This window comes from Acipenser ruthenus, chromosome 7, assembly GCF_902713425.1.
Source record: "Acipenser ruthenus chromosome 7, fAciRut3.2 maternal haplotype, whole genome shotgun sequence".
NCBI lineage: Eukaryota > Metazoa > Chordata > Actinopteri > Acipenseriformes > Acipenseridae > Acipenser > Acipenser ruthenus.
This window is the reverse complement of record NC_081195.1, coordinates 37066868-37127815: the sequence shown is the minus strand read 5'-3', so window position 1 is coordinate 37127815 and position 60948 is coordinate 37066868. Positions and strand designations below refer to the sequence as shown.

At 40.5% G+C, this 60948-nt stretch overlaps 1 protein-coding gene across 3 annotated transcripts; it reads right to left on the bottom strand.

Moving 5' to 3' along the window:
• Positions 1-2608: 2608 nt before the first annotated feature.
• On the bottom strand, positions 2609-29392 carry LOC117415224 (neurotrophin-3-like). Of its 3 annotated transcripts, none has more exons than XM_034025274.3 (2): positions 29306-29392; positions 2609-10142 (listed from the first exon to the last, which is right to left on the bottom strand). In XM_034025274.3, exon 2 carries the CDS (start codon positions 10119-10121, stop codon positions 9357-9359), a length of 765 nt encoding a protein of 254 aa, XP_033881165.1. In that variant the 5' UTR covers positions 10122-10142; positions 29306-29392; the 3' UTR covers positions 2609-9356. The 3 variants fall into 3 exon arrangements, with proteins under 3 accessions (XP_033881165.1, XP_033881164.1, XP_058882842.1); XM_034025273.3 differs by lacking the exon at positions 29306-29392 and adding an exon at positions 28290-29269; XM_059026859.1 differs by lacking the exons at positions 2609-10142; positions 29306-29392 and adding exons at positions 17469-18962; positions 28290-29293.
• Positions 29393-60948: the final 31556 nt, after the last annotated feature.

Genomic DNA, 60948 nt, shown 5'->3' with positions numbered 1-60948 from the left:
CTGAATATCTTCTGCACATCCTCTGAGTTCTGAAGTCATTCATTTTGAATGCAGCCCTGTTAATTCATGTGGATTTAATCACCAGTATTCGTTCCATGTTTCCATGAATTAACACTTCTCACAATCCCCTGGTGGGTGAGTAAGAGGATATGGATTAACATGATGTATGCCCATACATGTCATCAACATAATTTGTTACAAAGGAAATAATCCTGTGGTATTCAGCTGGAATTTATTATAAATATTCGGCCATTATTTTAAAGTGTTACAAAGACCTAAAGATGTTTACATCCACATAATAAACTGTGGTCTTTCTGTAAGATAAAAACAACCCCAGCAGAACACATTGTATTATGCGGGTGTGAACATCTTAGAGAAATATCTTGGTAACACTTTAACATAAATGCTTGCTCATTTGTTTCACACGTGTAGCCCAGATGTATTTCTCTTTGTCTACACAATTTCTGAAGAACATCTCGTTTGAAAGCCATATCATTTGTTGGTTCTTTTGTTTCTTCAGAAGCATTTCTTTGGAGAAACTTTTGGGACGTAAAGTAGTACATAAGGACCAGCTATGGATTTCAGTATTATGGTTGTTTCTCTTCATAAAAAATAAAAATAAAAAAAAGGTTTTAAATTGAGGTGAAAGCAAGCAACCCCCTCTTCCACCCAGTCCAATCCCAATATGACTGGGGTTACCATATGTAAAAAAAGCATTAATATTTTAACATTATTTTAACAATCTTTTTTCCAGATTTAATTTAAATCTTGTATTTTTAACCCAGATTTATAAATGAGAAAATAAATTTTAATAGTTAATAGTTAAATATTTAACTAAATCTTAAATCGCTTAACTAGATTTAACTAGATTGGCACTTGTAATGCTTAAATCTGCATATTTCCCAATTAGCATTACAAGAGCCAATCAAATCGCGTGAAAGCACAAAGCAGGCAGAGCTCATTTGCATACAAACTCCAGATTTAGCTGGCCAGTCAAATATTTAGCTAAATGTTAAATCTAGATAAGAGATTTAAGATTTAGTTAAATATTTAGTTAAATGTTAAATCTTGTAATTAGATTTAATATTTCGTTAAATATTTAGCTAAATGTTAAATCTTGTAATTAGATTTATCAATTATATCTAAATGTACACATTAAAAAATATATATTTATTTATTTTCACAACATTATAAATCCGGGGAAAAAATACAAGATTTAAGTTGAATCTGGTTGAAAAAATATTAACGCTTTTTTTTTTTTTTTTTAACACATGGTCCCCCATACCAGACATCCCAGGAAAACTGTGATTGTCCCAGTCAGTAAAAAATGATCAGTGTGCTCAGCAAGTTCACAGTGGAGTGATGTACTTGGTTAAAAAATAGAATAATCTTATGGATTATTTGTTTAGTCATTCTGATACGTGCATATCACATGTTTAACTGATAACTGATATATGTTTTCTAATCTGTTATGATCTGCAATAAACACACCGGTGTTGAATTTTTCAATTATTATTGTGTTACTATATACTGTTATTTTAACAGCTTCAGGGTTGCTACAGCGTCAGTGAATTGAAGACAAGAACAACCATCCCAGTTTTTCACTCTGGAACTCTGGTAACTCTCACTTTCACTCACAGTGTCTTCTGTGATATTTTTAGACCATATGCTAATTGCCTGAGAGCCCTTCAAGTCTTATTTCACACCAGTCTTAAAAGGTGTCTGCTGTGGTCCGTGCTGTGCTCGGTTCGCTCCATGTCTTTTGACAGCCTGCTGACAACACTTGGTGGTGTTACATGTTCTAATAGCTTTCTCTTCCTATGGGCTGGTTTCACTAATCCAGGACTGCCTTACCTACACTAGAATTGGACAGTCCAAGATTGGTGCTAATGGGTGTCTGTGAAACCAGCCATAAGTGTCACTACTAGTTTTTATCTTAACCCATTAATGCCATTGTCTTCATTTGATGACAGGCTAATTTGTAATTTTTTTGCAGCGTTTTTATTTGGTACTTAATGGGTTAATTTGAAAGAAACAATCATTTTTATAATGAGAGAAAAAAAACAACATAATACCGAAATTCAAAGGTGATCCCACACTTTTGGAAACTACTGCAGGTACAGTATATGTTCCAAATGTTTCTGCAAAAGCCTGATGGTGAAAATAGAATGTCTTTAAAAAGTGGACATAAAAAACTGAAATATTCTACAGTTTAGCATTTACTGTTTTCTGTTTTTCATGTAAGCATTTGAATATTTACGAACGTTTGTTGTATAATAACTGGAGACAATGATCAGTTTTGAATGTGATTATGCTATTTGTTTCTGCTTTAATAAATTGTTTAATCGTGAAATATCTTGAAATACCTATTTTTAAACTGTGAACAATACAGCCTTGTAGAGCAGATATCTGATTCAAATGGGAAGGAAATAGGGAAGCATTTCTTAGAGAAGTGAAAGAGATATAAAGAATAAACTGGGATTATATTGCAATACCAATGGGAACTGTTTGTAAGGGATGGGAGGTTAATTTCTGAATTGCGGATAAACTACCCTTTCATGTTCGATTATTGAGCCGTGCCAGAAAGAAAAATGCGGAATAGAAGGTATAGAAAACATAATTATACGTTTATTCTGAAATATTGAGACACAGATGAGAGGCAGCCCCTGCCTCAGAAAGCAAACGTGTTTCTTTTCGAAACAGTAAACCAGTTTGCAGCGCTTCAGCCACGACTGGGGTTTGAGGAGGTACTCCCAAAGAGAACATTACATGTGCAAGTCTACAAACTGGAAAACACACCAGGCAGTATAATCATCACATTCAGTACAGTAAAACATGTCTGTACTAAAATAGAGTTTTTTTCTGTACATTTCTGAGACACATAGAGCTTTACATAATATATATAATCAAAGTATTTTACATTTTAAAAAAATATTTTTGCTGTACGCTAAGAACATACACATTTCATTTTCATTTTTTTTTTCCTTTTTTTTTTTTTTGGCACATCAACATTTCAAAGGGGCATACTGACGATGAGAAACTTCCCCTAACAGTGCTGCACAAATCGATTATTGGGATTGAGCTCTCCGCAGAAATCAGGCCTGGCAATCAGGGGCGGGTCTCTGGAGTCGATCGAGCTGATTTACCATTTAGAGTGAAACAAGGAAAGAAACAGCTGCTTGGGTTTATGATGATCGCTGCTTTTCTTAGACACTGTGGAGAACAGCAATCCACACAAACTCAAGCAGCTGTTTCTTCACTTGGTTCACTAAAGACCCTCGCCTGTGGGAAGCTTGATCTGAATAATCAAATAATCACCCCCTAGTCTCTGTTAGTCGCTTTGGATAAAAGCGTCTGCTAAATGACTAATTAATTATTATTATTATTATTATTATTATTATTATTATTATTATTATTATTATTATTATTATTATTATTAATAATAATAATAATAATAATAATAATAATAATAATAATAATAATCGGTCCATGCAGCCCTATCCCCTAATGTGTCCAAAAGTTGTATAATTTTAACGTTTGAAGTTGTGCCTTTTAAAAACACAGCAACAACAAGAACAAATCATTTTTAGCAGTGCAATTATCTAAAAAATAAAAACAAAACAAAAAAAAAACACTCCTAATTAGTTTCAGACAATGTATAATATTTTCTAATAAATGTTGGCCTCGAAGCATATTAAAAACGAACTTTAACATTGAGTTAAACACTGTAAAATAAATTATCATCACACACAGAGATCGAAACACACAGTTCAAAGAATGTGATGTTAATGCTTATTAAAACATAATTTTGACTTTTTTTTCAATTATAAAACAAACTGAAATAATCTCTGTTTATCGATTACAGCTGTTAACATAACCAAATTATAACCCGTTGGTTAGCACTGAAGTAGATTGCATTAGGATGTTATGACATAGCTCTCATAACAGTTTAACTGCAGTGTGTAATGGTAATAGCATAGCCAAGTACAGGGTGACTAGAAAGCAAGTTTACCACATCAATGATATGGTAAACTTACTTTCTCATCACCCTGTATAATAAAGCTGTGTGAAAGCATGGTAAAAAAAAAAAAAAAAAAGCCAGCTCGCAGCTCGGTAAGATAAAGCACATTGTGTAAACCCATGGTAAGTTAAAGCAGTGTTTTAGCTTTCAGAAAACACTGCAAAACTACTGCGCAAATTTACAAGCGGTGAAATTGACATCATTTCACCCAGTAAGTCAAAGGTTCCTTGTGTGGTGGTAACTGTCAATACTTGCTGTAATTGTTGGTGATGTGGCATACAGAGCTCCCTTATCTATCTGGACATATCTGCAATAGAAAATAATGATAACGCTTGCCATTTGGTCCTTCGGCCTAAAATAAATCGAAGTTTATGGCTGTGCCATAGTAGTACTTTATAGTTGCTATGGCACTGCTGTAATTATAAATGAATCCAGGGCTGGGTTCTCTCTCAAACAGTTTGTTTGTTGTGATTTGGATTAAACTAATCACTAATGCCCACTCTGGGGGTGAGACCACCCAAGCCCGCTACACCACCTTGCCGACTAACAGCAAGTATCACGATAGTTTTTTGGTGGTGGCCACATTGCAGCTTCCCCACAGTGTACAATAAACAAAGCAACTTCAGGATCTAACATTGTGGATCTGAAATGCAGTACTAAATGGTAGCTGGGACACCATCTGTTGAAAGCCTGTTTGGCTTCAATTTCTTGGCATGTTTGACAAGTAACCCTGATCCTGTATTTAAAAGGTATTTAAAAAAATGTTCAAGCTTGTCTACCCACTCCTCTCCACTATACATATCCATAAAGCACAACACTAACACATACCTGAATTTCTGTACAATTTCATTGGTTGTAAAATGAGAACAACCCGCCTTAACAGTGTCAGTAGGGTGTGGGGTTAACCTGGGCAGACTGAGCAGCACTGATTTGATGTGACAAGTCTGCAAGCTGTTTAAATTGTTTTGGACCATACCTCACATATTATCAGCCTCTATTTCCTTCAGGGTAGCTGGATTAAGAGTGGAAATCTGCAATGGTGTAAAGGATTCTTCAGGATGAGTCACTGTTTTTGGAAGCACCTGCCAATCGAGCGCCCCCTCTCACCCCTCTACTGATTTGCTGTCCAAGTGGAACAGGGAGATGCAGCTTTTATGCAATACGGAATACCACACAGGTAACTTGCAGCCAATCTGCACGATGTGTTAAATATTGCAGGTGTTTTTTAATTTTGTGTTCAAGCCCTGTACATTTTAAATGCACTGGTATGATGGGACTAGCAAAATGTAGGTTTTACTGTAATGCTATTTACACCCATTGTGCTTCATCACTGAAATGTGCACATTTCAATCAAGGTAGTTTAATAACTGAAACAACATATCGAAGACCTTTATGTCTCGATTCCATTTGCACGTTCAGTCCAGCTCATTTACATTGGCAGCAGACCGAGATCAAACAGGTCTGAATTGGGACTCTGTCAACCAATCAGTTAGCAACCCTAAAGTCTCTCCAACTCGCGGATAGGTGAAGTGATCCAATGAGCACCCAGTATGAAGGAGCGATGAGTCGCATGGTACAATAAAACAGGGCTGTCAAATTATCATCAGTGGAATATTAGAGGTAGGTGTACAAATGTATTAACGGGCATAATATAAAAATGTGACCAGATACAGGACATCTTTGGCCGTTGTGTAACTGGTTGCGGATTGCAGACCGCAAATGGAACCAGCAATAGCCAGGCGGATCCTGGAACGAGCTGAGATTGAGTGCTACTGTACATATTTCATGGGGCAGATAGAAATGTGCCATTATACATAGAAAGATGTTGAATTATCCCCAAAATATATAACTCCCTGGTCTCTGTTTACAAAGCAGTTTGCTCACTCTATTATATTCTGCGGGCAAGAAGTTAGCAGACAATAATAATATGTCATTTTCTAGGTTGTCCAAACATCCCTTGTAAATGCTGAAAAGGTTAAGGTTGAGGCTTGAGGCTTGGGTAATATGTATCTGGTAATCTCTTACAAGAAGTATAATCTCTAGTAATAATTGTCAGCCTGGTTAACACAGAGCGTTATCCATTTTTCCATACTTCCTGTGTAAGCAGGCCTTAAGTTTGTTTACATCCTGTAAGGCAGATTTAGCTGGTGGAAGGCAGCTTTGGCCTTTAACATTGCACCAATGGAACTCCTGGTCAGTTCCTTAAGTAATTAATCACTTGATTATATCCGTTAAAACTGGAATGGAATGGCCCTCCAGGACCGAAGTTACCTACCCTCAAGCTATAGGGAAACCAAGCTATATTGTTAAGTAATAGACAAATGGAACTCTTCCTGCTAAATCACTACTTGCAAGGTATAAAAAAAATATTAATTGAATTTTAAGATGTGTTATGCTTTAAGGAAATTATACAGCTTACTCAGTTGACAATTTCAGCATTGGGTTTATAAAAGAACATTAGTCCGTAATATGTAGAAAAAAATGTGACTGGATGACATTTGGCTGTAGTGAAGAGGAATGGTTTTACTGCGAGCTGATTTAGCCACAGCTGGGCTTGTTGCCTATCCATGGTAGTTTAGTTAATACGTGGTGTAAACGGTGTCTCTTTATAATGGTAACGCTTTAAAATAGCAACCGCAAATTCATAATGAATCTTGGCTGAATCCCACAGGAATACCACCTGAATATCTTCTGCCCTTCCTCTGTGTTCTGAAGTCATTCATTTTGAATGCAGCCCCCTGTTAATCCATCGTGATTTAATAACATTTCGGATCCCTTTCCCTGTACCTAAATCATCTTTATTCTTCACTAATTCATACCCTCTGACACGCCCACCAGAGGATTGTGAGAAGTGTACATTCATGCATGAATGCAGGCCTTGTACATGTGATCAACATTGTTTGTTACAAAGGAACGTGGAATGAATATGGGTGATTAAATCCACGTGAATTAAAAGGAATGACTTCAGAACTCAGAGGATGTGCAGAAGATGTGCAGGTGTTAATCCTATGGGATTCAGTCGGAATTCATTATGCATTTGTGGCCATTATTTTAAAGGGGCCTCGAGGTTGTCAAAACGAAGCAGTGTTTCTGTCTGCTCAAACTGTGGCAAAGGATTTCTGTTAAAATAAGTGACACCCAGCACACAATGCAGTCATGCATTAGAAATCACATACAGGAAGATTGCACACAGAAACTGCTGTTTTTAACTATACTGTACTGTATGTTCTGTGCGTGAAATGACATCTAAACATGGGTTCTGTTCCGCACTTATCGGATCTTAACAGGCTGTGACGTATTATTAAGCTTACAGTAAAACCTCGAATGGATCTCATTCTTATGCAATGCTTGGGACCCAGATCATCAAAGCATTAACTCACAAGTTATTTAAAGAAATGTAAAGATGGATTAAAAGAAGATTAGATATTCTTGAAAGTGTTTTAAACCACTGCCGGGTTCTTTAGCAGCTGTCTAGAAAGCGTGAATGTGTATGGAAATGTATTTGAATCAATTTAAAAAGACTTTTCCAATCCTTCTTTAAATAACTCCTGAAGTAAAGATTCAGAGATTCAGAGTTCATGTTACTTGTAAAATGTTTGAGCTTACTTGAAATCTGCAACTGTTTAAGAGCTGAAAACAATTAAAAAGGTCTAATTAAGCAAATTATCATTTCAATGAAGGGTCTAGTTAAGTAACTGAGAGCTCAGTTGGAATGAAAACCAGCAGACACAGGGGGTCCCCAGGATAATCCCGCCATTAATCATTTTTTGATTTAGTAAAGTGTGTGCTTTGGTAATAGCTAATGGAATAATACAGCGTATATGGAATGATTGATTGAAAAATCCCACATTCAGGAATTATTCCTCAGGACAAAATGACTGCAGTTTAATAATAATAGGGGACACTTCAAGGGCAATTGTTTTGGGGACTAGATTTAATGTGCTGGAGAAAAAGCCTTGGAACCATTCAATAATGCAATAGACGTGGTTTATATGTGTCATTTACATTGGTTTCTGTTATATTTTGATGTGTAAACCCCCCTTTTTTTTAGAATTCATAATATAAAAAAGAAAATATGAAGACGTGATTTTGTTATTATAGGAAAATGCAAATTTAAGTTTTATTCTGAGATTCACTGTTCCGGGTTTACCCAGTCCCTACACACACACACACTTTATTAAATCAAAACATGATTAATGATGGGGTTATCAATCAATCCATTCATTTTTCTATAGCGCTTTTCACGTAAGACATCTCAAAGCTCTTCACATAACAAAATTAAATAAAATAAAAAAATACATCGATACTGTTTAAAAAACAAACAAAAAAATTAGTTACGTCTGATGCCGTATGCTGGGAAGATTTGCCTTACAATTTAAATCCAAACGAAATCAAATAATGAAATTGCACATTGTAACTTAAAGTATTTTTTAAAAACGCATCAAATATACATATTAAATGGTAAAGGAAGGTAAAAACACATGCACCAATCAGCAGCTACACTTACATCTGTGTCATCCAATGGATTCACTGAAAGTTTTTTTGCTCTTATATGATTGGGTGATTCAGACAACTACGTCCAACCCATCATTCTCCCCGATTGACTCGAGGAGGACTGATACCTCATGCCTGACGATTGACTCAAGGAGGGGTGAGGTCTGATGCCTGACGATTGACTCAAGGAGGGGTGAAGATTGACTCAAGGAGGGGTGAGGTCTGAGGTCTGACGATTGACTCGAGGAGCAGTGAATAGGAAGTTATTGATGCATGAGATTTGAGTGGGGGATGCCTGATACTTGACTCCAGTAAGGGTGATTGATGTCTGAGGATTTCCTAAAATGGACACCGTAAATGAGGACAGTATCCTGTATCCTAACACTCTTAATATCCCTTGTATAGTTGGGCCTTCGAGATAAATATTTTGGAAAAAATTGTACTGTATGTAGCAAACAGGACTAGAGATTGAGATGTGAACTATGTTATTAAAAAGACACAATACTGAAGAAAAATACTGATTTACATGACTGAGAAGACTTCACCACATTCTGCACAATAAAAGAAGGGAACCTAAACTGACCACTAAGCTTGAAGGCACCTCTCCTTAAGATTTTATTTGGGTGGGTTGGAATATCCCTTACTCTCTGACCAAAGTTTGTTTAATAAATAACACAAATATATCCACGTTATTAATAATAATAATAATAATAATAATAATAATAATAATAATAATAATAATAATAATAATAATAATAATAATAATATGCTACATGCATTTCATATAACTTAAAACAGAATAATTTATATTTACAATCCCAAAAGAATGTTATGTGTGTAATTATGTTCTCCTGATTTTCCTGGAAAGTGCGCATCCGCACGACGTGTCGATTCGTATCCACCGCCAGCCCATTGTGCTTTTCTCTGTGGTCAGCGCTCTGACAAAGGTCTGTGAGGTTTTGCATTGTGAATTCCAGTGTTTGTCGTCGATTCCTCGGCACCCGCTTTTGAGCGGGTTGGCTGCCCTGCATTTGGTTTCGTAAAAGTATTGCTTGACGTCCGAGCCACCAGTTTTGATAACTCCTAGAACGGTCACTTGATGTCCTCTGATATCTATCGCCGTGGATTTGTCTGTGACCCACACGCTTTCGCTGTCGCACACAGAATACTCCCCTCGGTAGCTCTTCTGCTCAGCGTAGCGCTTTTTCCTTGTTTTATTCCTCATTTCAGAATTCCCCACGTAATCGTCGATTAAATACAGCGGCGGTGGCTGTAGCGGCGGCCGGTCGCTGAGAAGCACCCGCGGTGAATTATACCGCTTATGCTGTCTCAATAACTCTGCGTCAATACTATAGACCGGCTGGTAGGCTGACGTTTTCTTTTCGAAAAAACCTGCGTCCTCCGGAATGTCGCCCTCTTGCTGCGTGTCTTGGTATTTGTCAAACACGTCCTCTGGCGGCTGCTGTTTGTTTTTCATTATGTCCGCTTGGAGGAGTTTGATGATCAGGGAATTCACCGGGTCTTTCTGCAGTTTCCTTTTATCCATTGATGTAGCATGGAGGCCATAGAGGTAAGCAAGAAACATCACATACAGCAGGATGGACATCACTAGATTCACCTGTAAGATCTGAAAATAAAAATAAAAAATGTCAGGAGGTACACTTCTAGAATTCCAAACCCTATAATCATGAAGTGCTGCTAATTCCTCTTTTGACACCTGCTGTTGATCAGTCTTAAGCCTGCCATTAGGGATCAGAGGGTTTCACAGACTCCGATTAGCACTAATCTTGGACTGCCTACAGTCATTAGCTTATATAAGGTTGACCAAAATGAAGGCCAATCAGGGTCTGTGAAAGATCCCTATCAGATAACCTATACAGATCCCTTATCAATGATCCCCATAGTAAGAATCACAGCAAAATGTAATAAAGCATGGTAAAGTTTCCCATAGTAAAAGCATTGTAAAGGGTAAGCATGGTAAAGCATAGGTAAGCATCATAAAGCCCAAAGTGGTGTGGTAAAGCATATTAAAAAACAAACCATAATGAACTACGATCTATACATAGTAAAACCATGGGAAAACTGCAAAATGACCATGCAAATTTATAAAGGTAAACATTTATAAAGGACGAACGGACCAAACTATTGACTTGTCTTTGTTGATTAGAGGAAGGGTTACCATCTGACTGCATGTTCACTGGGACAGTTTGGGACATTGAGGCTTTTTAACTCAAACCCCTGCTAAGTGTAGCTTTCCCATTCGAAGTATAAAGAAATCCAATGATAACAGTTGTAATGCTCTGGGGAATTAGTGCAGTGGTCTAGGAAGTACAAGTACAATAAGACTGCACACGTGAGACCAGCAGAGCGACTGGAAATGCACGAGGTGCGGTTTAAGGAATCCTTTCATCAACTAAAAGAGCAACTTGCTACGGGTGTAAAATGTGACAGTCATTTGAACTATTGGTTTACTTTGGATTCACTTTGTATATCATTTTCTATTTCATTCCTCACATCTGGATGATGTTTTTAAAACTCAAATGTTTATGGCACACCTGTGGCCCCCTGTACCTCTCAGAAACATGTCTAAACTGTAAGTATCGTAAAACATTGCGTGAATGAACCAATGGTTTCTGTTTAGATTTTCATTCACCACCCTTATAAAAGTTCCCCCATAATAAAAACACAGCAAAGTATAATAAAGCACATTGAAAGCATAGTTAAGCATTGTAAAGCACAGATAGGGATGGTAATGCATAGGGAAGCATTGTAAAGAATAGTGAGGTATGGTAAAGCATAGCTAAGCATTGTAAAGAATAGTGAGGTATGGTAAAGCACAGGGAAGCATTGTAAAGCACAGAGAGATGGTAATGCATAGGGAAGCATTGTAAAGCACAGAGAGGGATGGTAAAGCATAGGGAAGCATTGTAAAGCACTGAGAGGGATGGTAAAGCATAGGGAAGCATTGTAAAGCACAGAGAAGGATGGTAATGCATAGGGAAGCATTGTAAAGCACTGAGAGGGATGGTAAAGCATAGGGAAGCATTGTAACGCGCAGAGAGGGATGGTAAAGCATAGGGAAGCATTGTAAAGCACAGAGAGGGATGGTAAAGCACAGGGAAGCATTGTAAAGCACAGAGAGGGATGGTAAAGCATAGGGAAGCATTGTAAAGCACTGAGAGGGATGGTAAAGCATAGGGAAGCATTGTAAAGCACAGAGAGGTCTGGTAAAGCATAGGGAAGCATTGTAAAGCACAGAGAGGGATGGTAATGCATAGGGAAGCATTGTAAAGCACAGAGGTATGGTAAAGCATATTAAAAACACTTCAAGCCGGGGCTCCTGAGTGGCGCATCTGGTATGGCGCTCCTCGTGGAGTGCAGGATGTAGCCTGGAGTGTAGCCTGGACATCGCCTGTTTGATTCTAGGCTATTCCACAGCCGACCGTGGACGGGAGCTCTCAGGGGGCGGTGCACAATTGGCCGAGCGTCGCCCGTGGGGGGAGAGTTTAGGTCGGCCAGGGTGTCCTCAGCTCACCGCGCACCAGCGACCCCTGTAGTCTGGCCGGGCGCCTGCGGGCTTGCCTGTAAGCTGCCCGAGAGCTGCGTTGTCCTCCGACGCTGTAGCTCTTGGGTGGCTGCATGGTGAGTCCGCAGTGTGAAAAAAAAGCGATCGGCTGACTGCACACGCTTCTGAGGACAGTGTGTGTACGTCTTCGCCCTCCCGAGTCAGCACAGGGGTGGTAGCGGTGAGCCGAGCCTAAAAAATAATTGGCCATTCCAAATTGGGGAGAAAATAATAAAAAATAATTGGCAACAACTAAATTAAAAAATAATTAATAAAAAAATAAAGTATATACCTTCAAATTATGTATATGCTTTGTGACTGTTATTTATTGAGCATGCATGATTTTCTAAGAGTAAAATGTTCACTTCAAGCCAGGATAAACTATGGTAAAGTATTACCCTAGCATGGGAAAACTGCAACATTTTCAGCAATAAACTTTCATTAAAAAGTCATGGGACACCAACTCCCAGAAGCTCTTTTTAAGTAACCAATCTCTTCTTTCCCTACAAATTTCAAATTCTAATGTCTTTATTTAACCAGGATAAAACCCTTGAGATATATATCTTATTTCAAGGGGTCCTGGCAAGAGAAGGCATCAATTAATAACATTATAAAATCAAAAGCAAAATCATTCATTGACAAATCATTCAAACAGGACAAAAACACATTCATAAAATCAGGAATACACAATAAAAGCATAAACATAGGGCAATTCCAATGTACTGTAGATAGTCAATTTTTATGAGTGATTTAAAGGTATTGTGAAGAGGCTGTTTTTCTGTTCGTAGGCAATGAGATGAGATGCCTCATATACAAAGGCCGGTTGGCCCATATTAGATCTCAATTTAAGGATCTTAAAAGTAGGCACATCATTTGATATTGGTGCACAGATAGTTACATGTATCTAACAGAGATGTAAGGTAACTTGGAACATTTCCAGTGTACACCTTATAAACGACCTGTGTGATTCAATTTCTCTGCGTTCTTCATGGACTAGTCCTGAGGGTGCTCAAGAGAAAAATATTAAAGAGCGTTTGCCAATTTTGTAGGAAAATATCATCAAAAAAACTGAATATGTGCTTACCGTAATGTGTACGTCTTTTCAAGACAAGAATAACTTGAATTCCACTTCAGTGTATGGACGGAAACAAGTTTGAATATTTTGGAGTAAGATGAGCTCTCTTTGCTTCCTAATGCCTGCTGATTAGGTCTTTCATCAGAAGCTTGCTCATAAGGACTCAAAGCTCAACCAAATGGCTAAAGGCGACATACTTCTCATCAAATAGAGAGGATTGCGTGGAAAAGGGCGAGCCTGTTTTAATGCTACCCTGGAGGACAAAGTGTACGCCCTATAAAATAACAAACAAACAACCGGGCCAATTTATTATTTATTTCTTCATTTTTAAAATGGTGTTTGCAAACTTCAAACAACAGAACAGGACAATGAATCGGTTTAATCTGGGAACCAGCGAAACGGGAAATTTAATTTACTGTTATGTCAAACCAGACAAATTTAGAACATGAGTTGTCTTGTGATCTTCTGATGTGCACATTTGCAAAAGATTTTAATGAGCCAGGTTTTAACCCCTTCAGCTCCAGGATGTACGCAGGTACGTCAAAAGACAGAGCACTTGCAGTACCATGCCGTGTCTGCGTAAGTCAAGGTTTGCCATATATTCTATGGGATTTCTTTGTGCCTGGTCAGTCGATGTGAAATGTTTATTTTGCAGTCGGGGCGCGGGTGGGGGGGGATGTGTCCGGTGACATTTTCATCCAATCGCATTTTGCACAAACATCCCTTTGTGCATTGAGAAGGATACAGGAGCAAACCACGGCGATCTTAATGTGTGTATAAATAGTATTTATATATTTATACTTTAATATTGGAGCAGTTTATTTGCATTATTATTTTCTACTGTTATTTTATATTGGTATAACTTGCTTGCTATTATTGCAAACAAAATACTTCAACATATAAGATTGATGGCATGAACATTCATTTTTACATCTGGAGCTGAAGGAGTTAATGTGCGTGGTGCCACAAACATTATCCATGTCTTTCCAATGCAGTAAGTGGGATGGCTGTTATTCATTTCACACAAATAAAAAGCTTAAATCATTCAGCTGATGCTAATTAGTTTAATCGTTGGCATATTTGAGTGTTTAAACATTGCTGAGTTTATGATCTTCTGCATGTTTTACCATTAGGAACTGATACAACGCTCAAGAGCACAGATTGCATATTGGGCAAAATAATCCAGGTTATAAGTACAAAATGAACAGGATGGAAATAGGGGAAGGGGACTTTGAAAAGGATCTCAGGATTATAGTGGAGTCGCCATTAAAAATATCTCTCCAACAGGGTGAGGCAATTAAAAAAGCAAATAGAATGTTAGGCTATATTGCGAAAAGCGAAGAATACAAGTCTAGAGAGGTGATTTTAAGATTATACAATGCCCTAGTTATACCCCACCTAGAATACTGTGTGCAGTTCCGGTCACCTCACTACAAAAAATACATCATTGCACTGGAGAAGGTACAGAGAAGGGCAACTAGGCTGATCCCAGGACCCAATGAGCTATGAAGACAAGTTAAAATGATTAAATCTCTTCAGCCTAGAAAACAGAAGGGAAAGAATCATAAATGGTCTAGATAAAGTTAACCCAAGACACTACTTCAAATTCAGCACAGTGAGAACAAGAAGGCAAAATGGAAGCTGAGTAAAAGTACATTTAGAACAGATGGTAGAAGCTCTTACCAGGTGAAGTAGTAAGATCTAAAGCACTGGGAACATTAAAAAAGACTAGAGTCTGTGCTTTTAAATGAGTTCCCCCCAGTAGGGGAGAAAACAAGGGAAGAATGGCATTTTCTTGTTCCCAAACTTTTCTTATGTTCTTATGTTCAGATAGCCATTCATTTCTAAAGCATCAATTCAGACCCAGACAATGTAAATATATCCTCAACCTTATCAGCTGTGTTTCTAAATGTGTATTTATAGCCCTGGATGAAACCTGCACCATAATTGAATTAGACACAACGTATGTGCAGTTTCATCAAGTTCCATACACACCGCCTCCTCATATCCTGAGCCCTTATCTGTCGTTTCTATGTCCGCACTGAGAGAAGCAACCGCAAACCTTAATATCAAAAGGGGTAACACTTTCAAATAATGGCTGCATATTCATATTGAATTCCAACTGAATACCACAGGAATGCAAGTATCTTATGCACTTCTTCTGAGTTCTGAAGTAATTCATCCTGAGTTTCAGAGGGTCCCTGTGCCAATTGACATTAGACCTATGCCTTGAGTGGTTCACCTGCAGCAGAATGTAGCACTGTGTGTGCAATTCCAGTTCCTGCAGCAAATCGCTTGGAACGACCATCAGTAGAATCCATCCAAATCTGCGGATAACGGAATTCCTCGGAAATCGCGGGATTCACAGGAGTTCATTAAAGACTGGAGTTAAAGAGTAAGTAGAAGGGTTCTGAAAAAATAACGATCCAATAACAATGTGGTACAGAACAGAAAACCTAGAGCATTTGTTGCTATGCTTTTTTTCTGCAGTGATTTAGACAGAGGACAGATCTCAAACCCCAGTGCAAAGTATTCAAATGTGTGTACTGTACTGTGTACACTACTTATATCAGAGCCTTATCAACACACTACAGCTGAGGTAAGCTTCCTACTTGATTGTAACTCAGAGAAAAGAATTCAACTTGGATGGTGTCGGACGTACACGTCTGAAATTGCTCGGAATAAATATTCAAATATAACTTTTAACAGAATTCATTTTAATAGAAATTTTAACAGAATTACTTACAAGTGCTTATTAAACAGAACCCTTTCAGTAAATCACAATGCAGTTCAAAATCACAAGAATAAAACATGTGAATTATCATAAGGCGGCTGTGTGGTCCAGTGGTTAAAGAAAAGGGCTTGTAACGAGGAGGTCCCCGGTTCAAATCCCACCTCAGCCGCTGACTCATTGTGTGACCCTGAGCAAGTCACTTAACCTCCTTGTGCTCCGTCTTTCGGGTGAGACGTAATTGTAAGTGACTCTGCAGCTGATGCATAGTTCACACACCCTAGTCTCTGTAAGTCACCTTGGATAAAGGCGTCTGCTAAATAAACTAATAATAATATGGTTGCATTAAGTTTTGTGTATGTGTCAAAACCATTGACTTATTCCACGAATAAGCCATATTTTCTATAACTATCAATAATTACCTTCAAAATGACAGCCCTTATGTATTATTAAGGTGATTTAGAGATATTAACTGTGAGTTGCCTAATTTGTGGAACTGCCCCTTAGTTACTCAGTATGCCTTAGATGCATGTGGACTACAGTATGAAATATGAACTCCCAATTGTCCAGTGACGGTCCAGTTTTGCAAACAGAAGGAAAGCTTTAAAGGGTTACTCTCCCTGAAAGACCACTCTTTGCCAAATAAGGACCCCCTTCTATAAACATGAGCTGTGATAATACTGAGGTCATGCAGTAATTGTGCCAGAGGAATTTTCATTCAGGGAGTGGACTGTTAGTGCGGGGTGCGGGTGGGGTGGTGTGGTGTGGTGTGGTGTGGTGCGGGTGGGGTTGTGTGGTGTGGGGCGGTGCGGTGCGGTGCGGGTGGGGTGGTGTGGTGTGGTGTGGTGCGGGTGGGGTGGTGTGGTGCGGTGTGGTGTGGTGTGGTGCGGTGTGGTGTGGGTGGGATGGTGTGGTGTGGGGCAGTGCGGTGCGGTGCGGGTGAGGTGGTGTGGTGCTGTGCGGGTGTGGTGGTGTAGTGTGTGGGGTGAGGTGGTGTGGTGTGGTGTGGTGTGGTGTGGTGTGGTGCGGTGGTGTGGTGTGGTGTGGTGTGGGGTGAGGTGGTGTGGTGTGGTGTGGTGTGGTGCGGTTGTGTGTTAGGTGAGGTGCTGTGGTGTCGTGCAGTGTGGCGGTGTGGTGTGGGGTGTGGGGTGAGGTGGTGTGGTGTGGTGTGGTGTGGTGTGGTGCGGTGGTGTGGTGTGTGGGGTGAGGTGGTGTGGTGCGGTGGTGTGGTGTGGTGTGTGGGGTGAGGTGCTGTGGTGTGGTGTGGTGTGGTGTGGTGCGGTGGTGTGGTGTGGTGTGTGGGGTGAGGTGGTGTGGTGCGGTGGTGTAGTGTGGTGTGTGGCGTGTGGGGTGAGGTGCTGTGGTGTGGTGTGGTGTGGTGTGGTGGTATGGTGTGGTGTGTGGGGTGAGGTGTTGTGGTGTGGTGCGGTGGTGTGGTGTGTGGGGTGAGGTGCTGTGGTATGGTGTGGTGTGGTGCGGTGGTATGGTGTGGTGTGTGGTGAGGTGGTGTAGTGCGGTGGTGTGGTGTGGTGTGTGGGGTGAGGTGGTGTGGTGTGGTGGTGTGTGGGGTGAGGTGGTGTGGTGCGGTGGTGTGTGGGGTGAGGTGCTGTGGTGCGGTGGTGTGGTGTGGTGTGGTGTGTTGTAGGCTATGACTCAACCTCACAGCTGCAGAGAAAGAGTTTATTTTATTATTGTTAAAAAGTGTATTAGGAACAGTTTATCACAAGAAGTCTGTAGATGTTTCCATATTTCTTCAGCTTGGGAAACTTGATGCGAACGGTTTGCTAAAACAGGCCAACATTTTAACGAAATTGTTATTATTTGTTTGACTGTGAGGCTGCCTAATTTGTGGAACTGTCTATCAAAATCTGTCAGATGTCTTGTTGATTTGCAATCGGGAGATGCACTCTTTAGATTTTTACACAATGCATGTCAGGGAAGCCTTTGGATAAAAAAATGATTTCCCATGTCTCGACAAGTCTTTTCTACATCTTGCCAGCTTTTGTCCAATCCTCTATACACAGAATACGTAGATCTTTGAACTGACTTAATTCCAAGCAAACTGCTACAGGTTTAAAAAGGTGAAAGATCAGGGTTTGAAACTCTACTTAGGTACCGTAATCCAGCAAGACGTTCACTTTGAAAGCTGATTACACTATGTAACACAATTTTTGTTCCTGGGTAGTAAGTATTATTTCCTAATTGCTTATGTCTCAAAAGTATAGAAAATGGCTATTATTCCCCACAAACTTTGCTTTTGTCGCCAGACAGTGATATTTTGAAATTTACCTATTTCCAATGAGAAAACGGGCGAATTTGTGTCTTTTCGTTCACATAAAGTCAGAAAAAAACAACATATGAATCCAAATTAACATGCATTTATACTAAAGTAATACAAAAATGACTACAAAAGATTTAGAAGTGAGTAGTTTTTCGAGATTTACGATTATACTGTAAATCACTTTCACGAATCAGCCCCCAAATGTAGTCTCCCATCATGTTCTCGTTATACTGTCCTTGGTAGCGGCGTTCAAAGTCCAGTATATCCTGGTGGAAGCGCTCGCCTTGCTCCTCCGAGTACGCTCCCATGTTCTCCTTGAATTTATCAAGATGAGCATCAAGGATATGGACTTTGAGGGACATCCTACAGCCCATTGTGCCGTAGTTCTTCACCAGAGTCTCAACCAGCTCCACATAGTTTTCGGCCTTGTGATTGCCCAGGAAGCCCTGAACCACTGCGACAAAGCTGTTCCAAGCCGCTTTCTCTTTACTAGTGAGCTTCTTGGGGAATTCATTGCACTCCAGGATCTTCTTTATCTGTGGTCCGACGAAGACACCGGCTTTGACCTTTGCCTCAGACAGCTTAGGGAAGAAGTCTTGAAGGTACTTGAAGGCTGCCGACTCCTTATCTAGAGCTCTGACAAATTGTTTCATAAGGCCCAATTTGATGTGCAGTGGTGGCATCAGCACCTTCCGGGGGTCCACCAGTGGCTCCCACTTGACGTTGTTCCTCCCCACAGAGAACTCGGTCCGCTGTGGCCAGTCCCGCCTGTGGCAGTGCGCCTTGGTGTCCCTGCTGTCCCAAAGGCAAAGATAGTAGGGAAACTTGGTAAAACCGCCTTGGAGACCCATCAGGAATGCCACCATTGCAGCCTCTTGATGCCATCTCAGAAAAATGCAGATATGTATCCACTTAGGCAGCTGGAACTAAACTGAACTGGTGGGCTTAAGGCCCCTGTATTTATACTACTATTTATATTACTGGAAAGTTCTAGAAAGTTCTAGAAGTTACTCCAAGTTTACTCAGCACTGAATCTATCTGGAATGTTCTGGAAAATAGGTAAATTTCAAAATATCACTGTCCTGGTCACAAAAGCAAAGTTTGTGGGGAATAATAGCCATTTTCTATACTTTTGAGGCATAAGCAATTAGGAAATAACACTTACTACCCAGGAACCAAAAAAAAAAAAAAATTGTTACACGGTGTTATAATATTTATTTTAACTAGGTCACATGGTCTGATGGCAGCTACTGTAGCAGCAGGAAGAAGCAACAACTTCTACAGCGCAGCCTTTGAAATATCTGCCAGTTCCAAATCGAATACACAAAAGCATAAGTAACAGACCAGTGCTTATATTACTACTGCCAATAGGAAGTAGAAAATGGCTTTTAAAAATCGGTTAGCACTCCTTTAACAATCATAGCATGCCCTGTGTCATTGTTTAAAGACAGGATTGGATTGCAAAATGTCCTGATAAAATGAACATTCGGACAAAGTGTCGTGTTCTGCGTCTACAGTAAATTGCATTACGGTGTCATTGTTTTGACTTTTAGCATCGCATAATATCTTAGTCCCAGAGAAACATCTACAGTATAATCTCAGCACTTTTCTTTAAAGTGCTTATGGCTTATGAAGTAATTCCATAAATCTCAGCTATCATGCACTTCGCTAAGTAGTTTTCATACATGCGGTTATAGCAAACGTGTTTTTTATATGCCTTATTTCTTGTTATTAGCCAACCAGCTGCTTCCCCAAATGACTGACATGCTGTGCATTTCATGCACAAAAACTGCAGAGGTGACCTACAGTAGGAAAGGAAATAGGCGATCCGAAAGTAAGGCTTGCAATTGGAGAACATTGTTTAACCTAGTATAGTGCCAGCTATCGCTTTTTAAAATTAAAAAACACATTTGCTGCAACATGTGTTTCTTTCAAAAGCGCACAACGGGAGGAAACGCATGAGAGGGAAGGTTCACAGGATTCTTTCATTAGCTTTGTACAGTAACTACTTTCACAATTAGCTTCGATATAGCCTTAAGAATGAAACATGGGTTCCTGACTCCTCAGGATATTAAAACTTTAATGAGGTCTGCTTTAATGTACAGCTTAATTATTAAAATCCTCTGATTTATTTCAGCAAACACGTTCAACTTTCCAATCCCCCCACTGCCAACTCAAAACCCACACCCACAATAAAGAGAAACAGCTGGGAGAGGAAAGGCAAAATTATTTACAGCACATGGTTTAAATGTGCGAAATATAGCACAGTTAAAGCATTGGCAAGCATTGTAAATTATAGCGAGATATGGTAAAGCATATTAAAAAAATACGGCAAACCAGGGTAATCTATGGTAAATGCATGATATAACCTTGCAGAAATACTGTGGTAAACTTTTATAAGGGTATCTTTAGCATGTACCATGAAAGTACAAATATAGTTTTCTAACCAATGCCTTTACCAGGTTCCAGGGTTGAGAAGTGCTTCTCATGATACAGAAGTGATACATGCACTTTAAATACACAGACAGGCACCTCTTTAAATGCACAGATTCCGGTCCTCTCAAAACCTTGTTTTCACATACAGATCCCTTATACAAGATCCCCAAAGTATAGTGTAATAAAGTATAGAGGAAGCTTGGTAAAGTTTCCCCTAGTAAAAACATCACGACGTGTAATACAGCACAGTGAAAGCATGGTAAAGCATAGGGGAGCATTGTAAAGCACAGAGAGGTATGGTAAAGCATAGGGAAGCATTGTAAAGCAGAGAGAGGTCTGGTAAAGCATAGGGAAGCATTGTAAAGCACAGAGAGGTATGGTAAAGCACAGGGGAGCATTGAAAAGCAGAGAGAGGCATAGTAAAGCATGGGGAAGCATTGTAAAGCAGAAAGAGGTGTGGTAAAGCATAGGGAAGCATTGTAAAGCACAGAGAGGTATGGTAAAGCATGGGGAACATTGTAAAGCACAGAGAGGTATGGTAAAGCACAGAGAGGTATGGTAAAGCATATTTTAAAAACATGACAAAGGGCAGTGTGATATATGCATAGTAAAACATGGACAAACTGCAAAATGACCATGCTAATTTACCTTGGTAAATTCTTATAAGGCATGGAGAGGCCAAACTATTGAGTTGTCTTTGTGGATTGGAGCATGTATATTTTCACTGAACACTTTGAACAGTCAGATTCTCAAGTCCTGTTTTTCAATACACTCAAACCAATATATTTTGGTTCTCTATTCAACCACACTAGCTGTCTTTTTCTGCTGAGTATTTCCCAGTGCGATGACCTCATTGTTGATTTAATCTGGGCATTGACTAGGAGTTGGGGAGCTGCTCTTCAGTTTTTCTTCACTGTCAATCACATCTATTAGGTAGGCTAGGTCAGCCACGGTGTGAACAGCCAGCGCAATCTACTGCTAGAAATACAATAGGAGACTTGAACCGATCGCTATGACTACAGCAGGCAACTAAAACCAAAGACCAGTTCTCTAACAAATATTGCAAACTAAAAAAGAAACCCACAGTATCTGTCAATACGAACCACTCTGATGCAAACACCATATCAAGATAAGGGAGATTGTAAAAATATAGGAACATGCCATTTGAAGCTATTTTAACATACTGAATATGGAACACAAAACCAAAAACATTACCTTCATACCAGAAACCGAGAGGAAAATAGTAGGGCTTTTTAAGTGCTGCGTAGCGTGAAGTTTCCTGATAGTTTTCAAGTAATCAGTGTTACTGTCAAACATTCACACCTGGAGGATATTAAAAGTAATTACGTCCTATTTCTAAAGACCAAATAAACCATGGCCCTCACATTTCTGGGAAGTAGAGGCTAGAACACCCTTGGTTTGAAGGACACCGCTCCCGTTCACAATATACAGACCAGGAATCAAAAACCAAGGCTTTGAAACCCATTCATTATGCTGAAGATGTTTCTGTTCTGTGATTAGGTCAGTCCTGTTAATATTTCTTTCAACTTATGAGTCAGAGGAAACAAGCTCACTTTGGTTATTATTGCACTGACATCAATCATATTTATCAGCCATATAATTCTCACTTAATAGCATTTCATGAAATAAATGTATACTGTTAGACAGTTTACACATTAGTACGTTTAAAATCGTTGTTTAAGCCTGACCAAACATTGGGAAACAAACTGCAAATTCTCTGGAAATGCCCAATACAAAAGACTGAAAGTGCGAAGTCAAGAAAATCATGGAAAAATAGATTAAACATATTTTATTTTGATAAGGGGAGCCAGGGCCTCCCGGAGGATTAAGTCCAGCCCCGCAGGTGTCGAAGGCTTCTGGCCATTAGGGTCTAGTAGGGCAGGTTGGAAAAACAGCTCCCTGACAAATTTAGCTCCCTGGGGCAATTCAATGATACCCGTGGAATCTCAAGTAAAGACCTCCAACTTCACACAGCCAGGACAAGAACCTGTGCTGCCCCCCCCCCCCCCCCCCCATGCCTTTACTAGGGGGAAACATCAGGGACCCCTGCGCTCCCCTGACTGTATGGCTCACCCTGCACACCACACTCCCCTGGTAATGGCTGTGTCATTACCAGGGAAGACCCTCGGAGACCCCAAACTGTACATCGTTCTATTAATCTTTGGAAGCATATTATTATTATTATTATTATTATTATTATTATTATTATTATTAGTTTATTTATTTGGCAATTTTGCAATCTTGCCTATCCTCCTGTATCACTAGATGGCAGCACCAAGCACCATCTAGCTGTGTGGAGTGTGCTTCAGGCATGTAACTCGCCAAACTGGTTATGAAAAGGTAAAGTTAATATAAAGTAAACAGGAGAATACAGTGTTTTAAGGATGATTTTTTTAAGGACTGATTTTAAAGGGTGTGTATAAGCTCTTAAGTTAAGGGAACACAGAGACACTGTTTTAGGAACAGTGGCTTGAAACCTGGTTTCAGGAGGCCGGCAGACCTAGTTTGAGGCAACTTTGCTGTATCAAACCACAAGTCTCCCCTGGTGTGCCTTGCAGTGGCCTGAAACCTCGTCTCCTGAAACCAAGTTCCAAGGCACAAAGTGGCTTCATGTTCTCTCAGTTTGAGCTCTTGGATTAAATAGAAAACCGCAAAAAGTTAAAGTAATAAATAAATAAATAAAAAATAAATACTTGATAAGTCCTGTTTTTTAACTGACAGAAATGCATTTGAAGTTTGAGGGAAGCGGTTCTTGCTTTGACTCGAATAAATGCTGCTGTTTGTTTGAAACATGGAACTGTAGCTGTATGCCTATGTAACAGGCAGGGTTGTGTAATGCACTGCCATTAAGGGGTCTGCTCCATGTCGGTGAGATGAGATTAAGTTAAAAGCTCAAAAACTACAAATGCAGAAGAGCCCGGCTCTTTTGCATCGTGGTTAAGACACTCACTTGCGGTGTGCGGGTCGCTGTACAGGCAACATGAACTTGAACGGTTAGCTTCAATTCAGTCCATCCTAAAATAACTATTTGGCAGCAACAAACTTTTAACAAGGAACATACAGAGTCACAGGGTGTCAGCCCCCACAGACACAACCCTCATTCAACTGGCTAACCTATCAGAGGTTTCAATTCTGGAGGCAAGCCTTATTGCTCAATGAGTACTGCCTCTAATTCCTTCAGGAAGCTTGGGGTGGAAGTCTACACCAAAGCCTGGTTTTCGAGTTTACTCGTTCAAAGACAGAGATGTGCATTTTAATGGAAGGGGTGTGTCATCTACCCCTGGAATAACAGGAGTCTGCAGCCATATAAAACTGTAGAAACTGACTATTTCCACTGAGCATCTTAAAAGATCAACAGCCAGCCTTTTTCTTGTGTTGTGTACTTTTTTTTTTAAGTAAAATGACATTTTGTGCAGTGGTGTCGTCCTAAATCAGAAGGGACCAGAACGCCACTAAAATATTGATTTTCTTAAACAAGAATTAACAAACTCACATTTTATCTATATACTGAACTTTTTCTAACACAGATAATAGGTAATGCATTTATCCAATGTATACAAGTATTGCCTGTACAGAAACACGACCCATAGTGACACGCAAGTGTGATCCTGGATTATCTAAAACTAAATTGCATGAACACCTCTCTGTATTATCTTAACACCGCTGTTATCTGAACAACACCCTGGGTACTATATCTAGTACTTGACGTTACAATGCAGCTACATATTGAAAGGTTATGGAGTATTTTATATATATATATATATATATATATATATATATATATATATATATATATATATATATATATATATATATATATATTCAAAATATTGCATCATTGGGAAAGTCATATTACCAATTTTATAATTACCATTATACAAAAAAAAGTGATTTTATGAACATCCGCTCTGGTCCCAATTAATTTGGACAATAGTGGTTTTAAATATACCCGAGTCGTACAAGTCATAACACTGTGAATAGGGTGCAGGGCCACTGTGTGCAACCATTGCCTCTTAGCATCTCTAATTCCTATTCTCCACAACTACACATTGCACTTTTGAGTCTATAAGAACACCTGCCATTACCTGCCTCTCAAAGAACTGCTGTCATATCCCTAACTAATGGTTTGTGAGAGGGTTTTTACAGGGGGCACTACAGAATACAGAATATATGTCAGGGAAGCCGTTTGAATAACAAGCAGGATTGTGTAATCAAGGAGTCTGTGTGCTGCTACGTTTCTAATGTTTTGTGCCTGCAAACGCATGCACCTGTAACACGACCGTCCCGACCAATCACTCTGTCAACACTCCGAATAATAGCAGGCTGTCTATTCTGATATATCGCGGACCGATTAGATCCCAGCTACAAAAACGTTCACCGCAACAGTTCCAACCAATACCAACTCAAACGAATCATTTCTCGTTTTATTCAGAACAACAAAACATTACTGTAATGCATATCGTTTACAGAGGGGTCCTGGAAGACAGCCGCAGCACATAATTATCACTCTTCATCAATAAGAGATTGGGATACACTTTTGGCAACAAAATACACGTTGTTGTCAGTTACAACTAATAGCAGAAGATACAAATGCACATCTTACCATGTTAATAAGTGACTAATCTTTACAATTAAAACATTTTATGCTGGACACACTTTATTACAATCGTTATACGTAACTATTTACATTAATAAAGACTGGTCGCTTCTGCTTTGACATGAAAAAGTAAGACGCGATTTAAAAGCCCATTTAGTTGTTTCACAGGAAAAATGTAAATGTGCTTTATTTTGCTCTTATCTGCCCCCTATTTTACTGCATTTAATCCTGTACTTCAGAATACTGTAATCTGCCAAGTGTTTAATCTGTAGTACTTTGTATTTAATCATATCCTGATGTAACTATCACTATTTAATCATATCCTGATGTAACTATCACTATTATCTGCTGTATTATTGAATTGTGGTTTGTCACACTTGTACTTTGCTTGAACAAAAGTTATTGTATTTCTTGCTCTTATTGTATTACTTGTATTGTAACACTTGAAATGTATTTGCTTACGATTGTAAGTCGCCCTGGATAAGGGCGTCTGCTAAGAAATAAATAAATAAATAAATAATAATAATAATAATAATAATAATAATAATAATAATAATAATAATAATAATAATAATAATAATAATAATAAATAAATAAATCAATTGTACTATTAATGCTTTTCTCAGTTGTGATTGAGATAAACGAATGGCTTAGCCTATCAATTAATTTTTTAAAGGACATTAGAAAAGTCCAGAAGCCCAAAATACCGTATTCATTGGCTATTGAAATTGTTTTACGTTCATTGCTTTAGAAGATCGGAGAACATTGTACTGCTAATTACTGACTACAAATGAGACTTCTTCCGATGACACTATTTGGTATAACAGCGGGGCGCACTAAGAATTGTAAAAGTGTGTAAATTAATAGTTAACACAGTCCATTGCTTTATAGGGTATTTACAAGGCATTCATAATAATTTTGCAATCCGTGTGTGTGCGTTTTGGGTAACCACCGCTCCAGGTGTGCAGTAAGAAAAATCATTTATGAAAACTACGAAATTGACAGAATAACAACGGGGTCCATTTCCACTGGCCTACCATCCATAAACATGGGGGCTATGTTTTAATGTTGTGAATTATTATGGGTCACATGGTGTTAATTTAGATTGACGATCGCAATATGCATATTTAAAAGATCATGTTAAACATGCTTCATAATTTGAAAATCTATCAGAGTATTATAAACAAATAATGTGATGCTGCACAAATTCGACTACAGCGTGTCTGATTGATCTTCATTTTGTAATAAATAAAGTTACATATTTTTTAAAAAAGTCTCGGCAGACATCCTAGCATATCCCGATTGAAAAGGGAAAACTAAATAAAATATCATTTAAAAAAGCTGTTCAAATGCATTTAATCATACAGCTATGCCATTCATTTACCGTTTATACACTTTTTCAAAAGAGCCAGTTCCCAACGTTTCGGTATGTTTAGCAGACCTTTATCAAAGGGTTTGAAAACAAACAGTGGAGACAGTTATAGGTTTTTGTGCCATGGTATATACAGTAGTGTTCAAACGTTTGGAATGTTTTATAGAAAGGCTCGGGGTGGGGTTTGTATTGCCATTTTTCCACACTCAGACCCTTTACTTACTAAATATCTTGCTATACCTGAATAGATCATATATAATGCATCACATGATATCACAAATAGCATACTGATCATAAAAGCGCATGATATTTTAGCTTATGAGAAATGGCTTGCCATGTTTTCCCTATAAAGATTTACAAGGATTATCCATTTTAGTGATTATCTGAGTACCGGGGGTCAAATAGATGGAAGACAGCAGTGTTTATGTCTAAATATTTTCTTAGCACATCTGGACTTGCACCCAGGGATTTCCTGCGTTTGAGAGTAGCATGTTGCTGCCCCGGACTAGGACTGTGCCTGCCTTTCAGTGTTGAGCAGCGCGTATGTCCCTCCAAACTCCTACACAGCAAATTGAACAGTACCTCTGTTGCTTTGAATGCGCGCATACACACACATACACATGCTTGCATTTCTATATTTGTGGGAACTTCTCATTGACTGTCACTATATTTTGTATTTACTATTTCTAACTCCAGTCAGACAAAACTCTAGACAGGGTGAAAGTCGACAACAAACTAAATATTTGGCTTCTTTTTTTTTAAAGGCATATTTAGTTTTTAAAAACGTGTTTTACAAAGTAAGGATGTCCCCACAACGTTGTTTTTTCAGGAGTTACTATCTTTGTGAGGACATTTTCTCAACTTCTATTGATAGTAATACCTACCTACACACACACACAAAGGAAACAAAAATACAAAAAAAAGTGTAAATGAAATGTTTAAGAATTAAGAAAAAATCCACCAATAGGGTTTCAACACCTTTTAAAATGTATTGGCTTTCTTTATACTGTAATATTTTTGCTAACATTTTGGAAAGTATTATTGTGCAAATAAATTTTACTCGTAAAGAAACGTAAAACACACTAATATATATATATATATATATATATATATATATATATATATATATATATATATATATATATATATATATTAGTGTGTATGCAGTCAGTTATATAACTATAACACTGCATAGCACATGTGAACGTAAAGCAATATTTAAAACGAGCAAGCACATTCATCTTTGTCTTTTTGTTTTGTTTTGTTTTTACCTGGAGTTAAGTGTGCAGTAAGTCACAGAACTGGATGTAAAACTTCGACTGGACTGTTTTAACTTTCCCTTGGGCGGCAGCCTGTCTGATCAGGATCTACATTCCTAATAGTTTACAGCTCAAACTACTTGATATTATCATTATTTTTCTATTGCAACTACAACCAAAACTATTTTTGCATATCTGCTGTTGTTCACAAAAAAAAAATAGTCAAACCACTTCCATACATAATCCGATTGCTTATATCAAAGCTCTGTGATTGATTTTTGTTGTATGCTAAAACATTAATACAGTAGTCCTATTAGCAAACCAGTACGTATTGCAGTACGAGCTCTCGTGAAAACAGTACAATAGTAAAAAAAAAAAAAAAAAAAAAACTGAAAGAAAAAAAAAGAAAAAGTTATGTGGTAATTCTGTTTCCTTACCGTAATAAAGGTAACCATAGCATCCGTATTAAATTATCCAACAGAGACATTAATGGTTGGGAAGGTTGCCTCCAAAGTTAAGTTAGGAGCACAGAGCTCGATGCAACGTCGGCTTCGCTTGCAGGATCTGCACACATCATCTGTCCAAAACACATTCTCTCTCCCTCCCTCTCTAAGCCTCTCTCCCTCTGAGACTTGCAAACGTAATCTGCTCGATTATAACCAACCAGTCCAGCCAGATGGCTGTGCGAGTTGAATATTAAACCAGCGGCACGGTTGAAATCAAGACCTTTCACATCCAACACCAACATACACAAAAACTTAGCCCACACAAATCGCTGTCCCGGGTACTGATCCCCTCCTACCCCCACCCCCATTCAAATATACACTGTATATATTTATTTAGGGCACCTTACTAGACGACAAATCAGCCATTATACGCACCACCAAAACACGCCTTAAATGTGTTACTCGATAATAGAACTTTATCTTGGCAAGCGCTACACAAGCATGTAGATTCTGCGTGGTTCAAATAATTATCAAGGACAGAAGCCAACATATGTACTTAAGGGAGGAAGCGAATAAAACAGATGATCGATCGTTACATGACTTTATCTCTGCAGTCCAAGTTACATACAGTAAATGGCAATGCCTTCCTGGCATAACTAGCATTTCCCTTTACGCTTGCAGCATACCAACGGGTACATGTACGGCAATGTCGTTTGGAAATAACATGCAGAGTACTTGTACAGTTCAAGCTTAGTGTTATTATCCTCGTGGCACTCCTGTTCACCTGACTGCAATTATTAAACACTTAAAGAGTTGATAAAAAGTGTAGGTGTTTGACATATATAAAAGTGCAGATACTTCAACAACCTTTGCATTTGCACTAAGCACGCATTATATATTCTCTACCTTCATTCTTTGCCATGTCATTCTAATCCCTCCACATGACGAATTACTTCAGTGCCCATAGGATTCCTGAAATAATTCCTTTTAATCCGTCATATACGTACAATTAAGACAGCTAATGCCGCTCCAATCCTCTTAACCCGATGTGTTTGTGTTGTCCCTTAATGTGCAGTCCATGGACAGTCCTTGCCTTGCACATCAACTGCCGTCGAGCTGAAGCTCGGGCAAACCAGTAATACGGGAAATGTACGCTAAATGGAAACAAAAGAGAGTAATGATATCAACAATGGGGCCGCTCAAAGCAACAGATTAGCACAGCATTTGGTTTACAACCCAGACACACACGAATACAATGTGCGAGGTGAAACTCAGAATGCAATAGGGCTACTGGGATCTCGAGCTGTCTTGAAGTCGCAGCCCGTTGTCTGTTTGTATATTACATTTTGAAATTATTCTGTGCCCACGTTTTTCAATACAAGGCAGACATAGTTTACATTCCAGATTGTTTACATACCCCAAAGGTAGCGTAGGCTGTATAGACACAGGTGTTCTCTGCATTACACACACACAAACACGTTACACACACACGCACACACTGCACTTTTAAAACTTTGGTGAGAAACCATTAATTCCAACTCCCTTTGGCGTTAAGCATGACTAATACAGGTAATAAAGGTATACTTACTTATAATAACATCAAATGCATTCACACATTTAAGGTCACGTTAAAATAAGTATTCAGAAAGCAAGCAAGGAGAAAAGCGCTATTCCGCAAAGTCTCCAGATCATATTCTGGTAGAAGGCTGTTTTTTGTTGTTGTTGTTGTTTTTTTCTCGAATCATGAATCTAATTTCAGTGGTTTTCATTTTAGTCATTAAATTCATGCTGACGTGTTTCGTGTTACGCAGGTGCTTAAGCAAATATGTTGCAGCACTGACCTGTCTAATATTAAACTGATTATTGTAATGCAGGATCCCGGATACGTATTCTATAGTATATGGGAGCTGCATCTCCCTGTTGCAAATCAGTTTCAGTCGGATCCAACAGACTTTTATAGACAGCTGACAGCAAGTGCTTGATTGGCAGGTGCTTCCGTATCCAAGACAACCAAAAATATTGATGTTTCACAGGGAAACGTGCCACTGTTGATACATGTAATAAACAACTGTATCAAATGTACTTTCCCTCAGCTTTCACTAGAGGGCAGCATCAAGCCTCACGGCTCCCTATAGTCCGGTGAACTCAGCACAAGGTCCGATTCTCTCACACGACAGCCAGCGCAAGTTTTTGAGTTAAAGGTCCCTATCGCGCGGACAACTGGACTGCAGCCAACCGCAGGAGGTATGACCACTGATCTATAAACACTGGATAGCGCTTAGAGGACGCTGTATTGAAGCCACGCGTCCGCCATCTTACCACACCCAAGCACTGCCGCCCCACACACTGATTAGATAGCGCTGTATTAGGGGTTTCTATTGAAGTTTTTTGTGTGTTTGTTTGTTTGTTTTTACTGCTTAGACATACCTGTTTGCTGTGTGTAAACATTTTCTTTTTTTATGTCTTAAATAAAGATGGGAAAACTTTTTTTTTTAATTATTATTATTTTAAAGTAGGTCTACATAGCTGAGTTTAGAGTGTTTTGTTGGAATCAATGATATTTCTATCGATTGCAACGTTGTTTTATTCAAGTGAGATTTATAAGTATTTTTTTATGATCATCGTTTATTATTATTAATAATAATAATAATAATAAATCCCAAACGCAGTAAGAAGAATTCTACTGCATATTAAATGCCTTCATTTTGCTTTATCAATAATTAAATTACCATAATTTCGGGCATATACTGTACTATATTTAAGTAATTAACAACATACATAAATGTAACTTACTCTGAGCATATTGTATGAAGGGAACACAGGACTTTGTTATATGAATAATAAAGGATCCCCACCTTAACTCTTCAGTGATGTAGATAGAAGAGGGTGTTCACTTTTTGTACAACTCTATAATTTTACTATATACAGAACTCTTACACTCACAACCTGATCTCACAGCAAAAACGTTATCATGGTAACGTCTTCACTAGGCTCTGAAATGTCACATACATAACGCATTTCGGCGTTTTTGCTGCATCAACCAATGAAATATAAATAACACAGAAACATTACAGTATTGCATTTAAAAGTAATGTATCAGATATGTACATATCTTAATAAACATTTCAAAAACGAAATTACTGCAATCCGAACGTAATATAAAATATAAAGCAGCTATTTTGTAATTCAAGTTGACTTACATTCAAAACATAAATGTACATTTAAACATAAAGCTTTATACCAGATACATTGATTGAGATTATTTACAAACACAGAATCATTACACTGTTGCATTTAAGAGTAATATATAAAATATGTACATATTTTAATCAACGTTTTCAAAAATGAAATGACTGCTACTGGTGTTTAAACTAAATTATTTTGCCAAGTGTCTTTCTGACCAGCTTGCCAGTGGCAGTGTCTGTGAATGATCAGGCCAGGTGATGCAGCCTGATCTTGGAGAAGCACACAGATATGCACTTTATCAAGGCAAAGACATGATTGTTGTTGGGCTCGGAATGAAACGTGCTGGAGTAAGTCATTGAAGGCGGTGTATGCAACCTCTGCTAGGACTGCTTGTGTTATGAGAGATGGGATTCCAGCAACCTGCTTACATAATACAAATGTACATATTATATAAATATCATTTTCATTTCAAAATGCCAATGTCATTTCAGAATGGGCAATATTAGTTTGTTTTTCATACAGCATATACATATTGCACTGTAAATCATCCTATTGTACATGCTATAGATAATGAAAAAGATCAGACGAGATCTTACACTGTACTACAGTAAAAATACAAATCTGACAGACATGTGTAATTTCAAATTGCCCCATCTTAGTATATATTTAGTATATATTCCTGTGTCAGACAACAACCAATCAATATGCGAGACTGTTATGCGGTTAAGTCCCAGAAACTGGGCCTGCGTCATACCTCGATCGCAAACATGCATTTGCAGGAAGCCCCCATGGCGGTTGATGGACTATGTGGCTGCATTGAAATAATGGGTGGTGGGATGGATTGTAAATGTAAGCTTGGCAGAGGGAGGGGCTGGGTGAACAGTGTGAGTTTTGGAGCTGTAGGAAGGAACATGATGGTTTTTTTAATAGATAGATTTTGAATGACGTTTCAAGTCACGTGATCCTTATCGTGTGCCTCAAGCTGGTGGGCAGGCAAGCCATATCTCTGACTCACTTAAAGCGGTTTCAGACCCTGTGACAGGTTGGCTGGGCGGTGACGTCAGGCAGAGGCCGGAACTAAAAATACTGACTCCAGTTGTACTGCAGTTAAAGGCGGTGCCGTTTTATTTCAATACAAAAATAAAATAAATATTTAGACAAAAACAATTGCTCACAGAGGAAAACAAAACAGTCAAACAAAACAAAATCACGAACACAAACATTAAACAATACAGGCCGGGCTGGGCTGTAGCCTTCACTGATCCTGTATTTAGTTTTAGTTTCGTTTTTCTCTCACTCCTTTCGCTCGCTCTCTCCACTCTAACACCCACCCGGAGTGCAGCAAGATGCAGGCTTTTATGCAGGTGACCATTTCCCGATTAGCAACAAAATTAATCACTAACTTAATTCAGGAGATGGCCACCTTCTGCATGAGTTTATTAATTATTCCTGGCAGAGGATGAGCACCAATCTCACCTCTGCCAGAACACGTTTTAAAATAAACAAAACCACACGGCTACGCCGTCATCTATAAATACAATAATAAATACAAAAACAATAACAAAACCTGCTGCGTTTCGCTGTCATATTTACACAACTAAATCATAAAACAAACAAACACAAAACAATAATCAACACGGGCGGAGGGGGGGGACCCCCGTTCTAAAAATAAATAAATAAATAATACGGACAGGGCCGCTCACCCTGTTACAGACCCTAAATAAAGTTTTGTTTGCTTCTATGAAACAATGGTGAACACTTGTGTAGTTATTGACTGTTGCAGTAGGCATGGACGAGACAACGTTTTGTATTTAAAAGCATAAAAGGCTTTATTTTTAAAATGAGCGCATATATAGCACGACTACAAACAGTGAAAAAATATAATAAAATACACATTTCAAAAGAAACGGGTATGTACATGGTAACACTTCATATTAAGGTGCTACTTATTAATGCTTTATAAATATATAACATATGCTTAATAACTATGTTATGGAGTGTTAATAACGTATTATATATTGTTTATAACCATGTAATAGCCATAGGCGGAATTATGTTTAAACATCCCAAAGTACAATAGGTGGCTAAAACTGTCCCCTTTATAAAACTGTAATTCCGTCTATGGCTGACTTGCTTGTGTTTCAACTGCCTGTTTCGGACACACTGGATGGAGTGTGAAGTACTGTGACTTTGTGAGGAAATGATTTATTTCAAACTGGCTACGGTACCTTTGTTTTTTAATTAATGCATTAGTTGTGCATTCATTTTTGTCTGGGGAAAAAACCCACTTGCGGTTTTAAAAAAAAAAAAGTGCTCGGTTTAGATAACTACATAGCATGGAAAGAAAATAAAGCTGAATGAGGATTTTACGAGAATGGCAAGGGAGTAAGTACAAACATTTATTATAATAATATAGTACAATATTTAAGTTTAATATTCTGTTTTTGGCTCATAATACTACATATGCTACATAATACTACTACTAATAATAATAATAACGTAATATCAGAACTACCAATATATGCTTACTGATAATAACGTTTTATGAAGTGCTCACTACAAACGAATGGTTTCAGTCTTTTTCGGTTTTTTTTTATTCTCTTTTAATCGCTGAAATCCATTTTACCCTCCTGTCTGGATCAGCAGGAATCCTGTAGAAGGAAGCTTTATATTTCTGTCCAGAACAAAAGAATCAGGCATTACTGTAATGTTACCGCGCTAGGCATTTTGGTCATCTTCCACAGTAATGCTGACTGTGAAAGAGTGTTCAGCTTGGTGACCAAAAACAAAACCCAACACAGAGCCAGCCTGAGCACAGACATGCTAAGTTCACTGGTAATGCACAAAGTCATGATGTCAGCGAAGCAGCAAGTGTGTCACACACAATCCTTTAGTGACACCTTGCTCAGGAAAGCCAAGTCAGCCACCTATGAAACTAAACATTCAAGATCTGAAAGTGCAGTTTGACCTGTTGGATTACTTTCTGTTCCAAACAACTCACTTTGTGGATAGCTATTGCATTTGGTGCTGACTCAGTGACTATTTACAAGTTTTTTTTTCCTTTTTCGAAAGTGCTTTGTTTCTCTGTTTTAGAAGCTTATACATTTCAATTTGTTATGTTTTGACAGTAAATAAAATACAAACATACTACAAAAATGGCTATTTTCTGTACTTGAAATAATTTTCAGTTGGTAAAAAGGTTTCATCTATACTAAGGTAAACACAATTAATTTAAACTGAAACAATCATAGCTAATCTCATTATTTTTTTGTACTGAAAAATTCATACTCAAAACTCACCAGAGTGTAGCATTTAGCTGTTTTATACCCTAAAACAATTCTGGGGGGAAGCCCCCCGAACTCCCCGAGATGTCAGCGTGAAAGAGTGCTACTCAAAATAAAATGTCAAGGTTGGCAGGTCTGCAAACCTGTAAAACCAAAATGTTTTTTTTTTCTAAAAGTAAATAAAAAAAATAATATATAACATACGTTTCATATTAGGCACATAAGTTGTTATCCTACCTGTCATTTCAGTTTGCTGTATGCATCTGAGTGCAGCTTGCCATATTCCAATCAAAATGACTACTTTCAAGATTAAATATTTCCTTCTGGTATATTCCCAGTTGCATTTGTGGAACAAAATGAAGGATTGATGTCTCCCAGGTACATTGAAACATAAGCAATAGGCTTTCACTGAGTTGGCATCTTGACAAATCCACAATCATAGCAATCTCTGTCTCATAGTCAGTCTACAAACAAAGAAAAGCTTGAAAAAAAACATGTGTTAGGAGGAGGAGACCTGTCTTGTTTGTTGCATTTGCAAAAAAATAGAATATCTTACGTTATATTAAAAAAAGAAAAGACATGTATTGTAATGCATGGGTCACATTGACCCATGTGGCGGTTCTAGGTAGAACTGTTTATAACTTTATAATTTTTGCGATTCTGGCTATCAAACGCCGTCAGGATATTTAATTCATATATTTAGGAAAAGTCAAAAACGGACACACACATACGATTTACAACGGAAGAGTAATTAACATTTTAAATGCAAAACGGGTCAAACTGACCCGCCTGGCGGTTCTAGTGTTACAAATATGTATATTTCATTGGTTTCATGTCTTAGCAAAAAGTCAAAAGGGAAAAGAAATATTTGTAAACTTGATATTTGTTTTTATTAGTGTTTGGGTAGTTTTAATTTTTGTGTATGTAAATGTAACATGGTATCACAAATGAGATCATCAGAAAGAACACCGGTAAAAGTTATTCACTCGAGTTTTAATGACTGTGGCAAAGTGGTTTGCACTGCGCAGGTGTAGTGATGATGTGATAGTGAAACAGAAGATAGACAACAAAGTTCACGATCCAAACAGGTTTTATTGTTTATAATCCTGTCCTTGCGACCACAAAGAATAATCCCAGGCAATACACAGAAATGGGCATTACAGTGTTTCAAAACAACGGGTTGCAGTCCCGAAATAATAAGACACAGTTCATAAATAATGAGACGTTTTGTACTTCTTTCTGCTTTTATATCATGGCCGTTGTGAGTCAAGCTCCTCTTGTGAACTAAACGTTTGATGACATGCAGCTGTCACCACCCAAGCTGCTTCTGGGAGATCACTGCTGATAACGTTGACAATGAAGGATGGATTGTGCCTGACTGGCATATTATCAACAAGCAGTACCTTCCTTTCATTACTGGAGTTTGGGACATATTCCCTGAATGTGATAATAATACATGAACGTGTATTGAAATGTAATTGGATTAATCAATGAAACTGTGTGTCTTGAGAAACAGGGCAAACTGCTGTGTCTTGAGAAGAGACCTCTTTCTTTCAGACATACTGAACAATGTGACCTACTGAACGAGGTGACTAGGGCTAGGTGGCGCCTGGACTGGATTAGGTGAATTATGTACAGATAATTCACATGTGCAACAACAATCGTTTTGACGCAAGGAAGACATAAACTAGTGATGTCCCAGTGGAAAAGGACATTAAAACATCAAAGGACTGGGAGTTTAAAGAGGCAAGATACACAAATGACCTCATGAAAGTAGCTACTCAGCAGAGTGAAAAGTCTATAAATATCCAAGCAAAACTAAACATTTTGCGCTCCACATCGAATGCTAAACAAGGTGCTGTCACTCTGATAAGCGAAGCTGCAACTCGGGGACTCTGGCTAAAAACGGAACCAAGACGGGTCTCTGCCTGAAAACAGACCCATGAAGAGGAAGCAAGCTGCAAGCGAGTCAACGACCACAAGCAACGAGACTGAGGCCCAACTGGAGGACTGCTGTAAAACTTACAGCGACTGTTGTCAGACAAACCAGTCTGGGTCTGAAAAAATTCTGCGAAGAGGACAGAGCGGACCGGCGCTGTTGTGGATCCTATACCGAGGACTGAAGACTTTGTTGCAACTGTTTGTTGATTCTATCGAGAATTGAAAGCTTTATTGCCGAGTTTGATCCAATGTGGGATTGAAGACTTTGTTGCTGAGAGGAGAGAGCCTTTTGTACTGGACACTTCAACAGATTGAGTTTCCAAACCAGCGGACCAAAAGTCTAATCTTCAAAGAACCGTCAAGTATAATTCCTGTTGCATTTTCCTTTCATGGAACTAAATTAATTAATTGTAACACATTCACATAGAATTGAACTGTTAATTATTTAGTTTGCACACTTTGCGTGTGAAATAACTTTTAGTGAAACTTGATGAAGTAACTATAAGCAATCTACCTCATATTGTTGTATGAAGAATTTCTTTAAAAGTAAACTTGCCATATCCTTAATCTATACCATTAATACGCTTAATGTGATATATTCTAGGATTGTCTGCATCATTTCAGTTTAGGCTGAGTGTGTGAGAGCAAGTTACTAGCTCTATCACAGCTTGCTTGGTCTGAGGAAGTTGCTACTTTGTGTGTGAGGAGATAGACAATGTCATATTTCAATTGCCCTGCTAGCCGCATAAATGCAGTGAAAGCTTTTGACTTGTGTTTTGTGCTTAGAGACTAAGAGAGTTACTTTCTAACTTGTGTACTTAATAAAATACTACTACTGATTAAACATTACTTGTGTCTGCGCGTGTATGTGTGTTCATAGTAAATCCTCGATCTTTGTAACATGTCAATTAAATATTATTAATAAGAGAACTAATCAACCCAGATAAACTCTGAATTATCAATTATTGAATTGTTCCTACAGGAGCCAGCATTGTGTGTTTGATAAACACAAATCTGCCTTTTGTTTTCTATTTTTCTTTCTTTAAATTGAGCAGAGAGAATTATAAAGAGAATAATGTTCTGGTCAGAATATACAACACAGAATATCAAGGCCCTCAAATTAGTTTAAGTCAGTGTTGCAAATCTTGTGCACTGTTGAGACATAGAATTGTGGCTTTTACTGGTCTGTCACACATAGAGCAGCAACCCTCTGCAAAACCAGGCAACAGTCCCTGGGGATGTAGTGGTTGGAAACCTGCTGACGAAATAGGAACCAGAAGGAGATGAGAGGTCAGGGGGGTTGTCTGGATCAGAGCAGATAGTGGTTTACCTGTGTAGCTTTTATTTTGTGACATGCCCGCAAACCAAGTTTTTTGTTCTCGAAACCCCAAACTGGCACACTAACAGGAGGCATTTCGCTCAGCTGTATTAAGCCATCAAGTAACTTTCCGTCTGTAGGGCCTTTTGAATCCTTTTCAATGCAGAGTTCCAGTTTTAGCCCTGACCACGACAGCGGATTCTTCTTTAAATTAATTAATTTATTTGGAAAGGCATTTAGTTTGTCACAAGGATTGGCCTTAGGTTATTTGGGAGAAATGTGCTGTAATTGATTTAAACTGGTACAAGTAGTTTATAATATCACAGCAAAATGTCCAATGTTTATATATATCAAATGTAATTTATATACAGTACATTCAACATTTCCTGCTACTGGATTTTGTTTGTAATTTATTCACTGACATCTGTACACATAAGGACATAAAAACATTTAAGAACAAGTGAGGCTATTCGGTCCATCAGCGCTGGTCCGGTTCCTAGTAGGTGGTTGCTCTTGAATCCTTGTCAAGATGGGTCTTAAAGGATCCCAGTGATTCAGCATCAACAACAAGGCTAGGTAACACATTTCATACCCTCACCACTCTCTATGTGAAGAAGTGTCTCCTATTCTCTGTCCTATATCTGTATCAACGTGTCCTCCAACTGTGTCCTGTTTCAGTGTTGGCTAGGGTTAACTTTGTCAACTCTAGGATTTTTCTGTAAAGACTTCAATCAAAGTCCATTCACTGTCCATTCCCTTATAAACATTTAACACAGTATTTTTGCATAGTATTTTTCCACAGTATTTTTGCATAGTATTTTTCCACAGTATTTTTGCACAGTATTTTTCCACAGTATTTTTGCATAGTATTTTTGCATAGTATTTTTGCACAGTATTTTTGCATAGTATTTTTGCCATTTTAACATGCTTTTCCTATGGTTATATGGGAAACTTGTATAAGGATTGAAATGTTGCCGTTATGAAAATCTCTCTGAATTAAAGAGAACAATAAATTGTAAAACATCTAAATGCAGGTATGTTTTCTGACACAAAACACAAAAATAGAAGGAGTGGCATACACTGTTGCAGCAGCAAAGGTCATTCAAAATGATCTAGACAGCATTCAGAACTGGGCAGACACATGGCAAATGACATTTAATAGAGAAAAGTGTAAGGTACTTCACGCAGGCATAAAAATGTGCATTATAAATATCACATGGGAGATACTAAAATTGAAGAAGGAATCTATGAAAAAGACCTAGGAGTTTATGTTGACTCAGAAATGTCTTCATCTAGACAATGTGGGGAAGCTATAAAAAAGGCCAACAAGATGCTCGGATATATTGTGAGAAGTGTTGAATTTAAATCAAGGGAAGTAATGTTAAAACTTTACAATGCATTAGTAAGACCTCATCTAGAATATTGTGTTCAGTTCTGGTCACCTCGTTACAAAAAGGATATTGCTGCTCTAGAAAGAGTGCAAAGAAGAGCAACCAGAATTATCCCAGGTTTAAAAGGCATGTCGTATGCAGACAGGCTAAAATAATTGAATCTATTCAGTCTTGAACAAAGAAGACTACGCGGTGATCTGATTCAAATATTCAAAATCCTAAAAGGTATAGACAATATCGACCCAGGGGACTTTTTCGACCTGAAAAAAGAAACAAGGACCAGGGGTCACAAATGGAGATTAGATAAAGGGGCATTCAGAACAGAAAATAGGAGGCACTTTATTACACAGAGAATTGTGAGGGTCTGGAACCAACTCCCCAGTAATGTTGTTGAAGCTGACACCCTGGGATCCTTCAAGAAGCTGCTTGATGAGATTCTGGGATCAATAAGCTACTAACAACCAAACGAGCAAGATGGGCTGAATGGCCTCCTCTCGTTTGTAAACTTTCTTATGTTCTTATGTTTACATGGAAGATCAAAGCAATTCAAACCTAAAAAAAAAAGTTGAATGGTTTAAAAACATTTTTGGAGACATTTTGTTTTAATTTACTATGCTGGTCTCTCGTGCTTTTCCCCATTTTGTTTTGTTTCCTGCTTTCTGTTGCAGAATAAATCTAGTGTCCCTGGAGAGCTGTCTCCAGCTGCCCTGTCAAATTCATCATCGTGACAGGACACTCCACATGGATACATTAAGTCACTGAGCTTCAGTTCTGGTGAAAATAGAGGTGGTTTGTATCCCAAAGCGCTTCACACACACACACACGCACGCACGCACACATACACGCACACACGTGTACAATTAAACCATTAAATTAAAGACGGTCTAATACAGAATTTGATCAAACAGAAATGAAAAAATAGATACAAAATGTGGTTTTAATTGAGAAACTAAGATAGAATTAAAAATAGAACAATTAAAAACAATCTATAAAAAAATAAAACATTAATACAAATTAGAGAGAACAAAAGCCCTTATGGAACAAACATGTATTTTATGGTAGAATAGTATGATCCTTATATTTTTCATATATAGAAATTGGCCCTTTTTTAAATATTTATAATATATGGGCTATATTTAAACTATATTTTAGTCTGTAATCCATATATTTATTTTATATGGATTACAGACTAATGAAAATATATGGTGCACATATAAACATATAAAATAAATATATGGATTACAAACTAAAATATATTTAAAATATATCCCATATATTTAAAATATATAAAAAGGGGCCAATTTCTATGTATGAAAAATATAAGGATCATAAAATTCTACCATATATTAAAAATATGTTTTTTCCATAAGGGAGGACACAAAGAAAATGCAGTTTTGATTGTAAAATAGGAAAACGTAAGACAGAATAAGGCCAGAGCATTACATAAATTATGAGCTTTACAAGAAACTGTCTGAAGTTAAATCTGTAGTAGACGATGATTAAAGAGGCTGGCCACCTTCCTTCAACACCTTATACTGAAACATGAAATTCCACCTTTACACAGGTGGTACCAATTGTAAGATCTGAAATAGTGCAGGTTAACTTTGATAGGTCTTGGTTCTTGTCTAGAGATCCGTTAAATGGAGAATGAAGTCATTTCATAAATCTTACCTGTCCTAAACTTGTATGTAGGTGTTATGTGGGGTTTTGAGAGAACCACCGACACTTTGCATATCTCGTGATAGCTTGTCCCAAGTTATATATAATATCCCCTTCATGCAAACATGCTCAATGCTAATACAAATCAGAGGGAGCATCAAACAAGCACTCACATTGTTTGCTTGGATGGTGTGGTTAAAGGACCAGGGCAGACATATTTGTGTTTTACATATACTATTGTAATTAACCTGGTAGGAACGGAAGTGTGAAACAGGAGTTCATTAAAAGCAGCCATCACTTCTATTATATGTAAACTTATGGAAACTATAATAAGATCCAAAATGGAAAATTACCTACAGTACTGTGCAAAAGTTTTAGGCAGGTATGAAAAAATGCTGTAAAGTAAGAATGCTTTCAAAAATAGACATGTTAATAGATTATATTTATCAATTAACTAAATGCAAAGTGAGTGAACAGAAGAAAAATCTAAATCAAATCCATATTTGGTGTGACCACCCTTTGCCTTCAAAACAGCATCAATTCTTCTAGGTACACTTGCACAAAGTCAGGGATTTTGTAGGCATATAATCAGGTGTATGATTAAACAATTATACCAAACAGGTGCTAATGATCATCAATTCAATATGTAGGTTGAAACACAATCATTAACTGAAACAGAAACAGCTGTGTAGGAGGAATAAAACTGGTTGAGGAACAGCCAAACTCAGCTAACAAGGTGAGGTTGCTGAAGACAGTTTACTGTCAAAAGTCATACACCATGGCAAGACTGAGCACAGCAACAAGACACAAGGTAGTTATACTGCATCAGCAAGGTCTCTCCCAGGCAGAAATTTCAAGGTAGACAGGGGTTTCCAGATGTGCTGTCCAAGCTCTTTTGAAGAAGCACAAAGAAACAGGCAACGTTGAGGACCGTAGACGCAGTGGTCGGCCAAGGAAACTTACTGCAGCAGATGAAAGACACATCATGCTTAGTTCCCTTCGCAATCGGAAGATGTCCAGCAGTGCCATCAGCTCAGAATTGGCAGAAAACAGTGGGACCCTGGTACACCCATCTACTGTCCGGAGAAGTCTGGTCAGAAGTGGCCTTCATGGAAGACTTGCTGCCAGAAAGCCATACCTCTGACGTGGAAACAAGGCCAAGCGACTCAACTATGCACTAAAACACAGGAACTGGGGTGCAGAAAAATGGCAGCAGGTGCTCTGGACTGATGAGTCAAAATTTGAAATATTTGGCTGTAGCAGAAGGCAGTTTGTTCGCTGAAGGGCTGGAGAGCGGTGCACGAATGAGTGTCTGCAGGCAACAGTGAAGCATGGTGGAGGTTCCTTGCAAGTTTGGGGCTGCATTTCTGCAAATGGAGTTGGGGATTTGGTCAGAATTAATGGTCTCCTCAATGCTGAGAAGTACAGGCAGATACTTATCCATCATGCAATACCATCAGGGTGGCATCTGATTGGCCCCAAATTTATTCTGCAGCATGACAACGACCCCAAACATACAGCGAAAGTCATTAAGAACTATCTTCAGCGTAAAGAAGAACAAGGAGTCCTGGAAGTGATGGTATGGCCCTGTGGCAATGTGCCCCGTCCCTGTGTGCATTTGTGTGTTGCGTGTGTTAATGTTGGTGTATAGATTGGTACACGGGATATAAACGGGTCTGTGTTTCACGTGTATTTAAAAAGTGTAGATTTGTATTTAGGCACGGGATTGCACATCACGCACGTGCATTTAAAATATAATATGTGAGCACGGGGTTGCACAGAATTAATTCACGTGCTGGGATTCAAGTGAATAATTAATTAGTAATTGAATCCCAGCACAATAGTATATATAGAGACACGTAGCATGCAGTCGGGGTTAGGTGTTCAGAGAGTGGAGAACGGGTGAGAGAGAGAGGAGTAATTGAAAGTAAGATCGTAAATATAATAAGTGTATTCTCACCGTGTTTGTTCGTCTCCGTTTCACCTGTGTGTTAGTGTCTAGTCGTTTTGTTTGTCTATTTATTTTGGCTACCAGTGCCGTGTCCTGTGTTTGTACTGTTAAACCTTTTTATTTTGTTAATAAACGCTGAGTGCAGCCATTGCACTCAGCTCATCACAACCACTGTCTGTGTTTGAATTCCTTCCTGCTTCCGGTCTGACGCCACCCACTCTGGCCGTCTTTGTGACACGTGGTGTCATCGTGGGATAATAGCGCCTCCAAGCGTCAGACCAGGAGAGGGGGTTTTGTGAAAAAAAAAAAAAAAAAAAAAAAAAAAAATAGTAAAGCGAGGATGGGAAGAAAGAGCTGCAGGAAGCAGCAGAAGCAGCAGCAGCAACAACAGCTGCAGCCCTCATCCTGCATGCCGGGCTGGGAGGAGGACAGCCACGACGGGGCAGTAGCCACCCCTCTACCCCCACTGCCACCGGGTTCCCCACCGTCCCGGGAAATATGGGACTGGCTGGTGCACCCCGAGGGGAACTTCGCCAGTGACCTCCCCTGGGTTATTCACGCACTGCAGATGCGAGATGGGAAACGATGGGAGGACTGGGAGCAACAGCACAACCCAGCATCCGTTCGTGACCTCACCATGGTGGTGCTGGGTTACCTAGCTGCAGACATGGGAGGGATGCCTTCCAGTGAGCAAGAGGGAGAGGAGCAGTCGCTGCCCTCTCCAGTAGCCGAGTGGGAGGAGCCCGAACGTCCTATGCCCGAGTGGGAGGAGCCCGAACGTCCTACGCCCGAGTGGGAGGAGCCCGAACGTCCTACGCCTGAGTGGGAGGAGCCCGAACGTCCTACGCCTGAGTGGGGGGAGCCCGAACGTCCACAGCCCAACAGGGAGGAGTCGGTGCGTCCACAGCCCAACAGGGAGGAGTCGGTGCGTCCACAGCCCAACAGGGAGGAGTCGGGGCGTCCACAGCCCAAAAGGGAGGAGTCGGTGCGTCCACAGCCCGAAGAGAGGGAAGTCGGGGCTTCCACAGCCCTAGGACCCAAGCTGCCAGCAGAGGGAGAATCCCTGCTGGTTCCACCTCCACCGCAGTGGGAGGACTGCTTGCCCCTCCCACCTCCACCAGCAGAGGGTGAATACCTGCTGGTTCCACCTCCACCAGGAGCAGAGGAGCTGGAGCTGCCTCTGCCTCCACCACCTCCAGGAGCAGAGGAGCAGGAGCTGCCTCTGCCTCCGCCACCACCACCGGAAGGAGCAGAGGAGCAGGAGCTGCCTCTGCCTCCACCACCGCCAGAAGCAGAACAGCAGGAGCTGTCTCTGCTTCCCGTACTTCCACCACGGGGAGTACGGTGGCCGGAGCCCCAGAAAGGGGAGCTGTCGGCCACAAAGAAGGGGGAGGAGGTCTGGAGACCACCAACCCCAGCAGCAGTTTCGCTGCCGGAGATCGTGGGGGAGGTCAGGAGACCTGCTCCCACTGCAGCAGTTTCGCTGCCAGAGATCGTGGGGGAGGTCCGGAGACCTGCTCCCACTGCAGCTTCTTCGCTGCCGGCAGTACTGAGGTCGGAGCCCCACCAAAGGGAGCTACCGGCTACAAAGAAGGGGGACAAGGTCTGGAGACCACTTTCCCCAGCAGCAGTTTCGCTGCAGGAGTTCTTGTGGCCGGAGCCCCACAGGAGGGAGCTGCCGGCTATGAAGAAGGGGGAGGTCGGGGGACCACCTGCCCCCGCAGCTTTTTCGCTGCAGGACGGGACCAGCATGCTGTCAGCCGTGCCACTACCGGCAGGGGAGCTGACAGCATTGCCAGCCATGGGCCTACTGAAGCCTCCCTTCCCAGCCCGAGACTTTGTCCTGGACTGCTGGATTTTTAAGGGGGGAGGTGGCCGTTGAGGCCATGTGTGCTGCGCACAAGGGGGGGTATATGTGGCAATGTGCCCCGTCCCTGTGTGCATTTGTGTGTTGCGTGTGTTAATGTTGGTGTATAGTCATTGGTACACGGGATATAAACGGGTCTGTGTTTCACGTGTATTTAAAAAGTGTAGATTTGTATTTAGGCACGGGATTGCACATCACGCACGTGCATTTAAAATATAATATGTGAGCACGGGGTTGCACAGAATTAATTCACGTGCTGGGATTCAAGTGAATAATTAATTAGTAATTGAATCCCAGCACAATAGTATATATAGAGACACGTAGCATGCAGTCGGGGTTAGGTGTTCAGAGAGTGGAGAACGGGTGAGAGAGAGAGGAGTAATTGAAAGTAAGATCGTAAATATAATAAGTGTATTCTCACCGTGTTTGTTCGTCTCCGTTTCACCTGTGTGTTAGTGTCTAGTCGTTTTGTTTGTCTATTTATTTTGGCTACCAGTGCCGTGTCCTGTGTTTGTACTGTTAAACCTTTTTATTTTGTTAATAAACGCTGAGTGCAGCCATTGCACTCAGCTCATCACAACCACTGTCTGTGTTTGAATTCCTTCCTGCTTCCGGTCTGACGCCACCCACTCTGGCCGTCTTTGTGACAGGCCCCCACAGAGCCTTGATCTCAACATCATCGATTCTGTCTGGGATTATAGGGCAGCAGTGTGGAGTAGTGGTTAGGGCTCTGGACTCTTGACCGGAGGGTTGTGGGTTCAATCCCTAGTGGGGGACACTGCTGCTGTACCCTTGAGCAAGATACTTTACCTAGATTGCTCCAATAAAAACCCAACTGTATAAATGGGTAATTGTATGTAAAAAATAATGTGATATCTTGTAACACTTGTAAGTCGCCCTGGATAAGGGCGTCTGCTAAGAAATAAATAATAATAATAATAAAAGAGAGAGAAGCAACTGAGGCTGCCTAAATCCACAGAAGAACTGTGGTTAGTTCTCCAAGATGTTTGGGCCAACCTACCTGCCGAGTTCCTTCAAAAACTGTGTGCAAGTGTACCTAGAAGAATTGATGCTGTTTTGAAGGCAAAGGGTGGTCACACCAAATATTGATTTGATGTAGATTTTTCTTCTGTTCACTCACTTTGCATTTTGTTAATTGATAAATATAAACTGTTAACATGTCTATTTTTGAAAGCTTACTTTACAGCATTTTTTCACACCTGCCTAAAACTTTTGCACAGTACTGTATATGGTAACAATATCCTGGGAGACAGTCAGCATGGTTTTAGGAAAGGGAGATTGTGTCTAACTAACCTGCTTGATTTTTTTGAGGATGCAACATCGACAATGGATAATTGCCAAGACATGGTTTATTTAAATTTCCAGAAAGCTTTTGACAAAGTCCTGCATAAAAGATTAATTCTCAAACTGAACGCAGTAGGGATTCAAGGAAATGCATGCACATGGATTAGGGAGTGGTTAACATGTAGAAAACAGAAAGTACTTATTAGAGGAGAAACCTCAAAATGTAGCGAGGTAACCAGTGGTGTACCAAAGGGATCAATATTAGGTCCTCTGCTATTCCTAATCTACATTATTGATTTAGATTCTAAGCAAACTTGTTAAATTTGCAGACAACTCAAAAATAGGAGGAGTGGCAAACACTGTTGCAGCAGCAAAAGCCATTCAAAATGACAGACAGCATTCAGAACTGGGCAGACACATGGTAAATGACATTTAATAAAGAAAAGTGTAAAGTACTGCACGCAGGTAATAAAAATGTGCATTATAAATATCATATGGGAGATACTGAAATTGAAGAAGGAATTACCTTCCTTCTCACCGTCCTTCTAGGTTTAAAAACCACAAACCAAGTGAAGGAACAGATTGTGATTCTCCATCCCCTTTTATGCTGTCACACATTGGTAAATGAGTGCAACCGCCTCTCCAATCTGCGGCTGCCGCATCGTTTACCTTCCGGGTCAATGCGTTCTTGCAACAGTCTTGCCTTCATCCAGACTGGCCGACTTCCCGATCCGGGGAAAGAACTGTCAGACCAACTCGTCCAAAGAACTCTGTTCTCGCTGCTTAGCGCTCTTACAGGTCGGGAGGGAGATTTACAATCAAAACTCATTGTATTTCTGTCACAGGGACTCAGCAGGTGCTGTGCATAGAATTACATAAAAATGAAACTGCAAGATAGATAAACAGTAAATCCAAGTAAGATAAATGCGATCTAAATGAAACCTTTGCAAAAACAACAGGAACATTGATAGTATGAGTTAATGTGCCATGTGGAAAATCTGATACAGGAGATACAGTAGCAGTAGCAGTTCAGGGCACACTGTCTATTAACTTCCCAATATCAGGGAGAGATGGGGATGAGTATATCAGTCTGAATGAGATGATCATTACTCAGCTGTGTCCGACAGCCAGCTGTGTACTACCATCAAATTCAACATTAAGGCAGTATCCCTACTGTAGATTTTAAAACAAAACCTGAGCTAACTGTGTGTAGTTATTTAAAAGAATAAGTATTCTTTTTTAGTTTTTATTTTACTATCTTCTTTACCTTTTGCAGTGTTTGCAATTATTCTTGATGGTTGTTACTGCATTGTTTTTCAAATACAGTGGTTTTATTTTTAGGTTTCACCAGTGTTTATAAACTACTCTTTAGTTCCAATTGGGTGTCACTGATATATGTTTCACAGGCTAGAGCAGCAAGTGTCTTTATAGAAGTAAGAGTCAGCGCCATCTAGTGCACAGCCACTTTGGACACTTTGGATGATCTACCACGTTAAGTTGGTAGAACCTGGTGAATGTATGCAGAGTAGCCCAGCTAGCCACAGTACAAATATCAGTCAATGAAGCTCCTCTAAAGAGGACCCATGACGTAGCGCGGTCGGAGTGTGCAGCCACCCTCCCAGGTGGAGGTAGACCAGCATTGGTGTATGCAGTCGAGACTGTGTCCACTATTCAGTGGGACAGTAGCTGCTTTGAGAGGGCTTGCCCTTGGAAGACTGACACCTGCAGCAGCATGCCTGGAACCAAGTGCAGCCCCGAAGCTACTGGTTCAGGGAGGGGCGCAGATTATAAAATGCCATCCAAGTAGGCCGTGAGCGGACCTGCCATGTTGGCCAGGCACACAACTTGCGCTTCAGCTGCATAAGCCTTCTTTAGGTGTTATCCTGCATTGGCCGTCCTTAGGCAAACCTCCTACCGGAGGGGCTCACACCAGGGCCACGATGGTAGAATCCACCAGCTAGAATTTTGCTAAACCCAGCGCCCCCACGCCTTACAAGGAAGCCAGCAAGGCTGCTTATTTTGAGACACTCTTGGCACTGACCGTCGAGGCCGGTCAGTGCCAAGAAGACTGTACCTCCACCAGAAAATCCAGAAACACCGGGAAGGCCTGGGAGGGGGAGAAGCCTGCAGCGTTCCGAAAACAGCACTGCTGGTCAGGCGCTGCTGTCCAGTGAACCCTAACCCTTACCTCAGAGCTGGGGCCTGTCTCCTGGGTCAGTTCTTGGACCTCTGTCTCTTCCTGTGGGAAGGAGTCACCATCCCAGGAAGCTGCAATTGAGATTGCATCCTGTTCCTCTTTGCTTATCGCCACGTCTTGCTCTCAGACGTCTGGGGCAACCACCGGTGAGGGCGGGGTCGGTTCCAAGGCAGGGGCCAGAGGTGGAGCTGGGGCAGGGGGAAGAGCCTGCTGCCTGACCAGGTACTCCAAAACCTGAGCCATCTGGCTCTTCAGTTCGGAGATGTCTTTTGCCTGCCTCAAGTGTCTCGCCTGTTTACTGCTCCTTGAAGGAGACTTTGAGCGGCTGTGAGCTCGATGGGCTGGAGCCTGCGAGCAGGGTATTCTCTGCGAAGGGCTCGAAAGCAGAGGGGAGGACAGGGCTCCCAACGCTGCAGAGAGCTCAGCTGAGCTGGCTGAGGAAGCAGCACCAGTGAACTCTGTGAGGCTCCTGCGCTGGGACTCTGCGCAGATTGTGCAGAATGCCTCTTCCCCTAAGGCGGAAGAGGCGTGCTGCATACCCAGGCATCTGACACAAAGGAGGTGTGAGCACCGAGGGCATCCAAGCACCGTGGCACCAAGGCTGTGGGGTACAGAGACTGCCGAGGCTCTGAGGCACCGTTGCACTGAGGGCACCGATGCAGGGAGCGTCTAAGCACCAAGGGCGCTAAAGCACTGAGGCTCTGGGGTACCGAGGCACCAAGGGCACCGAGGGCACTGAGGGCACTGAGCACCGAGGGCACAAGTACCAAGGGTTCTTGGGCTGGGTGTTTAGTCTGGACTGCGTGCAGTCACACAACCGGGGCAGCGCGTAGCTTACAGTGGAGTGGAGCACAGCCTTCAGACAGTAAGAAGTAATCAAGACCCAACACACAGAGGTGTGTGGGTCGATATATCCGTGGAGTCTACTCGACAGTGGGGCTAGTAGAACCAAGTCCATTGGAGGAAGCACACATTTGTTTTTTGTTTTTTTAAACAGCAAAGCAGTGAAAAAAAACACACACTCACACACACACCCAGCAGAAGCTGAAGGGGTATGGGCAGGGTTTATTATTTTTCTCTTTTGTCTTTTTTTTTATAACTGCAAATAGCAGAGGAAAAAAGACACACAAAACAGCAACGCTGCAGGGTTAAGATTCAGACTACAGTCGCCAGGTGATGTAGGTTGTTGAAAATGCAATATATATATATATATATATATATATATATATATTGTAGCACAGTGGGGATGGGGTTGAAATCATCCCCACAGTAAAAGGTGTGGGTTTTTGTTAGTTTGGGGAAATGCACAGTTGTTTAATTGAATTGGTTAAGTGTTGTATTGCTTAATTATCGCCTGCACCTGGTGCTTATTATTAAATTGGAGCCAGGTGCAGGGTATAAAAGAAAAACAGTCAGTTTGCTCGGGGCTGCTGAGAAGAAGGAGGCAGAAAGTAGTACTCTGCTTCCTGGCAGTCGTGAGAGAAAAAAGGTGCTGTATTAAACCTGTGTGGTTGTTGTTGTTTATTGTTTAGTGGGGAAACAGCCTAGCTGTCCCGCTGGTAGTCAGGGTGTTCCTGTGTGTTAGTTAGTGCTCGTACAGAGCTAGGTGTTTATTTTGTTTGTGGGTATTTTGTGTTTTGTTTTGTTCATTGATTCTGTATTAAAACTTAGCGCAAAAGCGCTTTCAAACCCTCCATCTCTGTGTCTGGGTCAGTATTTTAAAGGGCGAAACGAACCCGTGCCGCAAGGCTCATTTACAATATATATATTTTTTTAAACGGAGTGCAATTGTACAGTGTTTATAGCTCAGTCTTCAGAAGCTGAGTTTCTGATTCCGAGGAAGTGGCAAGCCGACTTCCAGCAATAAAATTGCAGGGGAACTACCAGAAAACTCGCAGTGAGAGCTCTTTCACACAGACTCAATCACAACAACTGGAGAGGTTAGTAAACCTACCTTACCTACCTGATTGTGAGAAGCAAAAGAGAATGTGATCTCCGTGGAGTGACTACTTATTCCCTCAGTAGGCGGGACCTAAAATGCTCTGACATAAAATGCTCAGTAAATACCTGACCTGTGGCAGGCATATCCCAAAAGTATTGTTGTTGAGGGTCTTCAAATTGAAAGGGAACATGAAGCCACTTTCTGGCTTAGAAATTGGTTTCAGGAGACGAGGTTTCAAGGCACTGCATGGCACACCAGGGAGCAAAGTTGCCTCAAACTAAGTCTCCCGGTCTCGTGTTCCCTCAGCTTAAGCTGAAAATAGCTTCGGTCCGGCATGTTTTTCCAAGCTACTGTTCCCATGTATTCCAGCTTGCATTCCCAGGATGAAGGCTTGTGAATCGTCCTTGTCAGTTTGTGTACAAAGGGTGAAGGGGTCTACAGTTACTCAGAAGCCCCGAGACTGTGAATGGCATTGCTACTGGATATCAAGTGATGCATTGACTGGGCCATGCTTTCAATCTCTTAGCTTTCCAGCTAGGTCTCTGTTTGGTACACAAGTACAGATACTGTGATCAGTATGCAATGCAATCTCTAGACAAAAGTATGTTACCAAAAATGTCTGTGTTTTATTTAATAACACAAACAATAATAAACCACTGCTTTCCCAGCAATGGTATCGGGGGGCGGGGGGGGGGGGGGGGGATGACACGGTAGGGTTTACAGTCCTGTAAAAGAAAGACACTCCTAAACCACAATCCTCCGTGCACGAAACTCGTGGTGATCGTGGTGAGTGCTGGTGCTGTGCTGTGCTGTGTTGTGAGGGTCTAGTGCTGGTTCCATGGCTGCAGATCCCGACTCTTACTCCTCCTGTAGAACACAGAACAGAAAACAATAACAAACACGCTCCAGTTGTATTAAGAATTCAGTGCAACGGGGTAGTACTGACATAGCTGCTTCCCCTTTGTACCCAAAAACACCTTCCTGCAACCAACCCGTCACCATGGTTTCTCCAATAGAGAGCTACCCTGCAGCTGACTCCAATAGAGTCTTTCCGTGTACGTGCAACTACGCGCTCCCACTAATATGGTCACCTTCTGGTTTCCGCCTACCGTCAAGGCAGTCCATCTGGGAGGTTGCATACCACCAACCTTACACAGCGCCCTTTCTGGTCAGGAGGGAGATTTACAGTTCAAATTCTTCCTCTCTCTGTCACAGTACATATGAAGGTCTACTGACCACCATATTGTTTTAAGTGTTTCAGCCATCGTGGAGTGGTTTCATCTGAGTTGAAATGGCCAATTAAAACCCAGTGGTGTGACCACAATCAAAAGTCATCAGGCTAGATTCTCAAAGCTATTTATGCGAAATTGTCAGAAAAAAATAATAATAAAGTAACCAAACCAGAAATCAATCAATCAATCAATATTTATATAGTGCCTTTCATAGTGGACCACCATCACAAAGCGCTTTACAAGATAGTGAGGAACAATTATTATTATTTTCTTAGCAGACGCCCTTATCCAGGGCGACTTACAATTGTTACAAGATATCACATTATTTTTACACACAATTACCCATTTATACAGTTGGGTTTTTACTGGAGCTAGTACCTTGCTCAAGGGTACAGCAACAGTGTCCCCCACTGGGGATTGAACCCATGACCCTCCGGTCAAGAGTCCAGAGCCCTGACCACTGCTCCACACTGCTGGTGCATAATACATTGAAAACAGTGAAATACAGGGCACAGCACATTAAATACAACAGTAAAAAATGCAAATACATTAAATATAGGCATAATACATTAAATGCAAGGCTAGGATGTGAATTCTAAACATTGTGGATGCGTGTGTCAAGCAGAATTATACAAATAAGATAGAGTGAAAAGCCTGAAATAGCAATTTAGGCAACCGCTAATAACAGCTGTCTGGCTTAAAGAGCATTGAAAGCAAGAGAGAACAAGTGGGTCTTGTTGATTGTTGAGTTGATTTGAAGCAAGCGATTTGGCTGTGAAATGACTGTTGGTTGCTTTCTCTTTAGTTTCATGTCTGATACAAGTTTCCATTCTCCATTTACAGGATTAAAGGTGTCACCTGCATTAAAAAAGTGTTTTTCTGCCAATGATTGTATTCAAGGAAGCTTTTGCAAGCACACCTCAATCCTGACCTGAGCACTCCGTACCTGCCATTCAGTCCTTGTCTCTCTCCAGCACAGACTAACAGCCGGGCTTAATTTGTTGCTGGTTTTGTGAAGACTCATGCCCACTGAGGACCAAGCTGTTACCCAAACAAGTCTCAAACCCAAGCCTCCTAAAGATATGAGCGCTTGTCAAGCAGTCCACTACACCACCAAGCCCCCTGAGATTGTATACAGTGGCAGACTTTATATGCTTCTATTAAATACTTACAGTTGTTCTTAAGCTGAGGGAACACAAAGATGCTTTTTCAGGAACTGTGGTTTGAAACCTGGTTCCAGGAGACCAGGAGACCTAGTTTGAGGCAACTTTGCTGCATCAAACCCCAAGTCTCCCCTGGTGTGTAATGCACTGGCCTGAAACTAAGTTCTAAGCCAGAAAGGGGCTTCATATTCCCTCAGTTTAACACACTAAAATAAAACATAATGCATTTCTTGTAAACACTGCAGGGTGGGCTGTAACTCTTAAGTCATAGTGCCATTTGAATGGCATCTAAAAGGTTTTTATAATACAAACCTGTTTCAGGGTGTTGGATTGTTAGTCATCGCGCTGCTACGTACTTGTGATGGGGTACGGCCGCCCCTATGCTTATGTGTATCATTTTTGTAGTATTATTATTGTGAAGTATTATTGTTATTATTTAATTGTATGTTGCATTATGTTGATGTGGTTTTGGGTTGGCAGGGAAGATATTTGTCTGCTTCCCTGCCAACCCAAAACCACATCAACATAATGCAACATAAAAAGAGCACGTGCAGAATGTGGCCGTCTTCAAATTGGTTAATTGTGTAATGTATAAAAAGTGCAGCAGCTGAGCGCTACGAGAGTGAAAGAGAGTAAGAGGAACGCGAGAGTGAGAGAGAGATCCATCATAAAGTAAGATAAACAATTGCTATCCGTTTGGCTGCATTATGGCTGATATTTGTTTTATTTTTCGTGTTCTATTTGTTTGGCCATCGAGCCTTTTTGTTTGTGTGTGCATGCTTTGTTATTTTTGGTTATGTATTTCGCCACCCTGCCACAGTACTGTATGTATTTTAAATGTCTTCCATGTCTTCCCAAATAACATCCAGAAATGTCTTCTGCATTGATGCATGGCAGGTGAAAGCTTGCAGACGCACCTTGCTGGAAGGCAGGATTAGCATTTGAAAACTACACACAGCCTTTCAATGGGTTTGGTAAGGGAGAGGATATCAAAGAGGAAGGGCAGGAAAAGGAATGTCAAACAGCAGTGGCGTCTATGGGCAGTCCGCTGCCATAGTTACTGAAGAACACTGGGCTTACGCATTCACCAGGCATGTCTCAGTACTGTACTAGAAATCGAAATCAGAGGAATTACGTGCTGCTCGATGCCTGTAGTGTTTGATTTCTGTTATGTTATGAGGCACCCTACAAACGAGGTACTGTATTAACTAATTATAAATCACAAAAATAAAACTTGTACTCAAGAACTGCTTTAAACGTCTTTTAAAAAAAAAAAAAAAAAAAAACTTACAGTGCCCAATTATTTTACCCCCAAAATTTCTCCCCAATTTAACTAGGTGAGCTTTTACTAGGTGAGCCACTCAGGGACCCCCCTGTGTTGTATATTCTATGCACAGGATGACATCCATAAGCAAGATAAGATATGCTGGAATTGTGGCAAATCTTTAGCATTGATCATTTTTCAACAATATTTATAATTAGCTGCATTTGGACAAATGTCGACACCATTCGTGACAATTTGACTTCTTTGTCTAAACTAACTTCTTTGTCTTTTTTTGCTCTGAGCAGATTGTGGAGGTTGTTAGCTGGAGGTTTATGGCAACACAGTGTAACATGAAACCATTGCCAGCTGTTTCTGCTTGCTCAAGGTTTGACTTGTCGACGGCCAGTAAACTTTATAATGACCCAATAATAATACATGCTGTAATTAGATACTATGATGTTTGTGTACTATAGGCAACCTACATATAATACGGCAAGAATTAGCAGTTAAACATGTAACATGCTTACACACGATTATGAAACAAGTATATGAAAGCAGAGAAATACATTACCAGGGTATTAATCCATCTGAATGCAAAGTCAACAGAGCCTCTTTCCATGTATAAAAAGGAAGGTTTGTACAGCTGATGTTGTTTAGGTTTTTTTGCGGGACACTTTCAGTGTGCCTCACTGAATCCGCTTTCCCCGTATCCCACCGAGTTTGGTTTTCATCACGTTCCACAGTGAGCGGGACATTGACACATTGTTAGTGTGTCATTCAGCGTAGGTTTTATTTCCTTCAGATCACAAGCCGGAGCCGAAGCCAAAAAATGTATCACCTGCTCCTTCATTTACTCTAATATTTACAGCTGTCACCCAACAATAGATAGCGTTTCTTCATCTGGAAGGAGGCAAAGCACCCTGACATGAGCATGCCGTTGTTCTATGCAAGTACCTCACTGTTTATTTAAGGTTTATGAAGTATTCATCTGTTTGATGATTGCAGTAGCCGGTAGTTGAAACAGATGTCCTGGCTCCACACAGAGTACAAGGACACCCAGGTGCCAACATGTGTTTAAAAGATCAAAATAGAACTGGGCTGACTGGTGCCATTAAAGGCTACCTGCCCAGTGCTCTGGGCTCATGTTACTGCACACTTTCACAGGCTGTTGGATATGGCTTGTCTGACACTAACATGACCCTGACTGCCACTGTCTTTACACTGGCATGTTGTAGTTTGGCAGTATGTCTTTCCATAAGCACAATGTCTGCAAAAGAATACAACCAAGTGCAATCTAAGAGTATCTCGGTCTCCACCCAGCCCCGTAAAATGTTTTTTGTTGTTAGTCCTGTCAACAAAAGCTGCCATTCCAAAGGTTAACAGTTGTTTGGGATTTGTCACCGAGAAAGAGTAATTGAGTTATTAATCATAGGAAAGGCATCATTCTCTGCTGGTTCTAGGTGGATAATAATACATGCAATGTGAATGCTTGTTTGTTAACTATAATATATGGTAACAGACAGTTGAAATTACGTGGTGGAGGAGGAGAAGGAGAAGAAGAAGAAGAAGATGAAGAAGAAGAAGAAGTCTGGAGCTAGTCTGCAGCTGAACCAGAGGCTACAGCATTGGCTGATGCTGACCAGGAGGGAGAGTTCAAGGTGGTGGGGAAGAAGCAGCAGCTGAAAGAGAGGAAGGCGTCCTCTGCTGCTGCCAACACGGCGGGCAGGGGGGAATCGATTTGGGGACCTATGGTTTCTCACGGCAGCGGCGGAGGGTCTCAGCCCTGCACTACGGTGGGACAGAGCAGCCGGACGGAGGAGGGTGGCGAAGGTGATTCCCAGACCACTAATCCCGCATTTCAGGCTCAGGTATCGGATGGGGTCAGCGGAGGTGAATCTCCTCTCAGCCCCGGGGAGTTGGCGGTGGCGGAGGAGCCAGCGGTGGCAGAGGCAGAGGAATCGGTGGATGAGGAGGAGATGTCGCTATACGAGGAGGGCGAAGAGGAAGATGGAAATTTCTCCGACATCTTGCAGCTCTCTGACATTTCGGCCAGCCAAACCGTTAAGGGCAAATTATAAACTATTAAAGAAATCAGCACTTTCCTCGATAAAACAAAGGGTAAGAGACGAATAGAGGTAAAATCCTTCTTCCCAGACCAGAAATGTTTTCTATACTCTGCAAATGTTGTACTCAGGAAAGCAACTTTAGCTGAATTTGATCCAAAAAAAAAAGATTCAGACTGAAAAAGTTCAGTGAGGAAGATGATGAGATCTTCTAATCAATTTTAATGGTTAATTTTACCTGGAACATTTATATTTTTATGTCTTTATTCATTTTATTGTTGAGCAATCTATTTTTACCAATGGAGAGAATTATTTTAGGCTCTTTTAACATAAATGGGGCAGAGGTTTTAATAAGAGAGCGCAGCTATTTGATTTTTTAAATAGTAAACGAGCGAATGTGATTTTATTGCAGGAGAAGCACTCAGACTACACTAGCACTGGCAGTCTGAGTGGGGGGGGACTGTGTTTTAAGTCACGGCTCAAATGTCAGTGCAGGGGTGGCTGTTTTATTTTCTCCAGGTTTTAAGGTGGAAATCTTAGCAATAGATGAAATTGTTCAAGGAAGACTCTTAAAAGTAGAGGTAAAATATGGTGTTTTTTTTAAATTAATTTAATTAATATTTATGATCCTAATGTTGGGGGGGAGCGAGTTTTATTTTTTAAAAAGCTGAGTCAGGTGCTGAGACAGTGTGATACTGGTCATGTCCTCACACTGGGAGGGGATTTTAACTGTATTAAAGTGTCTGCTTTGGGGAAGTCTTTATGCAGTACTGGAATACCGATTTCCAATCAAGATTGTGACAGATGGGTAAAACACTGAGGGTTACATTGCAGTGTTGTAAGATTTCACAGGTATAAGAAGACAATCTGAATCATCAGCACACCACTGGTACTGATTGAAGGAGATATGCAGACTATATATCAGGGAAGCTGATATCAATGATAGAAACCACGGGGAGACCAATCCCCAATCTGTTAGGGAGCTGGCCACTGTATTAAACATTTTTGACCTGGTTGACATCTGAAGGAATTTTCATCCCACCAGTAAACAATAAAGTGGATTAAAGTCAATAAAGATCAGCTGTCTGGGGCAAGTTTGGATCAGTTTTACACACCAAAACATCACATAAATAAATTCATTAGATTCAGTATCTCACCCAACTCTATCTCTGATTATCACTTTGTATCTGCTACTATACCTTTACCGACGGCAGCCTGCTGAGGAGAAGTTGAAGGGCTCCTTGCGCAGAGCCTGTTTCACTGAGCTTAAAGACATGGACGCTCCCACAGCCTTCTTCTTCAGCCTGGAAAGGAAGACAATGGAGCGCAAGCAGATGAGCTGTCTGAGGCTGCCATGCGTGAGAGAGGTCTCCAGGCCTGCGGAGCTCAGGCGTGCGGCAGTGGATTTATACAGTGATCTTTATAAGGCTGAGAACTGTTACTTGGAAGAGATGGAGCGACTGCATCAGGGGCTCCGCAGTCTGAGTGAGGAGGAGTGGCTGGACACCCTGCTAACCTTCCAGGAGCTCACTGCTGCCGTCATGCAGCTCTCCAACCAGAAGGCACCCGGGATCGACGGGCTGCAAACTGAATTTTGTAAACATTTCGGGGACTGTATCTGACAGGACATTTACAAGGTTCTTCAGAAGTGCAGCCGGGATGGAGAGCTGCCTTTGAGCTGCCACAGGGCAGGAATCACGCTGCTACCCAAGAAAGGAGACCTCTGCAACCTTAAGAACTGGCGCCCTGTCTCATTGCTGTGCTCAGATTACAAAATATTTTCCAAGGCGCTGGCTGGCTGCGGACACAAATAGGATATGTGGTGCATAAGGATCAATCCTATTGTGTACCAGAGCGATCCATTTTTGATAACTTGTTTTTAATAAGAGACCTTTTTAATGTGTCCAAACTTTTTAATATTGATATTGGTTTCATTTCAATTGACCAGGAAAAAGCTTTTGACAGAGTTGACCATGAGTATTTGTTTCATACACTGAAGGCATTTGGTTTTGGCCCTGTTTTTATTTATAATATTAGACTCCTATATAAGAATGTTTTTAGCCTAGTTAAAGTAAATAATGATCTGAGTCTCCCTTTCCCTGTGCAGAGAGGGATACGGCAGGGCTTCTCCCTCTCAGGGATGCTGTACTCTCTCTCTATAGAGCCCTTCCTGCACCAGTTGAGGGAGAAGCTAACAGGGCTGGCTATGCCAGCTGCACCCAACAGTGCCCCCATCAGGCTCTCTTCATATGCTGATAACCTTAATGTCTTTGTCACCAATGACAGGGACGTCGCTGTGCTGCAGTCCTGCATAGAGAACTATGAAAAGGCCACCTCAGCTCGGGTCAACTGGGCAAAAGGTGCAGCTTTTCTGTCGGGTAGCTGGGAGGGAGTGACTCCCCCATCACTGCCCCCAGCACTGACCTGGGAAAACACTGGGGTTAAGATATTGGGAGTGTTTTTTGGAAAAGAAGCGTTAATGCAACAGAACTGGGAGGGATTGCTGGATAAAGTGAAAGGGAGGCTGCAGAGCTGGCAGTGGCTCCTTTCACGACTCTCATTTAGAGGGAGGGTACTTGTTATTAACAATTTGGTGGCATCTATGCTCTGGCACAGGCTGGTGTGTCTGGACCCTCCCCTGGATCTGTTAAATGATATTCAGAAGTGTCTGGTCCAGTTTTTCTGGAGTGGGCATCACTGGCTGTGTCTGGCTGTCCTGTATCTTCCCGGTGAGGAGGGGGAGCAGGGACTGATTTATATCACCAGCAGGGTGGCAGTGTTCAGGCAGCAGGCTGCCCAGAAGCTGCTCTATGTCCCAGAGCTGAGCTGGAGAGGCCTGGCTCACTCACTCCTGCACACAGCTGGAGGGCTGTGGCTTGACAAGCACCTGTTTTTAATACACTCTGAACAGCTCAATGATTGTGGGCTGGATAGTTTTTATAAAAACCTGCTTAATGCATGGAGGATTTTAAAAAACATTAGATCAGAGGAGTCGCTGTGCACAAAATGGGTTTTTGAAGCGCTCCTGTTTTTTAATCCCATTTTTAAATGGGAGAGTTTTAATTCTGCACATGTGTCTTCAGTGTTTTATAAAGCAGGTTTTACTACACTTGGCCAGCTGATTGATTTTATCCTATTTAAATGGAAAGCCAGCAGGGAGTTAGCTACAGCACTTCAAATCAAATCAGTGTGGTTTGTAGAAAAGACCCTGAGTGATTTACAGACCTCTTTTATTCCAGCTATGTCCCAGTTTTTAACTAGTTTTTTATCAGAGCGCTTGGTTTCAGAGCAGGAGCCCCTGTTCCCCACAGTGCTGGTCTCCCCCCCCCAGTGTCAGAGGAGGAAGAGTCACCTGGAAAAATACTGCTGTTGTAGAAAGTGGCAGAGCTGGCTTTCCATACGGCAGAGAAAAAGCAGCTGAATGAAATGTGTATTAAAAAGCATCACTATAATCAGCTGAAGGACCTGGGGGACACTAAGTGGAGAGCTCACCTTAGTGCTCCTGACGATGAATCCCCTGTCTGGAGAGTTTTATATAAACTACCCCTGCCCAAGCGCTCTGGAGACCTGCAGTGGAGAGTGTTGCATGGAATTATGACTATAAACCGGTACTTGAGCCGTGTGGAGCCGGGGGGCAGTGATCAGCGCCCCTTCTGTCCTGCAGTGGAGAGTGCTGCATGGAATTATAGCTACAAACCGGTACTTGGGCCGTGTGGAGCCGGGGCTCAGTAATTAGTGCCACTTCTGTCCCACAGTGGAGAGTGCTGCATGGAATTATAGCTACAAACCGGTACTTGGGCCGTGTGGAGCCGGGGCTCAGTAATTAGTGCCACTTCTGTCCCACAGTGGAGACAGTTTTCCATCTGTTTTCAGACAGCCTTTTTTTTTAGAAAACCTGCTGGCTTCCTTGGGTATTGTTTTTACGAAACAGCTCTTTGTTGTTAACATTAAATATAGTTTTAAACAAAGAAACAGCTGCTCACTGGTCAACTTTGTACTGGGTCAGGCGAAATTGGCCATTTTAAAAAATATTTTAGCCACTGGTTTTAATAACGCTGTGAGTTGTAAGTGTTTTTAGAATCCTGATGGTCTCCAGGATTAAGATAGATTTCTATTATTATCAAATGGTGCAGGACTTGGACAGTTTTAAAGTCCGTTGGTGAATTGGAGACTGGGTGTGCGATGTGAGTGAGGAGGGGGAGCTTATTGTGCTCCTATAAAGCTAAAAAAAAATAAATAATAAAAGGGCTTTAAAAGTGTCCTGAATGGACCGTGACAGTGCTGCTACTGTTTCTGTTTGTTTTGAAATATTTACTGTGGCTAGATGTTATTTTATGGATGCAATAAAGGGATTTTAAAACTCTCTCTCTCTCTCTCTCTCTCTCTCTCTCTCTCTCTCTCTCTCTCTCTCTCTCTCTCTCTCTCTCTCTCTCTCTCTCTCTCTGCCTTTGTTTTTCTAAACATTAGCTGTGAACCATGGACACACACAAACACACACAGGGTTTCCTTCTTCATACGATCTGGTTAAAGCCTTTACAATTAAAGATTTTTCCACTAGCATCACAAAACCTGTCTCCAAAACTCAACTACAAAAAACATCAAATAAAACAAAAATCCTAATTAGTAATGCATGTTAAAGAAGAGAGACCTGAATCCTGCTACACAAAGGTCACTGCAGAGTAGCAGCACGGGACTCTTACAGTATATGGCTTTTACTGTACAGTATATTAAATACCTTCTTTTAAAATCCATGTAAATTGAGCTTGCAGCTGTAACATTTAACGGTTATAGTTAAATGGTTAAGCAAGGGGTAGAAATTAAAATAATTAGAAACTTGAAATAACATTTAGTGATAAGAACTGAAAACGAAGTACAATGTTTCAAAGC